We start from the raw sequence: 72,089 nt of genomic DNA on the forward strand, positions 1-72,089 counted from the left end.
AGCTGAACTAAAAATATGGGTGAGAGAATCCCTTAAGGCCTCTTGGAATAATGAAACAGTGGGTAGAACCACGAAGATCCTATGGGGTGACCCTGATGAGAGCAAGACGAAAAATCTCCTCAAAATAAGCAAGTCTGAAGTTAGTATGATGGTACGTATTCTGAGTGGACACACAGGACTACGAGCACATCTCTGCAAAATTGGACGTGCGGATTCAGACGAATGTAGAGCATGTGGAGAGGACAGTGAAACTCTGGAGCACTTTCTATGTCATTGCCAGGCATTCGTCGAAGTTAGATCCAAGTATCTTGGAAGTGATGTTATTCCGGAAATAACATTCCTGACTAACACTGATTGGAAGATTCTTAGGAATTACGTTCAGGAAACTGAGTTTCTGAACACTGAAAAATAATTCTTTCAGTTCCCCTTTCTTTTCATGATAAGGAGCGCACAACAGGCCCAATAGTGGCCTAGGTGTATTACTTCGGATTTGATGTAGTATACATCCTCCTATCAACCTACCTACCTATAGCCATCTCCAAAAGTGAGAGTAACAAAAGAGGTAATGTATATAACTGTCATTGTTTTACTATAACCATAGGATAAAAAAATATATTTTGATACTTATTTGTCTCCGATCTGACATTTTTACTTTTTTTAATGACATCAGTTTTCCAATGCCATCAGCTTTGTTAACAAGGTACCACTGCACAGTGGCAAATAAATCTGTAAATTCCAAACGGTTAATCTGATTCGAATGAAATACCTCTTTATATTAAAATTTAGATTTGACAACATTTTTGGACTTTTATAATTTTATCCACTGTGCATAGTTACTATATTTATTTAAAGTAAATTAATTCTTCACAATATACATATAAGCCCAATAGGGATTTTTAAGTCCCAAGTTACCGACTTAGAACTGATTTGTTACATAGAAAATTCCAAAGAACTCGCAAAAAAACACAAAATATTTTAATCCGATATGTAAAAATCCATTTTCGGACTTATAAAAACTAAAACAGTTGATTTAGTGATGATAACATTCTCCTTTAAAGCTGCATGGTGTTAATAATAAAACTAATGGATCTGGTACACTTCAATTTTTCGTATTTAGTTATTGCGACTGTAAAAATAACCGAACTTTTTATATTTTTGCTGCTTGGGTATAAGTGGTGCCATGTATACTACTTCAACCAAAGCTAGTAGCTACTAAAGTATCATATATGATTTGTTTTATAAAAGTGTAATTAGAAGCATTGCTAAATATTCCACCCATTGAAACATATATAAGATATGAGGCAGCACTTACATCCGAACGGCTCACAGCATTAGGCGAACTGGCCATTAGCGCTTATGGGACACATTATCAATGTATACTGGACATATTGGATGGTTATAGGGAGAATCCATGTTAAAGCGGACAGCAGTCGGATGTACCATCTTCGATTTTAATGATATTTACCACACATTTAATTACCACACATAACATTTTTAATGGAAACTCATTCCAATGCAAAAATATCGCGATTTGAAAATTGAAAAATATGTTAAAATTTCCTAAAAGTACATAAATTACATTGTATCTCATAAACCATTGTTCTGATTTAAATGAAATGTATAGGAAAATTATTTAGGACGATCAGGCCTTAGTGAAAGTATCTTTTTTTATCACACTATTAAAATAAAAGGTTAAAAACATCGTGTTAGAAGTGAACTCTTCGACTTCAAAAATTATTTTAAAGCTTCTTGCGTCAATAAATGAGATAAAATTTAACTGATAATATTTTTTTGTAATCTACACAATACAATAACGCTATTAAAGGGTTTAAAAGATATAATTTAAATCAAGTAGTGAACAAAAGTTAAAAAATTAAACTAAAATATATTTTCAATTTTATTTATAACTTAATACTACCATTTTTTTATAATACCCGTAATGTCTACTATAAGAAAAATTCAACTTCAGCCAAATCGGTCCTTATATGTATGTAGATTTGTGAAGTTTTAATATTATTTTATAATCGAAGTACTCTCATTTAACACCACGTACCTCACCATGTATTTTAACAGGGTGGTAACAAAGTATGGAATTTTTTTTACATTTTTTTTTAATTGGTCTCCAATTGTTTGTTTAATTTTTCATACGATTTTGTATTAAAAACTTGCTTTAAATTACGTTTTGGTTAATAACTCCTGAACTACACGAACTTTCACTAAAATATAGAAGAGAGTATAGGTATTCTCATACCATGTCCTTTTATAATTTTCAATACGGGACATTGAGCGATACACCATGAAATTTAACCCTGAACCCTTTGGAAGTAAAATATTTTATTTGCATCATTTTAAAGACAATATCTTTGACTTTAAACTTTAAATAAAATGAAAAATATTGAATAATGAAACTCTGGGTAGAACTACAAAGATCCTATGGGTTGACCCTAATGAGAGCAGGACGAGAATCCTACTAAAAATGAGCAAGTCTGAGGTTAGTATGATGGTACATATTCTGAGTGAACATTGGCCAATATTTAGCATTAAAGTAATTTTCTGAAACAGTCCTTATGGGGGATAGCTTAAATTATGGACCGATATTCATAAAATTTGGCAGAGAGATTTAAGTTCCTTTAAAACTTGTTCTCATGTTCTCATTTTTTAAATAGTTATGACTTTATTACGGTGTACTTGTATTGGGGTGGGAGGTTAGGTGTTAGGGATGCCAATCGGGACTGATTTTTAGAAATCGCGAATAATAAAAATAACATTTTCTATTTCATATTGAAAACACTTAGTAAGTTTTTACTTTCCAATAAACAATTTGTGAAAAGAAAAACAAATTAATTCAAAGTAAAGAATAACAAGTAAGAAAGTATAGTCGGGCGTAGCCGACCATATGATACCCTACACCAGTTATGAATATTAAATGTGATTTATTTTTCATAATAAAGCATTTATCTTCAATATTCCCTGAAAAACTAATTTTCTGAAAGAGGCTTTATATGGGGGCTAGGGGCAAATATGGACCAAGCCCGATATATGAATATATGAATATATGAATATATTTATATTTACATAATATTTTATTGTGCTGAATTTCATCGCGATATTTGTGTTTATAAGTTAATTTGGGACATTCAAGTAATTTTCTGAAGGGGACTTTGTATGGGAGCTAGGGTCAAATGGGGCCCGATCTTTATGAAATTTGGCAGGGTCATCAAGACTTCTATAAAACTTAGTTGTGCCGTATTTTATCGATATATCTGTATATTTAACATAATTACGAGCTCAGAAGCCCTTTTCGGGGGGTTCTGTTCTATGGGGGCTAGGTGAAATAATGGACCGATTTTAACCATTTTCAATAGGATTCGTCCTTGGGTCAAATAAAACGTGCGTGCCAAATTTCATCCAATTATCTTGAAAATTGCGACCTGTAGCTTGCGCACAAGGTTTACATGGACAGCCAGCCAGCCAGACGGACGGGCGGACATAGCTTAATCGACTCAGAAAACGATTCTAAGCCGATTGGTATACTTTAAGGTCTAGGACGAATATTTTTGTATGTTACAAACATCAGCACAAATCCAATATACCCTCCCCACTAAAGTGGTGTAGGGTATAAAAATCTTTCCATCCCAGGTACTGAATAGTAAAATAAAAACCTACTTCTGAGCAAAAGCTTCTTATATCTTATAAATATAAAATAATACCTATGATATCCAATTTTACAATGGTTTCAAAATTTACAATTTGATTAAACTTAATATTTAGATAGTATGTGTAATGAGGATCCATACGAGGCTACATGGAGCACCTGTACTGCACCTATGTACTCATGAGACCATCCGTCTTGAGCTGAATATCGGATATATGGTTTTTAATGGTCAATTAGGAAATACTGGTTTCTATCAATTATAGCCATAGTAATTCGAGCTTTTGTCAAGGTACTAGCAATATTATTTTTAGTTATATCCCGTTTTCTCTAACCCAAATAAGGGAATTATCATCTCGCCATCTTATTGACAGGTTGACTTTCATTATAGATTCTAATACACCCATTAGATATCCGATAGTATCAATGCCTATTTATTGGCCTTTTATACCCTACACCACCTTAGTGGGGATGGTATATTGGGTTTCTCCGGAGTAGTGCTTTTGTTTTATACTGTCCTTAAATACCCTGATGAATTTTGAAATGATCGGGATTTTTTTTATCCTAGTCCCCATACAAAGCACAGCTTTAAAAAAGAATTTATTGTAAACAATTCGCTTAAAAATAGAAGTGCCACAATGGAATTCAGCATAAATAAATTTTATGTAACCTTAAATTCGTTTTCCAAATTTTATGAGGATCGACTCATAGGAAGGCTTCCCCCAAGCATATTTCAGAAAAATAGTATTTTAACAATAAACTGCTTAAATATATCGGAGGCGATGTATAAATCAACTTTATTATGAAAACTAAATCACATTTTACTCTCATAACCGGTGTAGGGGGTTATATGGTCGGCCTCGCCCGCCTATAATTTCTTACTTGTTATTTTTATATATCCGATAGTATCTATGCCTACATATTGCCCATTTTATTTTTGATATTTCAGCTTGTAAGTTATTAGAGTCATCTTAAGTCCAAAAACTTTTAAAATTCTCTTATTTAATACTTTATAATGTATAAAATAGCGGAAAAACGCTTAAAAATTCCCCGGGATTTCATTCACTCTACTCTATCTCGTACAGATCCTTTCGAATCTTGGTCATGGTTAAATCGTCTTAGAATCTAAAAAGCGGGAAACCCAAAAATATGCTCCTAAAAGTGCTTTAATCGCGTTAAATATGCAATAAATTTAGAAATATAAAATATGCTCTAAAAGTAAACTTATAAAATATGCTCCAAAAATAAAAGTTTTAATTATTTATTAACATTAAAATGTTCAAAAAGACTGACAATGTAATGAAATGATCAAAATTCATTGTAAGTAAAGTTTTGAAAAAACTTGCAAATGCAAATATACAAACATCATAAAAATAAAGCATAAAACATCAAAATATACGGTAAAAGGGTAAAATACGCTTTATAAACTCGAAAATCTGAATTAAATATGCTACTAAAGCAAAATTATGCTCTTATGTGTAAAATATGCAAAAAATGCACTAACATGACAAAATTGGTCTGAAACATGTAAATATAAAATATAAACTTTTTGTATATTTTTGCCAAAAAATTGTTTAAATTTGAAACTAATGTCAAAAATTAATATTTCCATGCGTTCATTGCGAGAACGTTTTCAAGTCATTAGGTAACATACATATGTACATATGTATATACCAAAATAATAATATAATAAAATAAGCAAATAATACAAATAATTTAAATATTTATAAACCTGTATTTATTTGCAAAGTTTTCAAACGGAACCATAAAATTAATAATTATGAAGACATCTTACAGGACAAAAAATATTTTCTTAATTCTAATTAAATATAATAAATAATAGTTAAATATATAATATTTACACTTTAACACACATACATATAGTAATGGATAATATATAAAAAATTTGTAAAATTTTTACATATTTAAGAGATTTTGTACAAAATCAAAATCCATGTCAAATTGTAAAGAACTTAAACACGTAGATGCTGACAATGAGGATGAAGATGACGATGTGGTGGACAATGTATTGCAAATGTCATCAACGGATGACTGATTATTTGGCAAATTTTCCGCCATTAGGAAATCCAAAATATCTTTTTGATCGTTGAAGCAAGGAAGTGGTTGGTAATCATCGAACAATGATGATGTGGAGTTGAAGAAGGAATCATTGTGAGCCAGAGATTCCGAAGATGAGCCCAAATATTCCATAGATTGTGGTGGCGAATTAAATACTGATTGATATTGAGGTTCAGTTTTCACATAAGTCGACTCATTTAGACTGTTGGGTGATGTCATTGGAGATGTTTTATATTGCTGGTCGAAACTGGTATTGGATAATGACTCCATAGGTTCTTGCTTGACAGCTGAAATTTCAGTGTTCGCCAAGAATAAAGGCAAGTTATCTGAGCTTTGATTGTTTTGTTGGGTAGATGATGAACAGCCACGCAGTTTGGTATAATCTTTTGGGGCTTTTGAGGCGTCTTTCTTGCTCTTCATGCGGCGATTTTGGAACCAAATCTTTACTTGACGTTCGGTTAAATCTAAACGTTCGGCAATTTCAATGCGACGAGGGCGGCATAAATATTTATTAATGTGAAATTCACGTTCCAATTCGATCAGTTGTTTGCTGGTAAATGCTGTACGTATGCGTTTGGCCTTGGAAGTTCCTTTCGATTCGATGGATGATGACGGCGAAACGGGCGATGTTGTTGTAGAGTAACTATGAGTGGGTGAAGGTGACATTGATGCAAGTGGGATATAAAGATAAGTGTCCATCTGTAAAATAAAAATTATGTAAAATTTAGTAAATTGTTTAATAAATATAGCGAAATGTTTAAACTTACATTAAGACCACTTTGATATTGCAAAGTTTGTGACAAGTATTCTTCTAAATTGATGTTATTCAAGAATTCCATTTTTGCTGTTCTCGTTAAAAAATTCCAATAGAAGATGAAGGTGTTGCTTGTTTGAATAGTTATGGATGATTGTGCTCAATGTTTGCTTAACCAAAGTATTTATATGAAACTCTACATTGGAAAATATTATTTTATACCTGCATGCATACAGGACATATCACTATTTGCTTGTTGGATTTATAGCCAAGGACTATTGCAAATCGGAATTAGTTGTGATTTCCTTACCTGCTGCACGCTTGTCTTTCGCTTAAAGATCGTGACAATAAGCCTAAGCAGCCAGACCGGCGTTTCAGTATGCGTAATAGCATTTCGACTAGTCTTATTCACTCTGCTTACAGGCTGTCTAACTGATTTTGTATATTTACTTATGGATAGAGATAGTGATTTAGTTGGATGGTTGGTTAGTTTGTCTAAATATTATAGTTTATGGGCAATTGGTTTGTCACAAAAAGATTGTGTTTTTGATAATTAAAATTATACACAAAATGTATGGTTGAATCCAATTTTATTACATACTCTTACGTACAAAAGTACATTTTTAGATGATGAGTCATTAGGAAAGTAAAGTTGATTAAAGCAAAAAACGGAAGTAAAATGTATTAAGGAATTTCCTTAAAAATCTAAATTAGGAAAATTGTACTTAAAAACTACAAAATAGAAGTTAACTCATGTCAGAGATTTCGTTAACAAAATATTTTTTACTTAGACTAAATGGAGATTACCAATATTTTTTAAAACTCCACCATTTCGTACAAAAAAAAAAAACAAAAATTTATTTTACTTTATCACATTTCTTATTAAATTGAAAGCGAAAAAAACCTAATTGCCTAAAAATTAATTAATAGTTGTAACAAGATTTTGTTCACTTTTTCACTTACTTTTACTAATTCGAACAAAAAAATCATTAAAGAATGTTCCAGAAGCGTCCATGAAATTTGTAAAAGCTGCTTCTCTAAAGCGAGTGTATAGCGACTTTAATTGTGGTAGATATGTTGAGATTCCACATTGATGGAGGCAAGAATATATTATTACCGACAATTATAACTTAGTTATAGAAATATTTTATTCAATTATTAAATAATAACATACATATTAATATCTAAATGTCTCAACTCATTCAACTAACTGACTGTTGTCCCATGCTGTGGCCCTAAAGACGGCTTCTGTAATTTGTGGTTATCTGATCCCAATGTCGACAAAAAGTAAAAAAAACTTTATTATATAAAACAACAGAATCATATTAGATAAACAAAACATTGTCGAAGCCAAAATCAATGGGCGAACATCAGCCAGGAGTCATATTGTGTATTTCGACCATAAGTCTTTTTTTCGAATCTTATTATGTGTCTCGATCATGCTTTGGGTACATTTGTTGTTGTACTTTAATCAATCAGTTCGACTGGTATGTCACCAAAGTCAAATTTTCAAAAAGACATTCGTCTTTTCACACTTGCATTGTTATGTTTCCAAAATATCACATTATCCTCTTAATTTCCTTTAAATATTTATGCTGAGAATAACTGCAGTGATCGCAAGACAGACAGTCAGAGAATGTGGATAGGAGAAAAAGTACAAGTAAGTTCTGTAGAATAGTATGAAAGGCTCGCCATGACATCGCGACAGTAATGTTTAAATGTATAGTTTATAACAACCAATAGTTTAGTTCGTTTCCTTTACATACACTTGGTTTAATTTTTTGTGTAATGCGTCCTTGTAGTTGCATTTTATAATGTATTTCTTCGTTTAGAGAAAAGTCTGCGCACGCGACGACTAGCCAAATCATATGGGCATTTAGTCAGTTGTCTGTTTGGTATGAAAATATTAGAATATGTATTTTACTGGTTGTAGTATGAATTATTATATATGACAAAACGACAATCGTGTGTAGTTTTCCCTTCTACTATTTTTGTCACCTTTGTACTATCGTGTCCCGTCATATGGTCGGCAAAATTTTTTATTTGTAAGTATTTTGACATACAATTTGCAAATTTTCGTTTCAGAATTTTTTTACATTAATTTTCAATTTCTTAAATTTTTGCAAGAGAAAACATTATATGACCATAATGTTTTCTCTTGCAGCAATTTTAGGATCTAACTGATGTTTTACTTATACATTTTCATTGTACAAAATTTAGACACGATTTAAATTTGTTACAATTTAGATATTTATCTATATGATTATATTATCAATTGGTTCAATTAATCATGGAAGTCTGACACCACTCTTTCCTTTTATCACATCTTGGAAAAACGAAGTAGTTACAAGGTGTCAACGTGTATTAAAGCTGAATTTCATAAGAATTGTATTCCCTATTAATTAAATATGTATGTATGTGATATATTTTTGTGATTTTGAAATAGTTTTATAAAATCCTTAATACATATTTATACTTGGTCGACCATATGACGAGACTTAAATTATGGAACAAAAGTGAAAAAAACTAAAGGAAAACTAAACACAATTGTTATTTTAGCTAACGAGTATAAATTATAATAATCAGAAAGTGCATATTCGTATACTAATACTCATACCAAATTGACAACTGACTAAATGTCCATATATGTATATGATTTTGGCTAGTCGTCGCGTGCGCAGACTTTTCTCTAAGAAAACATTTCAGTTGCTAACAGCAAAACTACTAATAGAAAATGCACAAGGACACATTTCCCAAAAGACTCAACCAAATGTACAGGAAATTAACTATTTGTTGCTATAAACTACTTACGCATTAGTGTCGCGATATCATGGCGAGCCGTTTATACGTATTTTAGTGAACATTAATTGTACTTTCTCTTTTTCTCCTACAATCACCTCGGACATTCTCAGCGTAAATATTTAAAGTACATTAAAGGGATAATGTGATATTTTGGGCGCACAACAATGAAAGTGTGAAAAGAAAATTTGACTTTGGTGACACACCGGTCGATCTGATCGATCCATTGGTATACTTAGTGTCGAAAGACACAATGAGACTCCTGACTGATGTTCGACCATTGATTTTGGCTTAGACAATGTTTTGTTTATTTAATACATTTCTCTTGTTTTAGATAATTAAGTATTTTTGGAGATAACCACAAATTACAGAAGCCGTCTTTAGGGGCACAGCGTGGGGCAGAAGTCTGTCGGTAGAACGATTTGAGGCATTTACATTACTTTTTGCAGTAGATATTAGTCAAGTATTATTTAATAATTACATAAAAGAATATATTTAAGATTAAGTACTAAATAATTGGGAGAGTTAAAAGTATCACTTATCTCATGTGATAGAATAGAATTAATAGCACTTTGGATTAAGTTTGATCCGATGAATTTAAAAGAGTATTGAATTTTTTGAAATAGATCAGTTTTGTCGAATTTCAACATAATACTAAACGAACGATTTCTTGACAAAAAAACAGAATTTTATGGAAAACATGTCTATATCGAATTTTATCTCTATACTGATATTTTTATCCGAGCTTTTATTAAAGCTCGGGTCAATCATATAAAAATCCTCACAAATATAGTTTTGAAAATTGATCCCAGAAATTTTCTAGCGTTATATCCTCAACGAATGCATCACCATCAAATCTCTTTATCAGATTTTGTGAGTATAAGTCTATTATTAACCCCACCGCCATATAATTTACCCAACGAATAGGGCTTAGTTAGCATGATGGTACGTATTTTAGTTGACACACAGGATACAAAATTAGACGTTCGGATTCAGGCAATTGAAGAGATTGTGAAACTCTGAAGCATTTCGTTATCATTGTCAGGCCTGCGTCGAAATTAGATCCAAATATCTTGGGAGTGATATTAGTATTTCTTCGGAGTTTATGTAATATACATCCTTCAATCAACCCAACCTATCATTCATTTACTGCATGACTGGCAAAAAAGCCGTGTCGATAAAAATGGGTTTGAATATGTTGTGACATTTTAGTATTTCTTAAATAACTTTCAAACAAATCATGGGCTTTGAAAACGTAATTAAAATAAAATGATTTTTAACTAATAATCGCTATCAAACCGAAAATAAAGGAAATTTTTAAAAATAAATAAAACTATATGAAAGACATTTGGTCTAATTAGCGCAAATACCTAAATTGGGGGGCAAAGCGGGTCTGGGGTACTATATTGAAGGCCCAGAAACTGAATAATAATAGCTTCCAATTGCCAACAGAGTTAACATATTTACGGACAGCCAGAAGGCAATCAGGGCGATATCAGGTGATAAAGTTAAATCTGAGACCGTATTGGATTGTAAGAACGCTTCCCAGACCACTCGGGAGTACTCGGCAACAAAAGAGCGAATATATTAGCTTTAAAGGGAAGTGAGCTCGAGGTAATTAACCTGACGAATGCATCACCATTCGACGCAACAAAGGTTGAAGAAAAGATATGGGTGAAAGAATCCCATAAAGCTTCTTTTATATAATAAACCACAATTATCGAGAGCAGGATGACAAATCTCCTCACCATGATCAAGTCTGAGGTTAGTATGATGGTACGTATTCTGAGTGGACACACAAGATTACTGGCACAGCTATGTACATATACAAAATTTGACATGCAGATTCAGACGAGAGCATGTAGAGGGGACAGTCAAACTCTAGAGCACTTTCTTTGTCCCACTATCAGGCATTTGTTAAAATTATTCCTCACGAACACTTATTAGGAATTACGTCCAGGAAACTGAGTTTATGAAAGATAATACATTATGTGAACACTATGATTTATTTTTTTTACCAAAAAACACTTTTTTCCATGAAAAGAAACGCACAACAGTGGGGTATTTCTTCGTACTTGATGTAGTATACATCCTCCTTTCAACCTAATCATATTGAAAGACATTCGAAGACGCATTTTTTAGTATTCAGTTCACCAACGCCGAATTTTTAATTTTCCAGTTATGCGGTATGTAAAAAATACATTTTGAAATTATCATATTTTCGATAGAATAATACAAAGTTTAACATTATAGAAAATTAAGTTTTACGTTTTGTTAAAAAAATATTATTGGAAATTTACAAACAATATCCGTTAGCATTCCTTATAATTTCTAGTTAAAAGACAACGAATTCGATGGAAAAAATCATATAATTTACTTTCGAAAATTTGTATACCAAGCTACCTCTTTTAGCATCCTTTGCAAAAAAGGTTGTTTCTATCCATAATTATACCTGTTTTTATTACTCCTTCAAAACAAAAAATTGCACCGCGGATTTATTTTATATGGGGTGGTCATAAAAAATACACACATACCTACTTTTTACTCTATAGTTTGTTTTGTTGCATGACTATACTGAAAGAGAAATTTTTGGTTTTTCCTGGGGTTTTCCAACAGACTTATGAATACTTTTGTCGTTAAGTCTCTACCTGCAATTTAGTTGCTGGCTTTATATTATGCTTGTGCCAATATGAACTAATACAAGTACGTTTAGTTTGAAGTAATCACACCCCATAAAATATAATTCCTTCAAAGATCATTTTTATATTTTGGAATTATATAAATTAAATACGCACATGCTAAGATACAATTGTGTCTATGAGTTTTCCCAGTTGTTCAATCGTTCAAAAATGTATCCATTCGTTTGAAATATAAGCACTAGTACGTCTACTTAAATTGATCTCAATTCAAAGTTGTAGTTAGGCTAACACTTGTTTAAAGGACCCCTAGGAGCCTGTAACGGCATTCTAAGGAAATATTGAGTAAAATATACATATGTATATCACTTTTAACTTCAGTTTCTTTACAATCATAATTATTGGAATTTTAAGTTTTGGAATATCTGATAAAAACTCATAGAGTTGAGCAAAGTTTTTCTCAGGGCTGGCTCCTCCCGCCTTCTATTTTTAAGTTAGGTTGATAGGAGTTTGTATAATACATCAAATCCGAAGAAATACACCTAGGCCACTATCGGGACAGTTGTTGGCTCCTTTTCATGAAAGAGAAATGTTTGTTGATAAAAAAACATTGTGTTAACTGAATGCATTATCTTTCAATGTTCAGAAACTCAGTTTCCTTAACCTAATTCCTAATAATTTTCCAACACTGTTCGTGAGAAATGTTTTATCTTGAATAATATTACTCCCATGATATTTGCATCTAACTTCGACGAATTTCCAATAGGATTTTTAACTACTACCTCTTTGAAACACCAATGAATAATTTGCTCATACTAGCATTGTAATAAAACAAATTGCTAAGTAATTACAATGTCCTTAAAGGTTGTCCTTACACACTTGGAGAATAAAGCATGGTCCAAACTATTTTTTATTTTTAAAGAGTTATAACTTTGGATCTAGTTGGAGGATTTCCATGATTGTTTCACTGTATGATAACTACATGACTTAAGAATATGTCTTGTAAATCTTATATGGATCCAGTTTACTTTTTGAAATATTAGGAATATAAGAAGAACGAAGAAAAAAATTTGCACATTTTTATTAAAAATTAAGATTTTTGTGTATTACCGCCTATCATGTAGTCGAGAAGTCGAAATAGAATTTATAATATTGTAATACATTTACCCCCATTTTCTCAATGTCTGATTATTTTTATCCTAACGATAAAGTGAAAGTTTTCATACAAAATTTTTTTTAATCGGCACTATATCTACCGGTTAAACAATAACAATAAAATTTAAGTTGGCATCACAGTCTCCGAAAAATGTATGATAAAATTCACATATTCACATGTACGAATTTAAAAACTATTTATGGGTAATCTCTAAACTGAAATAATTGAGAATCCCTGGTCAAGAGAAGCAATTGCAAATTAAGATATTTAAATTTATTAGTACTATAGATTTTGTCACAAAATGGGGGGGTCATTTCGTCCATACAAGGTTTTTTTTCAAATGAGTGTAACTTTTCAACTATTGGACTTTGCTTTTAAAAATGAATATTTTTGAATTCGGACCATAATTGATTTAAACCCTCATTGAAAGCGCTACACCGAATATCACCCTGATGTTAATATTAATATCGATTATAAAATTTAACATACATCTAATATATGAGTACATGATTTGATTGTCATAGTCTAATATAACACTCTTACTTCTTATTGCCAATTTTCTCAAGTATGATAGCAATATAAACTGTTCTATCGACATAAGTTTCTTTAAAATATAACGGAAAACATTACATTACCTAGAAATTAATTTACAACTGGCAACACTCTATGGTTGGAACACTGCATTATCGACATAATCCTATTAGTTTTCCATAATGCTTAAGCAGCGTTTTTTGACATATGTACGTTTTAGCCGATTTATTTTAAATGTTAAAATAATAGTGAAATAATAATACCTAGGAAACATTTTAGAATTTGTTCTAAAAAAAACTACTTTTAGAAGGGGTACAAACAGAATCATTTCAATTTTTTTTTAAAAACATCCATGAAACTAGTGACTTTGTAATTATTTCTAGAACAAGAAATTTTTTTGATGGCACATTCAAAATATTTTGTGTGAATATAAACAGATCCTAACACATGATGAATCCGTTCGCGTTAATCATTTTGATTGAGGGGCGCAAAAGTTATAGCGGTTTTCACCTAAATATTTAAAACAATTCTTAAAAATATTATTTATATATGTTATATTAAAAAAAATTGCACATAATTTTAAAAATAATTAAAATTCAGCGCATTAAATACATACCCTAAGATTTATTTTAAAAATTTTTAAAAATACACGGTAAAACTTTCATTTCAGTATTTTATTTAACTTCTTTTAGTTTTTTAAAAATTGCGAATTAGTAAAATTTAAGAAAAAACCCGTTAATATCTGAATTCTACGAGCTTGATTTATAAGGGAATGCTATTAAAAAATTATAGTTTGAAGGAATTAAATATGTATAGAGTGATGTTTTTTAATAGGTACATTTTATTTGGCCCACAAAAAACCTACAATTATTTAACTTTTTTGATGCGCCCCAGTTTTACATTAAAGTATTAAGAAAATTAGCAAATGGTGATAATTTTGGCGAATTTTGAGCATCATCCATGATGTGCCTTGGTAAAATGTGTTTGTCATTATCTTCATGTCTATACATTAAATGTTTTTATAGGTCGATGTTTGATATATAAAACCACAAAAATAAAAAAATAAATTTTTGCTAAATTATAAATTAAATAGAAAAATTCGTATATCTGAGAAACTATTAGAGCCAGAATCTTCAAATTTTACATGAAGAACTTTGATATTCATGTGAACATTTTGAGAATAACGGGGAGACTTTCAATGGGGGCTTGGCACCTCTCATATGAATTAAATACAAAATTTCGTTTATCTGGGAAACTAATAGAACTAGATTCTTCAAATTTTTCACGAAGAACTTTAATATTCATCAGAACATTTTGGAGAAAAAAGGGCGGACTTTCATCTGGAGGGGCTTGGAGGGGCTGAGAAACTATTAGGGCTAGAATCTTAAAATTTTACATGAAGAACTTTGACATTCATCTGAACATTTAATAACGGGCGGACTTTCAAAGGGGGGCTTGCCACCACCCATATGAATTAAATACAAAATTTGGTTTATCTGGGAAACTCATAGAACTAAATTCTTCAAATTTTGCACGAAGAACTTTAATATTCATCCGAACATTTTGGAAAAAGGCGGACTTTCATTTTGGGGCTTGGAGCCCCCATATGAATTAAATAGAAAATTTGTATATCTGGAAACTATAAGAGCTAGAATCTTCAAATGAATTAAATACAAAATTTCGTACATCTTGTAAACTATTAGATTATAAAACTGTTTCATAAATTACATTAAAATCTTAATTAACGTTCGGTAAAATTGGCGAACTTGCAATAATTTGCCTGGCATCTCTCATATGTAACAAATTGTATATGTGGAAAACTATTGTAGTAAGAATCTTCAAAATCGTTAAGTAGGTTTTTTATTTATATTGCTTTTAGGGTAGCAAAGCACACTGGGTATAGCTAGTAATAAATAAGAATAAAAGAATGAAAAGATCGTAAACTTCGATCTAACTCAATATATGTAAGTAGAATGAAATAGGAGGTGTTGTAAGAATATTCCAAATCTTCCTACTTGTGAATTAATTATATTCTTACAAGACCTCCTATTTCATTCTACTAGTGGCCCGTAGCTGTCCCGAAAATGCATTCCATTCTGTTGTTGTAAAATAACTTCCAAATGAAATAACTCCCAAAACATTTTCCATACAAATGGGGACTTATTTCATATGAAATAACTCCCAAATTATTGGAACTTTTTTTATATATTTTATTTCTCCGAATGAAACAACTCCCAATAAAATTTTTTGTTGTGAATTATTTATATTCGTAAATTAGATGTTATTTCATATGTATTGGGTGTAATTTCATTTATGCAAATTTTGTTGGAATTGGAAATTATTTCATTCTCGTTGGGATTTATATCATTCTTGTTGGAAGCTATTTCATTTTGTGATAATAATTTTTCAAACTTTAGTGGATAATGCATTTTGGATTTCCTTAAACAAATGTCTTGGACAGCAGGCCTTCGGCCGGGCACAAGGGTTTTAAACTCTAGGGTATTTCGACCAGCTTCGATGAATTGAATCTTTCTTTGAACACCATGTATTTTATGTTATTATAATTATGAACATTGTGATACTTTAAAATGTGTCACAATTCCATATGACATATTTAAAAATGTCCATGAGCATACAAATAGTTCATTTATAATGAAAAAAGGCTTCATTTAGCGAAGCCGATCGCCCGGCCGAAGGCCGAGTGTCCCACACCATGGAGTTGGGAGTTATTTCACTTCTGTTGGGAATTTTTTCATTGGAAGTTATTTTACACAAATAAATTCTTCGAATTGGGAATTATTGCATATTTTTTGGGATTTGTTTCATTGGGAGCTATTTCGCATTTTTTGGGACTTAAATTTTTAAAACTGCCAATTATTGGGAATTATTTCATTTTAAACTTTGGGAGTTATTTCATTTCAAGTTAATTTTTGATAAAATTGGCGTTTATATCATTTTACTCGCTGGGAGTAATTTCGTTTGGGAGCTATTTTACTGTTTCTACTTTATAATTTGACAGTCTCAAAACTGCATGAAATTTAGACGTTATATCAAAATAGTGGTAAATTTGTTTAAGTACAGTAAATATTATTGATCTCATTTTTGAACACAATTTACATTTAAAATTTCCAAAGAACATGCTAGATGATTTATCATCAATTCTAGAAATACTGAATTAAGAAATCTTTTAAAAGAGATTTTTTAAGTTTCTTATTAAGCTCCATCACTGAAGAGCTATTATATGCGTAACATACGAATTAAGTAATCAAAGGATTTTATAAGACATACCTTAGGAATTGAGATCAAATTAAGTAGTCGTACTAGTGCTTTACATTTCATGTGGATAAATTTTGTAGCGATTGAACAACTGGGAAAATCCAGGTGAAAAACTCATAGATACAATCGAGTTATAGCATGCGAGGATTTAATATATAGAATTCTAACTATAAAAGAGATCTTTAAAATGGATTTAATTTTATAGGGTGTGATTATTTTAAATTTCAACTAAAAGAACATGTTAAACGCGAATATTTATTATAGGGGTCATATAAATCTACCTAGGTAGTTTCATTTGCAAAAAAAAAAATATGAAGCCAGCTACTAAATTCCAGGTAACAACTAAGCGTCATAAGTATTCATAATTCTGTTGGAAAACCCAAGGAAAAACCAAACAATTTCTCTTTCAATCTAGTCTTGTAGCTTTCTTTAATTTGAAATGAAAAATTTTATATTTAATCGATGGTTTCCAAGCCTCGATGAAAAATACTGATATTTATTATAATTATCGTCACGTCCGACAATACTTTTTATTTGTTTCGTTATTAGGGAAGTCGTAATTTTAATATTTTCATTTCGAATTTTCGTTGTAACTTTAAAACGGAAAGCGACATTTTCATAAAATGCAAAAGAGATCATTCACTACATACACTACATATTCACAAAATAAAAATTAAATCAACTTTTTTGTATACGAAGAAAATAATTTAAATTAAAATCCGAATCTAGGTTTTGATAGATATTTTTTTGTTTGAGGAATCCATATTCCTAAAAAACAATTAATAAAAAAATATTTTTTACTTTTTGACACTTTCTTATTTCCTTGAATTTGAGATTGATTTGCAAATTTACTACAATTTGGAGTTAAAAAGCTATAAATTAATAAATCGAACAAATTACATTAAATATACAGTCAAAATCGTTCATAATGAACTCGGTTATAACGAATTCTCGGTTATTATAAACTATTTTTCAAGTCCCAACATTTTGGTAACTATTTTCATACGAAAAACATCTCTTATAAAAAAAATAAAAACATAAAAGTTACGGTGCAGGGTCTAAATAACCCAGTACCGGCGGCAAGTGTTGATCTACTCGTGAGTCACGTGTAGTCGTCACCCTGCAATCATGAGCAAAGACTACTACGCAGGTGGGTATCTGGCAACCGCGGCGAACAATGCGTCAAATGCCATTGGCAAAAAGAGATGTATGTACTCGGAGAGAGCTCTAAGCTACCTCAGACTTTAAATATAGGTGAGGACACCATTATAGCAAATCCCAAAAAGGATGAAGTAGAGCAAATGGTGAAATAGTCGAGTGATAGTATAGCTAAGCTACATTTTACTAAGAAAAGACTTTCTGGAGCACAGTGGAGGAAATTGAAAAATATGCTTTAGGAATTCATAGTTAGTCAATCCCATACTCCACTCCAAAGGAAAAATCGGACTCTCTCACAAGATCTGAGGCAAAGAGTATCAGGTCCCCGAGGAGTTGACAACTCAGAATAATCCTAAGAAGAAAAAAGAGCTCCCCGTCTTCTAATACACAGTTGAAGCCAAGCCATACTTCACTCAAAGGAACCTCAAGTCAGAAACCTGCGAGTAAGGGTGACAACGCCAAGCCAGATATTCCGAAGACGAGGTAAGGTAAGAGTATCTCAAAAGAAGCTCCGAAAAACGAGGAAGGAGAAGCTAGACAGTGGAAAAGGAAAAGAGTCGCCATCTTACGCCAAAGTTGCCAGAAGAAAACACCGGGACGATCTCCACTATGCAGTTTACGATGCCGGTAACCCGACAGGCAAAATTCCAATAGACCAATAGAATAAAATAAAAGACCTAGTCAACAATAAGATATTGGACCACGCAATCGCTTTAAAGGGCAAACAACCAATAGAGAGCGTGAGCTGCGAGTTCAGCATGGGCGTGATGTTGATGAGGTTGGCATCTCACTAATGTGTTTGCACCCTAAAGAACTTGGTGTAAAGTATCCCCACTCTCTGGGACGGCTCTAAGCTGGGAGTGGTAATCAAGAGGCATCTTCCGGTGCTCTTAAAATCCACTGTCTACATAAAAGGATGGGGCAGTAAATTGGCTAATGAGCGTATATTGGAAATTCTTAGAAGCTGTAATGCAGAACGGGCCGTGTAAAAATGGGTGGTCTTTCACAGAAAAGAAGAACCTGAGCGAACTTTATTTGTAATAGATATCGACCAGAATTTCATGGCTAGTCTTGCCAAGAACTTATTTATTTACCTTTAAAGCTGTCATATTCAAAATTGAGAAGGAGCCGATTGGAAGAACTTTTACAACAAGCCCCGACAAGGACACTAAAATATCTAAGACGGTGACAGCAAATTTCTGGTAAATGTACCTTCAGTTGGATTCTACGTTCCGTTCCGTGATGAATCAGATGATTCGTTTTTGACTTACGGATATTATAAACTTACAGATTTGAATAATTCATAATTAATATCTTACATTCTCATTTATATTTTTTTCGAAAAAGAATAATTGATAAACCTAATATCTATTCGCCAAGATTTAAGATTACTTCATTTTCATAATCGTTAATGTTTTTCAAAGAGTTTCCAGCTCTTTGTTTCCCCTAAAAAATGACAAACATATACAAATGTGACACGTGCTCGTCTTCTACTTCATTGTGCATTATTCGAAATACTTCATCCTCCAAAGATGCCCGTATTTGTGGCCTTACCTTTGTAGGGCCTCTTTGTTAAGACTCCTTGCTAATTTGGGTACTTCTGGTGAAGATTTCCTTGATGATATACATATACATCGAAGCGTATTTACGAGGCTTATTAAATCATATTTTTGAATTTTCGATATTTATAAACCCACAAATTTTCTTGGAAAACATTTAAAAAAAGTTGAATTTTGTTTTTTTTTTTTCTCATCATATAACTATTTTTTGTCGATCATTCATGGACTAAATATGAAATATATTTTCGCTAGAAGTGTATCCAAGTTTTGAACAAATATCTCATAATTGTGAAGTTTATATTATTCACATGTTATAAAAAAAAGATGAAAATTTCATAATTTTTGAACTTTGAACGCTTATAACTGTCAGATGGAGCTACCTATGGTCTTAAAAATTTTTAGTCTTATACTATCGAAATGTAAGTACAATACTATTAAAAGTTTATTAAAAAAAATATTATTTCAAAAAATGTTTGAGATTTAAGTTCTGTCCCATAAGGGCTAATAAAAATAGTGAATTACTCGAAATTGTGATGTGATAGGAAGAAATCGAAAGCAGTCATAGATGCAGTGTGGCAATATCTTAAGTTCTATTTTATAAAGAAGGATTTCAGTGCAGACCAGTGTTATCACTAAACATTTAGTGACAATCATGAAAGTATAAATATGTCACTTTCCGATTATTGTTATAATAACTTTAAATCTTTCGGGGTCACAAACGTTCGTAAAACATACTTGGCTTTTGAAATTAATATCAAATATATTGTTGTCTCTTGTATCTTGTATTATTGTTGAAGGGCGGAACTAATTACGAACTTGTAATTATTATTTTAAATATCGTCACCTGAAACGCAAACGGCTCTAATCAAAACATATGTCTACACAAAAAATTGGACTCCTCCGAACAAAATTAGCGATTTCATTGACAAAAAACAAAAGGCCCCATCTACAAAAACATTTAAATATTAAAGGTAAAAAGTCCAATTTGTCCATTTTTATATACGCCATTGTCAACTATCATAATAATTGATAGGTTTCACTATTAAACAATTTGTTTATTTACTACAAATTAATCGCGATGATAGAAACAAACTTCCCAATTTCAATAGTTTTTTGCTTCTTCTGGTAAATTTTAAAAATGTTAGTTAGGGCCGTTTGAGTTTTAAGTGACGATATGTAAGTATATTTTTTCAATTTTAAAAAATAAAGAACTCATATGTATATAGTACAGAAAACCTTATTATAATTTATAATTATTTTTCTAAATTAAAACTACTAAAAAATAATATTATATTAATTTTAAAATATTGTAACTTAATTACTAAAATGCCTTTAAAGGCTAATTCACATGCAATAATATAACTTAAATTAATTATCGTCAATTAAAGTGACGTGTTACTAAAATAATAAGAATTATATCTATCACTAAAACTAAAATAACTTGTGCAACTATTTCTTTAGTTACTGTAGTTATAGTACATTCCAGTGGGATTCAAATGAGCACGATTTACTTTCATAGATTTAGCAACTGGTTCACCCCAAGTCAAATTCATAGATGGTGTAGGCGTAGCACTGGGAACATTTGGAGTCCATTGTGTGCGTTGGTGTGGTTGATGTGTTGGCAAATCATTACCAGTCGTGCTAGCGATGCTCAATTGATTGTTGCTGGCATGGTTTACATTTCCAACTGAACCCCTTGACCAAGCCTGAGCTGATTGTTCTAAATCTTGTTTAATCGATTGTAAAACCATGTCCAAATTGTATGAAGAATAGCTGGATGTATTTAGGGAAGATGAAGAAGTGTTTTGACTACTTGTTGGAGAACTTTCCGAAAGATGATCTAATATTTCATTTAGATCTGGTGTAAATGATTGATTTGGACTGGGAGTTATTTTTGCAACAGGCATTTCCTTGGGAAAATTAACTTCAGCATGATGAACTTTAGCGTGATTTGAAGTAGTAGCAGCAGCGCTTGGAAAAGCAGTGCTATGAGTACGTTTCTCAGCCGATTGCAATGAGGGATCTTGAGAATACGACATCAAACGCTGCACAATGCCCTTATGAACATTTTGTTCTGTCATAGGCTGGGTGGCTTTGGTAGCTGTTTTGGTTTCTTGCGGACCTTGTATATCTTTCTTATATTTCATGCGACGATTTTGAAACCAAATTTTAACTTGTCTCTCACAAAGTGATAACCGCTGGGCAATTTCAATTCGACGAGTACGATATAAATACATATTCCGTTTGAATTCACTTTCCAGCTGTACAAGTTGGGAACTGGTAAAGGCCGTGCGGGAGCGTTTCAATTTAGTGCGTACTGGTTCCGCTTGCGGTATGCTTTCGTCCGACGAATTACGTTGCATTTCAACATCGTTATTCGTAGTTTGAGCAATAGGCTGATGATATGCTTGTTCCATGGGTGTTGGGTATATTTGTTGATTTGGTGGATAGACCATCTAGAAAAATTAAACAAAATAATATTAAAGAATGGATTTCATTTGGGATTTTATCAAAAACTTACATTGTTGTAATTAACCACTGGTGTTTGGTATACCGACACCTTGGATGATGATTGGTGCATTGGATAGTAATGCATTACTGAAGACATTTTCAAAAAAAATTTTTGTCGTTTCAAGTTGTTCTTAGTTGAAGATCTAAATAGATACTGATGATCTCTGCTTCAAATGCTGTCGCTTATATAGTACGAACTTTAAACGTTGGTACCTGTCGCGTTCCTTGCAAAATTTGCCTAAACACTCGCGCTCAGTGCAATAAATCCTTTTGGTGACGGGCTTCATTGGCACCGTCAAGACGAGCCGTCAGCGTAACGTGAGCATTTTGTAGTAGTAATTATCAGGTAGATAGACATCATACCAAACACAAAGAAATATTATTTTCTAAAGATTTTAAAGATTGAGTTGCAATTGTTAGTGTAATCGAAAAGTCTTATAAGTGGAACGGACTAACATTTTTAAAAATTTCTTTTTAGAGCAACTACTATATAGTTATAGATGGTGAAATTTTTTTGCAAACAAATATTGTACTTTGACTTTATATTCAGATCGATATGTATTGTTTAGACTAAATCAAACCAAGTAGATCAACATCAGGATAAAAATTTCAATTATGGATGTTGGCTTGTCGACACAATCAATAAGAAGGCTAAAAATCATGTTTTTCAGGAAAATTTAAATTTTATATAAATATGTAAATATACAGTTTCATTTAGTAGAATTTGTTAACACACTCTCATTCTAAATTTTATCATTATCTAGTCAGCGTCATTAAATTAAATAAGAAACGTTTGAACAAAAAGTTTGTAACTGCAAGCAGTTCCTAATAATATATAATTACAAAACGTATATTATTAATGTAATATTTATATTGATATACATATTTCAATCATTAACGTATTTTCAAACCCAATGTAATATTTATGTTTTCAATAGTTTGTATTGAAAACTATAAGAATTTTCTATAATTTTCAGTTTAATGGTATCAATAATTAACATGTATATAGTATCTTAAAGTAACTTTAATTATCGGTGTAATTTATTTTTCAGTTATAGACTAATTCCTATGTATTTAATTTCCTTAGACTATATACAATATTCTCCAATAATCGTTTAGGTATCTAAAATCAAAAGGTACTACAACCAACAGAGCTGATGTAAAATTCTCATAACTTCTTAGAATAGAGTCTCCTCCGAAAGGAAATCCATAGTCGCCACAATGTTGTGTCGTCGAGAAATTCGAAAAACAGAATTCTGGCAAAAAGTACTACTGACGACAATAATCAGAAGAGACGAAGCGTAAAACGAATGACCGACAACATTCTTTCTACTTATAACGCCTCAAAGACACAAGTCTTGCTTTTCGTTGTCTTTGCCGTTGTCGTCATCCTGCGACAATGCCAAGCAAATTCTACCCAAGTCTAGTCAAAAATCTTAACAAACTAAAAGTACTAATTCTGCAGAGAAGATGTACAAGACAAGATACAAAATATTGCAATGTATAGACGTATCATATCCATTGGTTATTGTCGATAATCCGACGACAATCTTCAAGTACAAACTCGCTTATATTGTTTTTTTTGGTGATCATGGCTGTTGCAAAACTTGTTTACACCTGTTACAGCAGGATACGGAATAGGACGTCACCACAAAATCTAGTCGATGGAAATATGAAAATATCTCTTCATACTACTACTTCACTTCAAAGCAATAGAAATTGGCAAAAACGAAAGCGAAAGGAAATATAATTTTAGGATTCTTAGTGTGTTGTCCTTCATAAACAGTCTAAAATATTAAACTAATATTTACATGCATGTTCATAATTATATATACATATGTGTTTGTATTTTCATAACGTGTTTAAGCTGCGAAAAAGGATGTTTACATTTGTGTACATGTATTTGTGTATTTTTTAAGGTTTTATGCTCGATTTCACAGTTTATGACTTTGTATACACATTTTCTTTTTGTCTTGTTTTGTTCTATTTTGTTTAAGTCCTTCAGAGGCGCCTTGTCCTTTTTGTTTTCTTCTTTAGGAAAAGCAGCAGAAGAATAAGAAGAAGGCAAGGAATTGAGATTCCTTCGAATTGTAGGTATTTTATTTTTCAAAAATTTCAACTAAATCAAATTGTGTTTACGCGTATGTGCAAATAACATACGAGTATACTCACGAATATTATATATGCACTATAATTTAGTATGAGTATCTTTTACTATTGTTTTAATTTGTTTCTTTATATTCAACAAAAATAAAATTTTATGGCTGGCGCTAAAGAGGATTTAGTCGATTCTACGAATTGAATTTTTGTTTTCGTATTCTTTAGAACAATAGAAAAGTCAAGTGGAAAGAACAATAACTATAGAATTTGAGGAGAGATTCTTCATTTGTTATGGTAGATTTGAGTTAAAAATGTTTTTACAACTATGCAATTATTTAAAAGTGTATTAAAAATTGTAATTACACTATAAATTTATATGCGAATAGTAACTAATATGAAAGTAAATATTATAATGATGTAATACTACGGCTTCATATTTAGTCGGATATTTCCCGATCGCTTCAAACGAATTAGTTGTGTTTAGTACAGGATCCCTGCAATCATTTGGTTCAATTTGAGGAGCTCTAGTCGCTCAAAACACCTTGTCACCATGAACATTCGACTAGCAAACCGGGCACAACATACGATTTCGTCTACATCGCAAAAAACACTCATACATCTCCCATCTTCAGTAACTTAAGTTACACAATTGTGTACCACCTTTTAGATTCTTTTTTAAAATTTTGCTATTTGAAAACATTTTGATTAACAGATTCAGTGGATTCCAATAACTTTGCAAGTTTTTTTTTTTGAGTTAAGTTTTGACAACAACTTAATGGATTAATTCCTCCAATTCGTAGCTTCTAAACCTTTTTTGGCTCTTAGACTTCCGTTTTAAAATCATTACTTCTGAACTGCACAAAAACGTAGCACGTTGAAATTCGTAGAACATTTTGAGTATAAGATCGATAAGAAAGCGATATTCCTTACCCAGCAAAAATTTTCATTACCTAGTAATCTAGAAAGTAATATTGGAATCACGTGGAAACTAATTACTTTTGGGGTGAATAACTAATTATTTTTGTTCGACGAGGTTCAAATAATATGTACCTACCTTAAACAAATTAATAAATGGTTACTAATTTGATTACAAAAACTTTGCGAAATAACTAGTTACAAATAAACCTACAAATATGTTATGTGGTATCTAGTTATTTTGGGCCGACTTTGTATGTAGAAAACAAAAAATAAAAAAGTTCCTTGGCCGGGATTTGAACCCAGGCATTCTGTTGTTTTCTATGCTTCTCACTCCAGCCGCTTACTCGATGCTCCATCAACATGTTGCTTTTTGTAATTTTGAGAACGGCTTTTTACAAAAATATATAAATAAATGTCATTTTAAAAAAAAGTAAACAGTATCCAGCCAAGGTATACATGGACAGCCAGCCAGACGGATGGACGGACATTTCTTAATCGAAAGTGATTCTGAGTCGATCGATATACTTTAAGGTGGGTGTAGGTATTTTTGTGCGTTACAAACATCAGCACAAACGCATAATACCCTCTCCACTATAGTGGTGTAGGGTATAATAACAGGTTCTTCCTTAAAACAAGAAAGTTGATATTTAGAAAGAATATTCTATTAATGTTAAGGCAATATGGCCAAAGAGGTTAAACATATAAAATGTGAGCAACATTTCTTGAAATTTGGTATAAATATATGGCAATATATATGGCCTAAACTGAAATTTTGCATCGTTTTATCCCAAAGACATACCTAGTCCGTGCCTCCATGCCTAAATCTTTCAATATGAAAGTCCATATATAAAAAGAATTTCATGTATAATTTTGTATATCAGGTGGATATAAGTTAAAATGGCACTTTTGAAGGCCTTCATTGAGTTCCTAAGCATATATGTAAGCAAATAAATTGTGAACATTACACTAATAAGTTACATTAAAGTCTATAAAAATCGTTACTTTGAACTGAATCTCCACCAATTCTTGTTCGGTATGTCCGAATTGCTAAGAAGACTTATATTGCCACTGAAAGTACATATATTGGAGATAAAAAAGGGTTTGCATATAGAAAAATATATTTTGAAGATATATTTTGAAATTTATATCGCAGACGTGATATATATGAATACATATTTACTATAGAATAATAAATATTGTCCATCGATATGTAATTGAAGGGCTTATTGCAGTAACTCGATATGCCACCAACCATCACAATTCGATTTTATGTGCTTTTTGAGTTGCTAGGAACCATATCTAATGTCCCTAAAGAGATTTTTAGCGTATTATGGTAAATTTGCGATATAAGGGTCATGCCTCTTTTTCCATTTAAATAATTTGAAAAAAAATTTTATTTCATAAACTCGATATGACACATATATTTTTTACACTTTTTAAGAAAGTCCTTTATAATGATGGAGATAAAAGCGGAATTGATATTTTTTTTATGTTACTGTGATAGAACAAGTTAAGACAAGTCTCATTATACGAAGAGAAAAATTTTTTGCTCAAAATCTCGGGAGATATAATTTTTTGAAATTAAAGTGGCTTACCTTGTTACTGCATAAAAATAATTTCATATATAATTATGTTGCTTACCAAGTTCTTGCTGATTGGAAAATTTTCGATTGCAAAACATCAAAAAAATTTTTTCATATTGAAAATAAAATTTATAAATTTTTTTGTAGCAAGAACATGATAAGCCACTTTGAAAATGTACTAGAACTTGTTTTTTGAAAATAAAAAATTTTCAAATATTGTTAGGCAATAACTTGATAAGCCACAATTTTTTGCTAAAATAGTGGTTTCCACTTTATTTATGATATCCATCTATTGGCATACGATAGATATCGACCTTATATGATTATTAGGCGTGTTAAAAGTACAAATTAAAAAAAAAAAAAAACATTTTTTTGAGAATTTTTTAAACTTTAATGTCGATTTACTCAAAATTTTATTTTTGTGGCATATCGAGTTACTGCAATAAGCCCTTCAATTAAAAAAATTCCAATATTGAAAATGTCGTATGCAAGATAATTTTTTATAAACACTTTGGTGTCATTGGTCAGTCAAGTAAGACCATTATTATACTGGGCTATATTGTGGTGTATAAATATATAATACATATTTCGTTCAATTAGAATAATTAATTCCTTGAAATCACATATTTCAATATCAATAGTTTTTGATTATTAATACATTTATGCTAGAAATAGCATCCTGCTTCCGGACAATTTTTGTTATTGTAAATACCTAGTGGTTAGAGGAAAAGTCTTAAGAGGCGTTAGCACATTTTTCATGTGTAACTTCCAACTTTTAGTAATTGTTACTAAAACCGAAAGTTATTTGGATTATCATCATAAACATTTAACATCATTTCAATTCATATCAATTTTGGAAATTCCCAATTTTATATCAAAGAAACAAAAAAGAACACCAAACTCACTCGTATCGATTGTCATCAAATTAGTAAAAACCTTACACGAGCCTACCTAACTAGAACAAATTTCGAATACCTTTAACAGCTCTACTCGCACAGGTAATCAAAAATATATGCGAAAAATTCAAATTCATATGTGATCATAAAATCCTACAGCTACGGATAAAGATAGAGATTAACAGGAATGTTTTAGTGGTATTATAAAACGATTTTGAAAATTCGCGGAAAATAAACGCTAAACAGGTAGATTAAAATGCGCTAAGGATACAAAAATATTAAATTCATAAGATTTTCGGAAAACCCAAAAGAGTATATGAAAGAACCATGCAAAAAGTATGAAAATTTCAATTTTTATTGGTGTGATTTATGATGACCACCACGTACTGCATATGTGAAAAACACACGTGTTTTATGGCGATACTACAATAAACATATAGATCTGTATGAGATCGTAAGTTTTTTTCTAATCAGGTACTTAGGTCGGTATACATTTGAGTAGAAAATTGTATTAGTATTCTATAGGTACAGTTTCATTTTTTGCATATTTAACATTAATTATTATTAAATTTGTTTAACTACAATAGAAATAATGCTGTTGAAATTATATTGCAAACTAAACATTATGTACATATACTCTTCGCTGAAGTCTATTGATTACAGGGAGAAAATAATCGAAAGTGTTCCGCCCGATTTTTTGCAATCGGAAAAGGAATATGACAAATCTATTTCAGCATATTAAAACAATTTATATTTGCAAACGAAAAGATTTTTGAAAATTTATTAAACTTTTTTGTCAACAACGATTTTACAAATCATGAATAACAATTTCGTTTACGAAATATTTGAATAAATGAAAATAGTAAATTTAGACTCAAATAAAACAAGATTTTCCTAAAAATGTTAATATATCACAATGTCAATTATGTTTTCTAGTTTTTTTCTTTTAATAATTAGAATGCAAAACATATTTAAAATAGATTTTACCATGCATTTTGTTTAGAATAATCGATTATCAGATTTATTTTAATGTTAATACAAGATGTTTTACAATTGAAAGTGACAACCAGCAATAATTTCAAAATAATTAACACCACTTAAGATGACAAAGTTTGGATTCTTCACAGGTTCCCTCTTCGTTTTTCTTAAGATTTCAAAAAGGGAACAAAGAATTCATTTTGCCCCTTTTCTTTGAAAAGAGAAATAGGTGTTGAAAGAAAGTTCTTTTATTTTAAAAAATACTCGCAATGAATATTTATTGTTTACATGTTTACTCTACGATTAAAAACCATTTTCAGATCTTTACGATAATAAGTTTTTAATAAGAGTAACATTTTACATTTCGATCGTATAACAGTTTAAAGAATTTCTCAATTATTTTGCAAAATATGGTCGGACTGCCAGGAAGAGAACATCTTATAGAACATTAAATTGATTAAAACTTAAAACTAAAGGAACCTAATTAAAAACTATAGAAAACTACAGTAAACTATATTCGAGCCCATACATTCATCTCATGCAATGTTGCAAAGTCATGGGCTCTGGAATTGGCAACATTGCTAGATGAACAACGAATATAAATTAGTGTAGTTTTTATGAACTAAATTACTAACTTAAACTAAATTTAAAATACTTAAAACAACTTACAAAAAAACTTATAATTAAAATTAAAAATCGATTATTTTGTAAACAAAATGCAATTGATAAAATTATTTTAAATATGATTCGCTTTACTATTTTAGTATTCTTCGAAATAGTTTTAAGAAAGAGAGAGAGAGACAGGATAAGAGATAAAATGTCTGACATAAGGAACTTAAATTTTAAACTAAAGTAATTAATAATAAATTTTAATATAATGTTGGCAAAAACAAGGAAATCTATATAACAATTTATAATATTGACTTTATACAATCAAGGAACAACATATTTGGTTGGTTAGTACATTACAATTGATTTACGATACGTTAGCAACTCCGCATCCATACATCTGATTGAATAAATCAAATCAGTTGAAGCAATAGGTGGCAAATTGCTGTGTGTTTGCTGATGTATTACGATGATTGTTATACGCGTGCATAAGCGTATCCATCGTACACTGATAGTTGGGATCGCTGGTGTCGGTTGACATTTTTTGAAATTTCGCAAATGCGCCAGTACAATCTTCCATAATGTTAATAGGAGTACCAGAACTCTCACTGCCAATAGGATTACCATTGCTACAAGTGTCGTCATTACCATTGGCATTATTGGTTACAAGCACCTGAAATCAACAAGAAATTTGGGTGAGCAAGCATCTTAAAAAATATTAATTCAATTAAGAACAAGTAGGAAAGTATAATTGGTCCCTAAACTAGTTATGAGTATTTTTTGTAACAAAGATTTATTTTGAATTCTAATTCTGATGTATTTAAGCAATGTATGGATCAAACACTAATTTTCTAAAAGACGGTTTATATTGGAGATAGGGTTAAACGTGGGCCGATCGTCACAAAATTGGGAGCAAGTAATACGCCCTCCTTCAAACCACATCTGCTATATATCCACTTCAGACTCCACAGTAGAGTTACAAACTGACGTCTTAGCAGAACCATATCCTGTAGGAAAGTCTTTGGAAGCTATTAAATGAAGCAAAAAGTAACGGTAACTTTACCAAATAATTAATCCTCCCAATTTAGTTTAAAAATCTTATAAGAGCGGCAAAAAGACAATTCTGGAGAAGTCGGGAACAAAAATTATAATAACAATTCCATCCTATATCCAGAAAATTGATGGCACGTGGGCAACAAGTAGTCAAGATACCCTAGAAATATTAATAAACTAGCTATACCCAGTGTGCTTTGCTACCCTAAAAACAATATAAATAAAAAATCTTCTTAATAATTTTGAAGATTCTAACTATAATGTTTTCCAGAGATAATTTTTTTCCGAACGTTAATTAAGATTTTAATGTAATCGATGACAAATTAAAAAAAAATCTAATATTTTCCCAGATATACGAAATTTTGTATTTAATTCATATAGTGGGTGCCAAGACCCCATTGAAAGTCCGCCTGTTATTCTCTAAATGTTCACATTAATGTCAAAGATCTTCATGTAGAATTTGAAGATTCTAGCTCTAATAGTTTCTCAGATATACGAATTTTTCTGTTTAATTCATATGGGAACTCACGGCCCCCAGATGAAAGTCCGCCCTCTTTTTCTCCAAAATGTTCATATGTATAATAAAGTTCTTCTTGCAATATTTGAAGAATCTTGTTCTATTAGTTTCCCAGATAAGCGAAATTTTGTATTTACTTCATATGTGAGGTGACAAGCCCCCCATTGAAAGTCCGCCCGTTATTCTCTGAATGTTCACATGAATGTCAAAGTTCTTCAATTAAAATTTGAAGATTCTAGCTCTAATAGTTTCTCAGATATAATAATTTTCCTATTTAATTTATAAGGGGGCTCCAAGCCACCATGACGGAAGTCCGCTCTTTTTTCTCCAAAATGTTCAGATGAATATTTAAGTTCTTAGTACAAAATTTGAAGAATTTAGTTCTATTAGTTTCCCAGATAAACCAATTTTTGTATTTTATTAATATGGGAGGTGCTGCTCCCCTCATGGGTAGTCCGCCAATTTATTTACCAAGATGTTTACATGGATGTTAAAGTTACTCGTGCAAAATTTTAATATTCTAACTATAATAGTTTCCAAAGAATAATTACGATACATACATACATACATACATACATACATACATACATACATACATACATACATACATACATACATACATACATACATACATACATACATACATACATACATACATACATACATACATACATACATACATACATACATACATACATACATACATACATACATACATACATACATACATACATACATACATACATACATACATACATACATACATACATACATACATACATACATACATACATACATACATACATACATACATACATACATACATACATACATACATACATACATACATACATACATACATCCAAACACACTTTCATTTTTATAACGTCCGTTATACTCTAAATGTTCAGATGAATGTCAAAGTTCTTCAAGTAAAATTTAAAGATTCTAGCTCTAATAGTTTCTCAGATATACGAATTTTTCTATTTTATTCATATGGGGCTCCAAACCACCCCCCCCCCCCCCCAATATGAAAGTCCGCTCTTTTTTCCTTAAAATGTTCAGATGAATATTAAAGTTCTTGGTGCAAAATTTTAAGAATTTAGTTCTATTAGTTTCCCAGATAAACGAATTTTTGTATTTAATTAATATGGGAGGTGCCGTTCCCCTCATGTTTTATTACCCAAAATGTTTAAATGGATGTTAAAGTTCTTCGTGCTAAATTTTAAGAATTTAGTTCTATTAGTTTCCCAGATAAACGAATTTTTGTATTTAATTTATATGGCAGTTACCACGCCCCCTAATGCTAGTCCGCCTACTTTTTGTCCTAAATGATCATATTGACACTAAAGTGGCTCCGACAAAATTTGAGGACTCTAACTGTTATATTATCTCAACTATACGGATTTTATATTTTTTTAATGTGGGCGTGGCTCATCACCCACTTTAAATTTCGAAATAAAAAGTAGCCTATTACCTATTCCAGACATGCAGGAATACGCTGTGAAAATTTCAAGAAAATCGGTTCAGCCGTTTAGTAGTCTATAACGTTCAAACATACAAACAAACACACATTCATTTTTATATATATATGTATATATATATTAGGGTGATCGATTATTCGACATTTTCCAAAAACCGGTTTTCGAATAGTTCGAATAGTTGACATTTAAAAAAAACCGGTTGATATTTTTCAAATTCAGAAAAAACCGGTTAACCGGTTTTTCATTATAAATAAAAAAAAAAATATTTTAATTTGAAAAACTTAATGTTTATGTTCCTTCGCGACGGGTAGTCATCTTGACGCGATGCGAAGGCTTATGTGTGATGACCCATGCAGGCCGTGCTGGTAGGGCTACCCATGCCAGAGGGGCTCATGACGAGCACATACTAAGAACTACCCTTCCCACGACTGGTAGCGTCTGTTTCTCCCCGATGGGGCGGCTACCAGTCCAAGTACTTGTCAAAAGATCTCTACTCATCCTTCGGATGTGTATCTTTTGACAGTACAGTCCGTTCGGGATCCTTAGATCCCTAAACTCCACGACGGTCCGTCTAAATCCACCAGCGTCTGTTCCCACATTGGGCGGCTTGGTGGTCTTGCAAGCACATCATATGCAGAATCATATACTTGGCAGCAAGTATAAAATGCACACCGTTTTTAATGTCCAATGTCCGACAAGAAACCGTGCCCCGCGTATCCGGTAAGGGGCCTAATAATCTCCGGAGACCCTACCCCCACGGCGAAGGCGACAGGCTGTGGAGAGTCGAGTGCTACTGCCACCCAGGTTAGTCCGGCGGAGACACCGGGTCGGGCTAGTCTGAATGCTACCGGCGCCAAACCCAAAACAAAAGCGTCTGCGGATTTAGGGAAGCCTGGATCCTGCAGTCGCAAAACAATAACAGCATCTGGCTCCAAAGCTGGATGCAGCAAAATAAGCAGCGAGGCACCTCTGGACGTCACCCCAAGTACCTCAAAGGCAGCTCAGGTCCGTATTGGCAAAATGCCGATAAAACCCCCTGTTTCGGGGACTACTAAGGCCACCAAAACCAAGGTAGCAACCCCAGTGCCGGTTATGCACGAGGGAACTGCGAACAAGATTTCGGGTTCTCAAACGGCATCTCCCAATGCCAACACGGCGAATAGTAAGACCCCCAGGCACGTAACACCAGCAAGAAGGGCCTTCCTACAACGGCGCTCCGCCGCCAAAATTCTAGCGCGCTTAGCTGGCAAGCCAGTTGAGTCGCTAAGTAAAGAGGACAAGTCCTCTCTAGAATGGGCTAAGGGAAAATTGGCCGTTCTGGAGAAGAGTCCCCCCCTCACGTCTAAGGACGCGCCTAAACGGCAACGTTCTGAGGAGGAGACTAATCTTCAGGGCCAGCAGCCCGGGACAAAACGTCCGAAACCGTTGCCCCCCAAGCCGCATGACAGGACCTCCGGTGAAGTGGTTGAGAACCAATTCACGCGTGCTGTCATCGACAGGGGTGACATAGATGGCGCTATGTCTCCATCCAGATGGGACATAGTGCGAAAAAAGCTGATGGGGGTGTTCTGGGAAGTTCTTAAACAGAACCCTGGTCCCCCCCCACAGTGTGTGGACGGCGGTTGGTTTCACAACAGAGTGAAGCTAATGGCCTGTTCCAACGAGCGCTCAGCTTTGCTCCTGAAGCAGGCTGTGTCGCTGATAAAGGATCCGTGGGAAGGTGCTAAGCTGGAAGTGGTCTCTGTGGACGAGATCCCACGAAGGCCTAGATCCACCGCCATAATTCCTGCGGAACCACACAAAAAGGCAGCGATACTGGAGCTTCTACAGGTTGGCAATCCGGATCTTCCAACTCAAGATTGGAAGGTCGTCAGGGTTTCTCAACCTGTAGGAAGCTCCAGAAGGATTGTTGTGATCCTGAACCAGGAGTCTTTGGCGCCGCTTCGCGAGAAACAAGGGAAGGTCTACTACGGCTTCGAGTCGATCTTCCTCCGTGTCTACCGAGGCGATGACAAGGGACTATTGGAACAGGATGATCCCGATCCTGACCAATCCGCTGCGGATATGTCTTGCGACGAGACTGACCTTTCGCTGAGTCAATCAACTTCTAAGTTGGTTAAGGAGGGGGAAGAGTCAGTTGACGAGGACGATCTCCTTGCCTCTGACAAGGAGGACGCCAACGTCACAGTGTTGCGTAAGGACAAAAAAGGAGATGGTGAGAGTAACCCAAATTAATCTCCACCACTCCAAAGCAGCCTCGGCTGCACTGCTCCTCCGAATGGGTGTAAGTGGGGAGGAGCTCGCCCTAGTCCAGGAACCCTGGATTCACCAAGAAAGGGTGAGTGGACTAGGCATGAAAAGCTTTAAGCTATTGTACGCAAAAGGATCTGGTAAGATTCGATCCTGTATAGTAGCCAAAAGCAGTCTCAACATCTTCATTCTTTCTGATTTCAGTGATGAAGACACCGTAGCAGCCATATGGGAGACCAGTGTAGGTGCTATATTGGTTATCTCGGCGTACATGGCTCACGACCACAGCGACCAGCCACCGAACAACCTGGTCTGCAGATCCATAGAGATGGCAAACTCGAAAAGCATGCCGATCATTATGGGGGCTGATGCCAATGCCCATCACACTGTCTGGGGAAGCTCGGACATAAACGCTAGAGGTGAGTCAATCTTTAACTTCATTCTAAGCAATAATCTTGATATTTTAAATACAGGATCCGAACCGACCTTTATTGTTTCAAACAGAAGGGAAGTTCTCGACATTACGCTGGTTAGTTCTATGCATCATGATAGGATAAGGGGATGGAGAGTCTCAAGTGACTGCTCTTTCTCTGACCATCAGTACATCGATTTTGAAATCGTAGTTGACAAAGTGGCCCCAAAGCCCTTTATAAACAGGAGACGAACAGATTGGGAAATGCAAATGGGGCTAATCTCACGTTCACTCCAGGATGTACCGATCATCGAAAACCGATCGGACATAGAAAACGCGGTTGAAACCATAAATCAAGCTTTCAAACACGCGACTTCACTGTCTTGTAAACAGAATATGCACAAAGGCAGATGCAGGCCCCCATGGTGGTCTGCGGACATTGCGAAATCTCGAAAAGAGACGCGCAGACTGTTTAACGAGGCAAAGAAAACAGGAAACTGGATTTCTTACAAGACCTCGGTTAATCGTTTCAAGAACCTGGTAAGAAATGCAAAGCGCAAATCTTGGAAAACCTTCTGTAGCGGCGTGGAAGGTTCTTCTGAGACCAGTCGTCTGCGCAAAATCTTATCATCTACTCCTCCTGTCCCAAGTTTCATTCAGAAACCTTGTGGCAGTTGGACGACCAGTAGCCAAGAAACCTTAGAAGTTTTAATGGCCACTCACTTTCCAGGCTGTCAATCTCCGGAAAACGGTACTGACATGCAGTTTACAGATCTCCCAGCTGATACAGGAATATCCATAAATGAAGATAAAATCAACTGGGCGATAAACAGCTTCGACCCCTACAAATCACCGGGTCCTGACGGTATAATACCTGCGGATTTGCAATACAATGCTGTCCATCTTATGCCTTGGCTAACGCGGATATATGATGCCTGTTTAAAATGGTCTTATATACCCGAACCCTGGACCAAGTGCACAGTGGTTTTCATTCCGAAAGGAGGAAAGACCTCTCACACGAAGCCAAAGGATTTTAGACCAATTAGTCTATCCTCCTTTCTTCTCAAAACTTTGGAAAGGATAATTGATCTGCATCTCAGAATACATATCAAACCTGACCATTTATCAGCATCTCAACATGCCTACATGAAGGGAAAATCTGTTGAGACTGCATTACATTCGCTAGTTTGTCACATTGAAAAGACAATAGCGCAAGGGGAATATACACTGGTTGCCTTCTTGGACATCGAGGGGGCTTTCAACAATGTTCACCCTGGGTCGATAACAACGGCCCTAACTGGTCTGGGTATAAACCAACCAATAACAGCTTTCATCAAGAGATTACTGACTCAGCGAATCATTATCTCCGAAATGGGAGCAGCAAATGTCACAAAAGTGGCAAATCGCGGTACCCCACAAGGTGGAGTCCTATCTCCACTTCTGTGGAACCTAGCGTTGAACCCACTTCTTATGGATCTTAGATCTATGGGATTTAAGGTAATAGCATATGCAGACGATGTGTCTGTAGTAGTATCTGGCAAATATCTGGATACTTTATCGCAAAGGATGGAGATTGCACTCAGGACACTCAGTACATGGAGCAACGTCAGTGGCCTTGGTGTTAATCCATCGAAAACGGAACTTGTTCTCTTCACTAAGAAGTACAAGATACCCACCTTCACTCTCCCACGACTGAATGGGATAGAATTGAAGTTATCGGATAGTGCTAAATATCTGGGAGTAATCCTAGATTCAAAACTATCATGGCATTTGAACACTCAATCTAGAGTATCAAAAGCGGCTGCGGCCTTATACTCGTGTAAAAGAGCAATTGGCAAATCATGGGGCATAAACCCCAAGAATACCAAATGGCTCTTCGACATGGTAGTCAAGCCCATACTATTGTACGGTGCACTTGTATGGTGGAAGTCTGTACAAAAGGACTCACACCGCAAACGTTTTGAGGGAATCCTTCGCACATCAGCTCTGTTGATAACGGGGGCTCTCCGCACCACCCCATCAAAGGCTCTCTTTGTCATGATGGGATGGCTACCTATTGATCTAATGGCCCAAGAGGTTGCCCTCAACGCGGCTATTAGACTCAATACAATTGGTATGTGGCATATGATTCAGTCAGGTCACTCCACCATCCTCAATTGTCTAGGAGAAATTCCTGGCAATATCGACTATTGCATCGCCAAACCGTCTTTTGATAGAAGCTTTTCGGTGAATATCCGAGACGACCCAAATGTGATGGAAACAATCCTCCATGATGGATCGTATAAGGTTTTCACTGATGGCTCAAAATCAAACCATGGTGTAGGCGGTGGCTTTTACATAGCACATTCGGGAACGGAAGTATCATTCAAGCTTCCTGACCAATGTAGCGTCCTTCAGGCTGAACTATCAGCCATTAAACGGGCTGCAAACTGGCTCAGGTTTTATCGAATATACGGTGTTAATATTCGAATTTATACCGACAGCCAGGCAGCCCTTAAGGTTCTAAGTGGTGTCTACACGACGTCAAACTTAGTCCTAGAATGCCGGGCATCCCTTAACGAGATGGCGAAACATTCCACAATAGGACTGTATTGGATTCCAGGACATCAGCAAATTCCTGGTAATACCATCGCGGACTCTCTTGCCAAGTTAGGCTCCTCGCTTGCAGGAGAGCATACCGACCCTTTTGTCGGTATACCGCTTTCAACCTGCAAACGCTCGATACGTGAAAAACTATATGAGCTTGCGCAATGCAGATGGTCGACTGAAGCCACCTGTAGACAGGCAAGGATCATGTGGCCATCTTACGACCCACAAAGATCCCAAGCCCTTTTCTACATTCCGAGAGTTAATCTACGGAACTTAACGGCAGTGGTAACTGGCCACTGGCCTTTCGGACTCCATGCAAGAAGACTGAACTTACCCAGTAACGACTTCTGCAGGAGCTGCCAGGATGAAGAGGAAGAAGAGAGTATAACTCACTTCCTCTGTCATTGTCCTGCCCTAGCTGATCACAGAGTGGGTCTGCTAGGTAGCTATTTTCTGCATGACTTAGCGGATCTATCGGAGGTTGATATCCGAAAGATAGATTCCTATATTCGTGCGACAAACTGGTTCGGTGGAAACCAGAGTGATTAGGTTGAAGTGTACTAATACGCCGACCGTTCTCTCTCGTTTCAGGTATCACAAAGGGATCAAAATTCTGGACCCAAGTGTGTCCCCAGTGATGACATCGCGAGGACGACCTGCCTACCTAACCTAATGTTTATGTTTAAATTTGATTAATAAAACATGGCCAGAAATGATTTTTAACAGTTTAAAAGATTATAACTATAGATCTAGTCGTCTGATTTACATTATTTCATTAATATAAAAAAATTAGGAAAAAAGTGGGACACTTCTGTTAAACATAAGGTACTATGTAATCCTAGCTTATTTCAAAAGCCCTGTGTAGGACAACACATCCATAAAATTTCAGCCGTAAATTAATTATTGTAAATTGAATATAATCTTAAGATTGATAAAATTTTATCAAACAGTTATCAATTTTACAAATAAATTTTTTTATTTAATTAGGAAAATCAAAAAAGTTTAACCAAAGGAGCTTTAGAAAAATATACGCTAGTTCCTCGACTCAACTAATTTTAAAATTTAGCTGTATTATTATTTACTTAAAAAATTCATTTAAATAATCTTTGAATACAATGCAAATAAAAGTATTCGAAACCGGTTTTTAAAAAGTGAAAAAACCGGGTTATTCGATATTCGAAAAATCAACATTAAGAAAAAACCGACACTGGTAAAGCAGAAAAAACCGGTTTTAAAACCGGTTGAAAAATCGAGTCGATCACCCTAATATATATAGATATATATAAATTTATGAATAAAACTTTTGAAATTTGTGTGTTTGCTTGTATTTTTATTTATGGTCCATAAACTGATAACCAATAAACCGAGTATCTTCAAATTTTCACAGTATATCCTATAAGTTTGGAAGATATTATACTCCACTTATTGTTTTGAAATTTTGAATGGGCGATGTGCCACGACCACATTGAAAATAAGTATTGAAAGTCGCATATATACGAAAATTCAATTGCTAGAATCCTTAAATTTTGCACGGAAAATTTTGACACCCATATACACATTTTGGAAAAAATTTGGTGAACTGGTAATAGTGGGCGTGACACCTCCCAATGAATTCAAAACCGAAATTCTTCTATCTGAAAAACTTTAAAAGCTAGAGCCACCAAATTTTGTACGATTAACTTTAGTTTTAATATGAATGTTTAGAACAAAAATTGACATACTAGGAATAGAGGTCGTGGCATCTCAATTTATGAATTTATGACTAAAATTCGTATATCTGAAAAATTATAACCTCTACAGTCTTCAAATTGTTCATGATGAACATTGATATTCATATGAATATTTAGGAGTAGATATTAGGTTGGTCTGGTCGGTTTTCCTGCCGGTTTTTACCGTTTTACTACAATCGGTGTTTTGTAAATGTTGATTTTTCGAATATCGAATAACCCGGTATTTTTACTTTAAAAACCGGTTTCGAATACTTTTATATTAGCTTTGCATTCAACGGATACTTAAATTAAATTTTCAAGTGAATACTAATACATACCGAAAAAGCTTGACAAATCTTGGGCAAAGGGTCTAAAAAAAAACATTTGAAAAATAACAATCATACTACTTTTTTCGTTACAACTCTCGAAATTACCTTTATCGTTAAAATTCCTTTACCGAACCGTTATTTTTACGTTTAGGAACGATTGCCAACCTTTTAAATTTAATTTTAAATCGTCTATTAAAAAAACGGACACTTGTGAATACTAAAACTTAAAAGTTTTCGGGGGCCAAAGTTTGGCATTTTATGACAAGATTAAAGTTAAAAAATTATTTTCTAATATTAGTTCTAAACTAAAAACTAGAAATATAACACATTACAAAAGAAACTAAAAATAACATGTTATAACACTTCATTTTATACTAAAGTTCAACTAAAACCGGAAATGTGAAGATCATCAAGGAAACATGCACCATGGGAACCGTATTATGTTGAAGTTCTCTACGTGAACTCCTGCCGTGTTGGGCTATTCCACGATGGCCTTTTTCATCCACTGAATGAGCTTCTTTGACGACTCGCCACCGCCCCTTTATGTATCTTATTTTTTTGTACATGGGTTTGCCGGTCCATGTAAAAGCACTTTGCTCAAGTACTCGAAATATATAAACAGAGTTTTCTGTCAGTATACCTGGACAAGGAAAGAAAATTCAATGGTATCACTTGTATAAGGTATCTTTCATCCATCACCATTCAACCGAGCACACTTTTCATTCATCCGACACACTCACTATACGGATCTTCACCGCCCGTATCACTTACACTTAACACCACCTTTGTGAGGTATCTGTTGACTTCGACAACAGTGCCGAACTTATCCCGAATTATAGATTTCACCGTGCACTTGGTGAATCCCGAAGGAACCTCAACCAACCGAACAGTCAGGACAAAGTCCTGCGGGCAACTGGCCATTCGTAGTATCAGATCATGTGGAACGCAGGTTCGACCCCATTTCAAATGTATCCTCGGCATTTCATTCCAAGGAATACTTTTGATCATCACCAGTTTATAGACCCGCCAGACTAGAGGTCCTCCTCCTCTTTTCCCCGGGATTGCAATCACATCAAGATGGGTTCTTTCATCGAGGTAACATGCCCCCGGGGGGCATATTATGGGATATATATTAAGGAAATCCACTGATAACAAAGCAGCCATGAAATCCCTAGAGGATTAAACTTTCTTCATGTAATGACTTCTTTATAGGTTGCAATAAAGAAAAGGTAAATTAAACGACATTCTCTGTCATTTCCTCCGCTTTTGGTGACTTAAGAAAGGAAATGTTTAGGCACTATATATTTTGGTACCTTTTGTGAATGTTAAACCAACTCATCTTTTTGGGGGAAACAACGGGGTTGACGGGGCATTTTTATTTGAATTGAAATATATTGCAGTTTTATATACTCACGTAAAACACCGGATTTCAAGGGGTTTCAAAACACGGAAAACCGGGATTTTATGAATAAAATGCTGGGATTTAAAAATTTGTTATTATTTATTTTTTATTAAATATTAAACGACGAATAAGTAGGAAAACAGCCAAAAATAGAGTAATTTTCGAAAAATTCTAGGAGGGAGATTTCCAAATACGAATCGAACTACATACAAAATAAATTTTTTCCGCAATATTAGGTGAGCCAAAAATAAGCAATTTTCAAAATCGCAATACTGGAAAAAAAGGATCTAGAAAACCGTGGAGTTGAAGTCCAATATGTGTCTTGTATGTCCTCTATCATTAAAAAATAACCCAAATATCCACATCGACATACATACATATGTATGTTCAAAAGCAAATGAAATATGGAATTTAATTTTCCACCCAGATGAAAATCCGTCTTTTTTTCTCCAAAATGTTCAGATGAATAGTTCTTCGCGCAAAATTTTAAGAATTTAGTTCTATTAGTTTCCCAGATAAACGATTTTTTGTATTTAATTAATATGGGAGGTGCGGCTCCCCTAATGGATTGTTACATGGATGTTAAAGTTATTCGTGCAATATTTTAAGATTATTACTGTAAAAGTTTCCAAGATAAACGAAACAAAAACACATTAATTTTTATATATGTATGTATGTACATATATAGATAGATGATTTAGACGATATGAAGTAATAATGCCGAATCTATTCTTTTATACTAATTATGATTATTGTTGTAATCATTAATCTTTTAAACCCCACAGTTAGAACTGGCAGCCCAGAATTAGAAATCTCGGGTTACCACTAGCCGCAAAATTAGCTAAGTGGCCAGGTTTTCTAAATATTGTCATGTCTTAGGAGGAAGTCAATTGACGCTTTAGAACAACATACTCTGCGTTCGATTTATTATACTGATTTATTTATTATACTGATGCATCAGTAGTGATAGTGGGTATATATAAGTTTGTTATTCCGTGTGTAACACCAAGAAATATTCATCTGAGACCCAACAAAGTATATTCCGGTTCCTTATCAAATTCTGAGTTGATTTAGCTATGTCCGTCTGTCTGCCCGTCTGCCTAAAACGCACTCATGTTAAAACTAAACAAAAGAAATAAACCAAATTCACCAAAAATATTAACTATTGTCCTAAGCAGTTTGGTATTGAAAGTCAGCAAAATCGGTTCACAACGTCAACAATTATTTGTAAAAATTTCAGACTATCTCGATTTTTGTGTATATATAAATCAGTATACGGAATTTTTCCGGATCGGTCCATTAATAGTCAAAGCTCCCTTATAGGCCAACAACAAAAGTCCATATCCGAAAATCACTTAAAATAAATTTTGTCCGACCTAATCAAAATAAGTTCCATATATGCATAAAAAAATTACTAAATGATAGTACCCTCACTACGGAAACAAAACTTATGCCGAGTTATCTAAAAACTAAATAGTTAAATGGGTTCTAATAAATAGTAGCTTGCTGGTGGAGGGTACTTAAGATTCGGCATAGCCGAATATAGCACTTTAACTTGTCACGTCATCAAAATGACAACGGATTTGAGCGTCAGGAGTTAATTCTAACTAATGAATTAATAATGAAATCATAATATAATTTTACTCCAATATGTTTTATATTTATGAAAATTATTTTGAGAAATAAAACCCTTTTCTGAAAATTTATTAATCGTAAATAACTCATTACTTAGTTATGATATCGGATAAATTTTTAATGAGGTTTGTCTTTTTATGTTTTTATATAAAGTAAGTTAGCCAAATTTCATCGTAATACTAGTGTTTATAAGGGAACGGACAGACGGATTAAATTCTACAATAAACAAAATGTAAAAACGTTCATAACTCACACGTAATTTTGTTTTAGTTTCATTCAAATCTTCAGGCGCATCGCCACCGCCCACGCCATTACATAGACTAGAATTTTCGTCATTTTTTGGTGTTAAAGGTTCATAGACTTCAGAGTTTGGAGACATTGCTGATGATGGCTGCACAGCTGTTGCAGCGGCGTTACCAGCTAACGATGTTGGCATTCTCATGTAGTACGGATTATTGAAGTTGTAATCGGGATCATCTTTAATCGATGTCGATTGTGCTTTGTGCTGCATCTGAAATTGATGAGGATGGGGAGCGTGATACTGCTGCTGATGTTGATGCTGGTGATGTTGCAAGCTGCCAGGTGGAGGTGGAGGAGGATAGTATTGTGTTCCGGCTGCGGCATAAGGATGTGTCAATGAGGCATGTGTATGATGATGAGCTTGATGATGATGGTGTGGTGGATGAGAAGCATGATGATTATTGTAATAGTAGGGATTGAAGGCAGACTCCCCATAGTGTTCCATGAGATTTGCGGTCGGTGTCGTCGGGGTTGGAGAGGGTGTTAATGCATTTGGTGTCGATCCACCACTGCCATTCAAGCTCAATGACTGCAAGCTCGGTGGTCCGGCAGACGATGCTGATGATCCGCTACTGCTGCAACTACTGGCACTTCCATTTGAATCCGATTTCACAGAATTCGATACAGTGGGCGATAGTGGCATACCATCACAGGAAAAGTCTTTCTGTTGATCCGATTGAATTTTATGACGTCGTCTACGATTCTTAAACCAAATTTTCACTTGAGCTGTGCCAAGTGCTAGTTTAGCTGAGAGTTCAGCAAGTCGAGATGACGTTAAATATCTGCCTTGTAAAAAATGTTGTTCCAATTCAGCAATTTGAGCACTAGTAAATGTTGTCCTCGTTCGTCGAGGTCGACGCATAACCAATGAGTCGGACAGATCATCTGTAATAAATTGTAGTAATTAAGTACTAGAAATATTTATTGTAATCTCTTACCTGGCTTTGGCAATTGATTTGGAATATATGGTCGTATAGTTATAGTTGATTGCACCAGTACGTTCGTCAAAAAGCTTAAATAAACAAACGAAAAAATCGGAATTTTAACAATGATTATGTTTAAAAATAGCTCTTATAAAAATGTACTTATTTCTGAAGACTATGCAAATAAATAGTGGTATGCAAATAAAATGATGGTGGTTTTGAGCTATAATGTGTCTAATGTGGAATTAGATAAGTCAATGGTCAATCAATTTTTATTGAATAATCGAATACATTATGATTAAGGTTATTGAATAAAGTATAAATAAGTATAATTTAAGAATTTTGGCGTAGATTTGTTACAGCATATTTTAGCCATAAGAGCATAACTTTGCATGATTTTATTTTAGTATATTTAAGGGATATTTCGAGTTTTGAGAGCTTATTTATTTAAGGCATATTTCAAGTTTTTAGAGCTTATTTTACTCATTTAGTGCATATATTATGTTTTGTGCTTTACTTTTTAATTCCTGTATATGTATTTAAAAAAAATTTACATAATTTTTTTTCTGAAAAATTAAAAAAAAATATTTTTTATTTTTAATTTTACTGCCTGTTTTATAAGAATTCGTTTGTAGATCTTAAAAACAACAAAAAATAAATTAGTCTCATTAAAACTAATGTTATAGTCTTTTATTCAATAATGCATAAAATTTTAAATCGGACATAAAACTGGGGGACCAAATGTGGCCTCATGTTATATATTGCTATGTAAAACGGAATCCTATTAAACTAGTTCTTCAAACTATGAGATTATCAATTTCGAAAATGGGCCTATACTATATGAATCTATTCTCTTGTTGTTTGTTTCTACAATTTACTCATTCTAAATTATAATCTATATATATAAAAATTAATGTGTGTTTGTATGTATATATGTATGTTTGTTTGAAGTTTATAGCCGCCTAAATGGCTAAACCGATTTTCTGGGAATTTTCAGTGTGTTCCTGTATGCCTGAAAGGAAAAATAGGTTACCTTATATTTCGAAATTTGAAGTGGGCGAGGTGCCACGCCTACTTACTAAATAACTATTAAAAGTCGTATATTGTGGAAACTTGGCGAACTTGCAATAATTTGCGTGGCATCTCCCATGTGTAAGTAGGTTTTTTATTTATATTGCTTTTAGGGTAGCAAAGCACACAGGGTATAGCTAGTATTCTATATAAATACTAGTTTCACCCTTGGTAATGACTTGCAATTGTGATCACTTATCTGGCAGAGAGAATTTAATTCCAATAAAATATTTATATGTCGAGTTTCGTTGCTATGTTGGAACTTTGTAGCAAGTAATGAGGGTCCCCTATATGGGGAGTAGGGTCAATTATGGTCCGATCCTTATAAAATTATGCGGGTATATTTAAATTTCCATAAAACTTGTTTATGCCCAATTTCATATCTACACTGACATTTTAAAGCAAGTTATAAGAGTTAAAGGCATATTCTGATGGGGTCAGATTCTCATTAAACTTGAATAAAACTTGTTTATGTCGAATTATGTTACTTTACTGACTGTTTGAAGCTAGTTATACGCGTTAAAGTCATTTTCTTATTTAGACCTTATGTGGAGAGTAGGGTAGGGCCTATTGTCATTAAACTTGACAGAGAGATTTAAGTTGGTATTAAACTTGTTTTTTTTTTTTTTTTTGCTTTACTGGCAGTTTGAAGCAAGTTATGAGTGTTAGATTAATTTTATGAAGGGGATTTACATGGGGTCCGATAAATATAAAATTAGGCGGTGAGATTTTAGTTATGTCGAATTTCAGGTGAAATCGTGGACCGATATTACCCATTTTCAATACCAAACAAACTGCTTCAACTAAAACCAATTTGGCACAATTTCAAAATTTTGTCTAGCTTGCTCTGTTTGGACTCTATCGTGTTTTAAACAGACAGACAGACGGACATGGATAGATCGTCTTAGGTATAGACATATTATATTGATTCAGTTGGTTTGGTATTGAAAATGGGCAATATCGGTCCACGATTTCGCCTAGCCCCCATATAAGGTCCCCTTCAGAAAATGACTTTAACGCTCATAACCCTACCCCCCATATAAGTACCCCTTCAGGAAAAAACTTTAACGCTCATAACTAACTAAAAGAAGCACATACAGCCTTAATATCTTTGTAAAATTTTATAAGGATCGGTTCATAATTGACTCTATCACCATATAAGTCCCCTTCAGAAAAAGACTTTAACGCTCATTACTGTCTAACAGAAGCATCTATAGCGATGAAATTCGACATGAACATATTTTATATAAACCTTAATAGCTTTGTAAAATTTTATAAGGATCGGTTCATAATTGACCCTACCCCAGGGGACCTGGCTTTAAAGCTCATTACTAGCCTAAACTAAAATCGTTCTAGAAAATTTGACGAGGATCGGTCCATAATTGACCAGCTAGAATACAAACCAGGGACTTCGGTTTGTTAGTCAAATGTTCTACACACTGCACCACTTCTTAGCTATTTTATTTCGCGTCAAATAATGGTTTTCACATACAAAACTAATTTTGTTTTATTTTTTGTAAAATACAATTCTTAAAACGCAATTAAATAAAATGTGCAAACAAAATGACAAAGCCGAAAATAAAGTACTTCTATATCAGATTATAAGAAAGTCATTACTAAAGTACTTCTAACTAATGCAGACGGTAAGTAGTAGTCATTGAAAAGTAAGTGGTTGTGGAAGTCCAACCCATTACCGAGTTTTTGCCTGAATTATAATTCAAAAAAACAAAAAAGTACGATTTGAATGAAGTGAAACTGCCCTTTTATAAATTTTAATTCAATCAGTATGCTGATGTTTCCTTTTTAGGTTCAATATTCTACGTTCAATATTTTGAAGAACGAAAAAGTACCAAAAAGTTTCCTTTTATATATTCTCATTTATTTCTAGCTCTACATGATTAATTTTATATTTCTAGGTTTAAAAGTACCAGTTACATATACATACGTGGGTGGATAGTGTAAATGACGTATCGAAGATAAAAAATTCCTATCCAAAACTCATGTCACGCAATTTGCAATTTTAGGGGGACTAAACTCTGAATTTTGACATTATTAAACATAAAGCTATGACTAGAAATGCACAAAAAGGGGGAAAACGGGTAAAATTAGTACTTTCTTCTATAATGTTAATTTTTTATTCTAACGTGGAAATATTTGTGTTTTATCTCTTAAAACGTTTAAATATACATATGTATTAGTACAGTACTTTTGCGACCGCCAACCTTTCAGGGCGTAAAAACGGTCAAAATAGGGCATTCTACATTCATTTGTAAAAAAGATATTTACACAATCAAAATTTTAAATATGAGTGAAAAATTTCTTAAAATAATATCAATTAAATATTAATCTTTAGAAACTTTTCAAACACACGGGTAAAAACGGGAAAATATTGGACAATTGTCTCTCATATGGAATTCAAACAAAGGCAAAAAAGAATCAAACACTACATAGGTGAATCCTGTATACACTGGCGGTATGCATTGACTTCGAAGGCGCCTTCAATAACATGCACACTTATACTCCTATCCAATCCCTAGACCAGTTTTATGTTGACTGGGTGCTCTGTAACTGGATCAACTACATGCTAAGCAACAGAAGAATAAGCTGCGAGATGCAGACGATGTCGTAATACTTTCGCGTAGAAGAGCTGAAGAGGCTCTGAATACGGCCTTGAGCTGGGCTCAACCAAGAGGCCTCAATTTCTATGTATACTGAACCTTGCTTCCTGGGCAAGAAGATACCAGTGACAGACAAAGTTAAGTACTTAGGTGTAATCCTTGACCGGAAATTAAAATGGATACACCACATAGAGCATATGATCAACAAGGCACATCGGAGCTGGGCGATTTGTGGGAGAACTATAGGCATGAAATGGGGTCTTAGTCCTACTATGACAAGATGGCTTTATAAAAGTGTAATTAGACCAATTCTAGCTTATGCTTCATTAATCTGGTGGGCAAAAAGTGTAATATCAAACTACTACAGGGAGTTCAGCGTTCATGCTTCTTGGGTATAAGTGGTGCCATGTGTACTACTTCAACCAAAACTCTGGAAACTTTGCTAGATATTCAACCCATTGAAACATATTTAAGATATGTGGCGGCTTTTACAGCCAAACGGCTCTTTACTTTAGGCGAACTGGCCAAAAGCGGTTATAGGATACGTCGTCAATGTATACTGGACACATTGGAAGGTTTTACACAATCATCAGATGTGCCTGATGGCATACCAGACTCAGAATATGTCGGAAACTTTGAAACGCTAATCCCAGATAGAATGTCTTAGTCAAGCGGAACATTAGAGCAAATACTAGTAGGAATCCGTTGTTACACGGATGGCTCTAAATAGGGGAACAAAATGGAGCTGGGGTTCTATATTGAAGACCCAGAAACAGAAATATACCACCGTTTACCTAATCATAACACAAGCATCCAGGCAGAAGTCCGAGCAATAACGGAATACTTAAATTGGATTAGCATAAATATGGCGCCCACAGCCCTTAATATATTTACCAACAGGCAGAAGGCAATTAGGGTGATATAAATAAATCTAAGACCGTATTGGATTGTAAGAAAGCTTTAACTGAATATTCTCCCAGAGGTAAGGTTAACATCCTCTTGGAATAATGAAACGGTGGGTAGAACCACAAAGGTCCTATTGGGTGACTCTGAGGAGAGCAAGACGAGAAATCTCCTCAAAATGAGAAAGTCCGAAGTTAGTATGATGGTACGTATTCTGAGTCGACACACAGGATTGCGAGCACATTTATGCAAAATTGGACGTGGGGATTCAGACGAATGTAGAGCAAGTAGAGAGGACAGTGAAGCTCTGGAGCACTTTCTTTGCCACAGTCAGGCATTCGAAATTAGATCCAAGTATCTTGGAAGTAATTTTATTTCGGAAATAACATCCTGACTAACACTGATTGGAAGATTCCTAGGAATTATGTCAGGGAAACTGAGTTTCTGAAAATTGAAAAATAATACATTCAGTGAAAATTTTTTTCATGAAAAGGAGCGCACAACAGGCCCGATAGTGTCCTAGGTGTATTTCTTCGGATTTGATGTAGCATACATCTTTTTATCAACCTAACCTAACCTACATATACATACGTAACGCAACTTAATTAGAATTTGCACACGAAATGCACAGAAATGGAAAGTGCAAAGTTACTTTTTTAACATAACATGTTTTTAATGATTAGAAATCGAATTTGAGTAATTTTTACCTATAGGATTTTAATATTGTGTTATTTTATAAAGTGTATATTTTGTAAACCTGCAAAAACTCATATTTATCGAGAAATTAAGACTTAGAATGTTAATAACTTCTATGTAGTCAGTTTTTAAAAGTTTCTTACGTAAACTTATAAAGAAGTAATCAAAGTTTTTTACCTAAATAATTGTTTATAAACATATACCACGTTCTTACGGAGATTTATAAAGAGGGTAATTAAGGTGTTACATATATGAAGCATGGGGCAGTACATTTTGTTCTCTACATATGAATGATATAAATAATGAACAACTTGCTTACTTTTTTTGAAATCTGCTCCGAAAGTAGTTTTTTATCAGATGAAATGGGTTTTTAAACGTAAGAAAAAGCAACATATTTTCTTGAAATATTGATATTTGATTAGTGGTTATTAGGGTTGTCAATTATTCGTGTCTAAAATTATTCGAATAATATAGTCGATTAAATTTTAAAAATTATTATTACTATAACGAATAAAAGTTTTTATTCGAATAAGTTAATAAAATATAAATAAAATTTGTCAAACACCTTCAAAATCCTAAGATACGGGTAAAAATCGGTTTTCGTATATTAATACACTTATAAATCAGTAACTTGGTTTAATCTCAACCTATTTTAAATTTCTCAACGGAAGTGAAAGGTGAGGCCTTTATAATGATATATATGATGTTTTACTAACCTGTTTTGCAGACGTTTTTACAAACTGTTTTATATAAGAAATCGTACTATTTATTAATGTATTAGAAACAGGCCTCTATCGGGCCCGTTGTGCGCTGCTTTTCATGGAAGAAAAACGTTTGTTGATAAAAAACAGCATATTGTCCACTGAATGTATTATCTTTTAATGTACTGAAACACAGTTTCCTGGCCGTAATTCCTAATAATTTTAAAACCAGTGTTCATGAGAAATGTTCCGCTTGACCGAAACATTCTATATGGACTCAGTGTTTCAAAGTTTCCGATATATTCTGTGTCTGGTATGCGATCAGGTATGTCCAATGATTTTTATAGTCTTCCAATGTTTCCAGTATACATTGATGACGTGACCTATAACCGCTTTTGGCCAGCCGTTTGTAAGTGCCGCCTCATATGTTTCAATAGGTGGAATATCTAGCAACCTTTATAGAGCCTTGCTTGACGTTGTCGAGAAGTCGAGAAGTCAACTCGATTATTGAAGCATAAGCTACAATTAGTCTAATTACACTTTTATAAAACCAATGTGTCATAGTAGGACTAAAACCCCATTTCATGCCTATATATTATTCAAATATTCGATTAATCGACATCAAGGTAATTATCACTAGAAGTACCAAAGTTAGCAAGGAGTATTAACAAAGAGGCCCTACAAAGGTAAGGCCACAAATACGGGACCTTTAGGAGGATGAAGTATTTAGAATAAAGCTTAATAAAGTAGAAGATGAGCACGTTTTGCATTAGCAGATGGTTGTCATTTTTTATGGAAAAACAAAGAGGTCAGAACTGTAAAAATTAAAGGACTGCTCTCTGAATATCGACATTTTAAATGAAATACGTCACTAAAACTTCATTTTTTGGACTCACATTTTTTCCTGAAAATCTTGGTGCAATATCAGATGAAAAGAGATATTATAAAAAGAAAATAGATACAACGGAAAATGGTCAGGCATTTCTTATAATTTTTTATGTATTTCTTATAATTTTCGAGTTATTAAATATTTCGGGCGTATTTTTAAACCAATTTTAAGAATTTTTTATTATTTAAACAATAAAATTTCAGGCCAATTGGCCAAAAAAATCATACGTTAACAAATTTAGAATACTTTGCCTTGGGTTGCAAAACATTTATTTTCATAGATGTCCCACAAAACTAACTTTTTTTGAGCCAAAAATAAAGAAAATTAAAAGTGTCCGTTTTGAAAAATGTCAGATACAATTTAATTTTGCAAAATAAAAGTAATTTTTATACCTTTGCCCCCATATAACCCCTCTTTCAGAAAATCACTTTTTTGGTAACAAATTGTTAAAATATTTCGCAATTAATGAAAAATACTTTATTATCAGAAAAATAATCCACATTTTTAACATACTCACAGGTGTAGGGTATCATATGGTCGGCCATGCCAGACTATACATTCTTACTTGTTTCAAATATTTTTTCCGAAAGATTTAAGAAATAGCTATATAAACTATTTGGAAAAATTTTTGCTAAGAACAGGATGAAGCACATGTTTGACAAAAATGTCAAACTTTGACCCATTGTAACTCAGAGAGTTCTTGATCGATCTTGTTGAAAAGTTGTGTCTAAACACAATAGGACTAATATTGGTGCAGTTTTAAAATAGGAGTAACTTCACGTGAAATTCTACTTTTTATGGGACATATATAAAAAATATAGTTAAAAACACTATAGGGCAATTTCGTATAATTTCGATACAAAAATTGGAGTTTTGAACATGACCTCATCGATTTCTACGAAATTCGGTACATACATTCTTCACATTCATACAAAATTTAAAGTTCTCCAAAATTTCCAAATTTGTTACGGTTTAGCTTTTATTATCGATGTTCTAATATTTTTTAAGATTTTTTTTTGCAACTAGTATTAAATTTGACGGGGTATATTTTCTTAACTATTTTTCGATTTTAATAGTTTAAGTCGCTAATCAAAGCCTATGTCTTGTAGTTTAAAATTGCTATTGTTAATATATTATAGTTTTAAGATAAGGATAATTATATTAAAAAATGTCCTTGAGTCAAGGATATCTCAAAAAAGTTTTTAAAGTCGATATATCCACAAGACATAACATGTTTTATTTAACAAATATATTATCGCACTGTTATAACGTTTCTAATATGACCAAAATCTTATTTTAATTTAGGACAGGATATCTTAATTTTTTATGGCTGTGTAATTGATATAAGCCCTTTTCTGGAAACTTTCCGGATGATCATATTTATAGATAACACAGTGAGACAAAATAAACGAAAATTAGAATACCTTGGAAGTGATACTATTTTTCTAAAAGATAGATCGTAGTAGAACAAGAATCTGGTTTTGAAATTTCCCAAACACCCCCCAAAACCTTGAGATACGGGTAAAAACTGGGTTTTCATAACTTTAAGCACTTATAATCTCTTATTGAATCTTAACCGATTTTAAGTTTTTCAACGGATTTTTAAAGCGGAATCTGAGGGCTTAATAAAGACATGCATGATGTTTAAGTAACCTAGAGAAATAATTGTGCATTTCATCGCAACCATATTTTTGATTTTAGTTTAGCACCGTTTTATAAGTTTCGAAATGTTTTCATGAAGTATTTTATATAGGAACTGTTCTATTTATTAATGCATTAGGACATGAAGTCTGTTCATAAGTAAAACGCTATTTTAAAACAAGTAAGAAAGTGTAATCGGGCGTGACCGACCACCAGTTATGAATATTAGATGTGATTTATTTTTCATAATAAAACATTTATCTTCTATTATCTTGTTCCGATACATTTAAGCAATTTATGGATGAAAAACTAATTTTCTGAAAGAGGCTTTATAGGGGGGCTAGGGGCAAATATGGACCAAGCCCGATAAAATTTTGTAAATTTGTATATTTATATTTACATAATATTTTATTGTGCTGAATTTCATCGCGATATTTGTGTTTATAAGTTAATTTTGGAAATTCAAGTAATTTTCTGAAGGGGACTTTGTATGGGAGCTAGGGTCAAATGAGGCCCGATCACTATGAAATTTGGCAAAGTCATCAAGGCTTGTATAAAACTTAGTTGTGCGGCTTTTCATCAATATTCAGGTTTATTTAACAAAATTATGAGCTCAGAAGCCCTTTTCGGAGGGTTCTGTTGTATGGGGGCTAGGTGAAATAATGGAACGATTTTAACCATTTTCAATAGGCTTCGTCCTTGGGTCACAGATGATGGGGGATAGTATTAAATATGTACCGATCCTCATAAAGTTTGGTGGAAGAATTATGGAATTAAAGTCAATTTCTGAAGGAGCGTCAAATAAGATCCGATCAATACAAAAATCCTTATAAATGACTTTGCTTTAATCCGTAGTAACACTGCTGATTTTTAAATAATACGGCCTTAGTTTACCCTAGTCCCGATGCAAACCCTCCTTCATATTTAATCCTATCCCCCATAATCTTTCAGAAAATCCGATTTTGAACAATTTTGTATTAAGCAAAAGATCAATAACTTCGTCAATTTCTAATGGATTTTTTAAAAAAAGTTGTGTTTTACTCATGAACAGACATAGTTTTGTAATGCATTTAGAAATAGTACTGTTCCTATATAAAATACTTCGTAAAAACATCACCAAACTTGGAAAACGGTGCAAAACTAAAATCAAAAATATATTTCCCGATGAAATGCACACATATTTTTCCACGTTACTTAAACATTATGCATGTCTTTATAAAGGCCTCAGATTCTGCTTTTAAAATCAGTTGAGAAACTTAAAATCGATTAAGATTCAACAAGTTACTGTTACTTCATTATAAGTGTTTAAAGGTACGAAAGGCCGATTTTTACCCGTATCTCAAGGTTTTGGGGATGTTTGGGAAACTTCAAAACCATATTCTTGTTCTATTCGGATCCACCTTTCAGAAAAATAGTGTTACTTACAGGCATTTATTTTTGTCGCATAGTGTAATTCAGTATAAAATTAATAAATTAGTAAATCGTGGTTTAAAATTAAAAATGCATCGATTTATAATTACCTAAGTCCACTTTCCAAAATTCAATTTAAATTTACAGCACATGTAACAAATATCACAACATACTACTTTAACTACTGTAACAATTTTAAACATTAGTATTGATTTGATTTCTTATGGCCTGATTTAGTATCTTGAAAGCATATTGTTTTCTAAAAATCCCAATTAAAATATTGTTTGAGTGATATTCATAAAAAAATCAAGGTGTAAGTCGAACTTATATTAAAAAAATAATCCTATACATATTTATAATTATCATTACATAGTTTTATGTTTATAACAATGATCTAAATAATATTGTAGAAGTTCCAATCTGTTATTTAAATTCAATATTATTTAATGGATACATACCAAATCAAAAGGATTCCGAAACTGTGGTGGCAATTGCAACTGTGGATGGGGATGTGCATGAGGATGCGGGTGTGGATGATAAAAATTTTGATCTGGCGGCGGTTGCGCCATTTTCATATAAAACGTCGAAACGCTCTCTCTTTGTCTCGTCTATTTTACCGATTTCGTTTTGAAAATAAATTCAATCGATTACATTTAACATTGAACGGCAAGAAATACACGAACAAAAAAAGGAGAATAAATAATTTTTAAAACACAATTCAAATACAAAAAGTAAAATTTTTTATTTCTTTTTCGTATTTACATTTTGTTTATTTTTTGCACTGAAATGATGGAGGTTAAATATTCCGATATGAATAGAAATAACACAAAACAATTTGTTTAAACAATGTTTATTTCTTTTGTTTTCTTCAATTTATCACTTCTTTTTATTATTTTCGTTTTCTTTTGACAAAAAGATCTTACTTTTATTACATTTTTTATTTATCATTTAGGTTAGAGTGAAAAGCTGCCGTTACAAGATAAAGAGAATCATATCGATGATAAAGTTTAATGTTAAAGCAAATTGTGAAAAAACTTAACGAATGATATTTTAATCTTATGTTTAGTGTTGCCAATGTTCTCTTTTTGTATACTAACTAATCCATCGCAAATTAGTTTATAGTTTCTTATTTTAAGTTTAATAAATTAAATACTAATTATTTTTTGTATGTATTTAATTAAAATAATTAAATATATCATTATTAGCACCAGAAAATTATTTTTGAATTCATTTCTTCTAAGATTTCATCCAAAATTTTTCTATTTACAATTTTCTAGAAATAAAAAACACTTTATTTACTTTTTACAAATAAGCTCTTTTTTAAAACTTTAAAAAGTCAAAAGGTCGACTTAAATATGTGTAAGTCAGAAAGTTGGCTTTTCGAAATTTAAAACAAAAGTGATAGACTCTTTGTCCCAAAATAATAACATGTAAAATATGAACAAGTGCGCTAAAAACTTTATGTTTTAAATATATGGGGAATTTCAAGTCAAGTTACCCAACTCAAAAAATCGATTTTGACGAAATTTGTACTAAGGTCAGTATCATTGGTTTGGACACATTTTCAGCTCTATCAGTCAAGAACTGCCGGACTTAGAGGTGGTCAAAGTTGGACATTTTGATCATACAGGGTTTATTCAAATGAGTGTAACTTTTCACCTATTGGTCCTAGCAAAAATTGTCCAAAGGAGTTCAGAAAGCTATTTCTTCATTCTTTCCAATTTTTTTTTAATTTTTTAAAAACTACTAAAATGCCATTAAACAAAACGACTAAAATGCCATTAAACATTCAAACCCATTTTACGCTAAACGACTGCTTGTGAATTATGCCAATCCTGTAATTTTAATTAAAAGTTTTTAATCTTTTAAAAGATAAAACAATTTTAAAAATATGCATATGTATTTATATTATTGTTTTTTTTTAAGATAAACCTGAAAAAATTGGAAAAAAGCAGGGAAAGTAAATAAATAGTAGGTGTAGAAAAAAGGGAATTTTTCTCATAAGCGTAGGAATTTCTGAAAAAACTCACCTGGCATCACTCAGCCAACGGTATGATACCCTATACCAGTGAGTATGTAAAAATGTGTATTATTTTTCTAATAATAAAGCATTTTTCCTTAATTCCGAAATATTTTAACAATTTGTTACAAAAAAAGTGATTTTCTGAAAGAGAGATTATATTGGGGCAAAGGTAAATATGGTCCTATCAGTATAAATTTTGGTAGAGCGATTTACGATGACATTAAAGTTATTTACGCAGAATTTCAATGTGATACTTTCCACCTTTAAGTCATTTTCTGAATGGTAATTTGCATGAGGGCTAGGATCAAATGAGGCTCTATCATCACGAAAATGCCAAATTTCATCAAATTATCTGGAAAATTACGACCTGTAGCGTGCGCACAAGGTTTACTTGGACACACAGACGGAAGAAACAGACGGACATAACTTAATCGATTCTGAAAGGGATTCTGAGCCGATTGTATTACATTAGGGTGGGTGTTACAAACATTAGCAAAAACGCATAATACCCTTTCCACTATAGTGGTGTAGGGTATAATAGCTTATTTAACCTACCACACGAAAATAACAATTGTTATTTTATTGTTAATATTAATTAAAATAATTATCCAGTTATGTGTACTATTTTTATAATTTTGAATAATTTATTTTTTAAATGTTGTTTATATTTTACATAATCTGAAAAATATTTCTGTAGAATGAATAAGCAAAATGCCAATTAAAAAAATGATATGCCGATTCTCATAAATTTTGATAAAAACATATTGTTTCGAATCTCAAGCAATATAGTAATTTTCTGAATATGGCCTAATATGGGAGTTACGTGAAATCGTTGACCTATATACCAAACAAACTGGGTCAACTAAAAATATTTTGGCAAAATTTCAGTTTTCTATCTGTCTCGTTTCGACTATATCGTGTTTTGAACAGACATACAAACGGACATTCCTAGATCGTCTTAGAATTTAATAAGGGTCCAGAATACATATACTTTTGTGGGTCTATGTCCAATATATTGATGTGTTATAAACGGAATGTCAAAATCAATATACGCCAATCTCTTTGATTTATTACTAGAAGTCAAAGAAGTTTTTTATTTTAACATTTTAAAAGAGAATAAAAGCAAACAGCATCTTGTTTACAAAAAATAACCGAAACGAGAAAATAATTCACATGTACGCATTCAAAATAAAAATAACGAATTTTGGTTAATAATAACGAAAGTGGCAGCACTGAATATAAGTCAAAATTTTTCTGGCAACACTGTTGGCAACTATAGAAATATTTTTAAACCATTTCTTATTACAGCGTCATCTATATTTCAAAAAGCGGAGCATTAATGGTTGAGAACTTAAATAAAACTTATTACCACTACTGGCCATATGGCGGCACTGCGCACCATTACTACAAACGTAGAATGAAAATTTCAATACAAAATTACTAAAATTAGTTGAAAAAAATCTTGTTACTTTTTTCATTCTTTGAATGATTATTTTGGAGTTGTAAATCCAAAGATTTATAAAATCTTTTAAAAACGATTCGTACGGATTTCGATTATTCTTTATAACCGACAATTTTCTCTGAATGTGGTACCAACTAAACATTTGGTATATCACATTTTATGATGTCCTCCTGTACTGTCCAGAACTGTTAACTACTATGCTGCATCTGAAATAGGGTTTCTTATTTAAATTCCCAAATGCGTTCTCAGCAAATGTAAACATGTACGGCTGTATTTATAAAAACTTATTTTAGGTTTATTAAACAATTTTAAGCAAAATTCAGGAAAATCGTATTTATAAACGTGAAATAGCTTAAAACACCTTCAATAAACCATTGACAATTAGAAGAATTTTATTGTAGGCTCGACCCTTCTTTAAGCCAACAATAACTTGATTTTTAACAATTTTTTTCTCAGACAAAGATTTTCCGGTAATTTTAGGTTGATTGCGAAAAGTAATTATGGTTTCTTTTAAAATAAAATCTAAAAATTCTAATTTTAACGTTTACAAATTTGTAAATAAAATCCCACAAAAATTTTTAAACGATTATATTTTGAGGAAAAAACTCAAATATATGCATTATTGGATTAATGCATGAATATTTGACAATATTCCAATTGTCCAGCACTATTTTTAGGCAATTTGGAAATGCCCGTCTGTCAACCAAATGATGGACAAAATCATTTGTTTTGGCTTTTTCAAAGTTTGTTGGTTAAATATAATGCCATAAAGTAATTAACCATGTAAATTATATTGATTAGTGTTATACTAATGCAAAATATATTCGCCGGCTTTAAATTAGTCAAATATCAAAGAAATTTATCAATATTTGCAAAAATTTATCAAAAATTACAAGGAAAATAAGTAAAAATAAGAAAATGTGTCATAGTGATGTATATTTTGTCGCAAAATATCCGTCATTCGGATACTTTTAATAATAATTAGAAATTATATGTTATATTTATACATCTGAACTAAATAGACATTTATTAACGCCATATATATATTTATTTTTCTTAAAAGTTAGTTTTTATTGTCAAAAATCTATTATAAACAAAAATATGAAATTAAGAAAACCGAATCAACGAATATTTTATCCTAATTGTACGCAACACTAACACATAAAATGACAGCCATATTGTACAGTGTTGCCAACTTAAACATAAATCAGCACAATAGTTAATATACGTTTATTATTTGTTTATGAATATCACAATTTTATTAATGGTTTTTAAGGCTAAAGTGTGCTTTAACTATTGAGTGCATTAAAAGCAAAATAAGATTTTTTTATAAATACAAGCGGTATTTTTTATAAAACGACTTTGAAGTTACCCAGTAGGATTCTGAGTTAAATTAAATATTAACTTAACGACAAATGAGTCAGAGGTGACTATAAAATACTCCTCCTGAGGAGGTAGCTTCTAGTACATAATAGGGTGATCGACTCGATTTTTCAACCGGTTTTAAAACCGGTTTTTTCTGCTTTACCAGTGTCGGTTTTTTCTTAATGTTGATTTTTCGAATATCGAATAACTCGGTTTTTTCACTTTTTAAAAACCGGTTTCGAATACCTTTATTTGCATTGTATTCAAAGATTATTTAAATGAAATTTTTAAGTAAATAATAATACAGCCCGTCTAAATTTTTAAAATATTCGAGTCGAGGAACTAGCGTATATTTTTCTACAGCTCCTTTGGTTAAACTTTTTTGATTTTCATAATTAATTAAAAAAATTTATTTGTAAAATTAATAACTATTTGATAAAATTTTATCAATTTTAAGATTATATTCCAATTACAATAATTAATTTACGGCTGAAATTTTATGGAAGAAGTGTCCCACTTTTTTCCTAATTTTTTTATATTAAAGAAATAATGTAAATCAGACGACTAGATCTTAAGTTATAATCTTTTAAACTGTTAAAAATCATTTCGGGACATGTTTTATTAATCAAATTTAAACATTAACATTAAGTTTTTCAAATTAAAATATATATTTTTATTTATAATGAAAAACCGGTTAACCGGTTTTTTCTGAATTTGAAAAATATCAACCGGTTTTTTTAAAATGTCGACTATTCGAACTATTCGAAAACCGGTTTTTGGAAAATGTCGAATAATCGATCACCCTAGTACATAAATAAAAGAGCAGCTGTGAATTACTTGTGCAATTTTCTTATATGTTTGTACTATTTTTACCAAATTATTAAGGTACTTCTTACAATTTCTATATTAATGAACTTAGAAATATGAAATTAAGTTTGTAGAGCCCGGATTAAGTGAGAACCCATAAAAGGGGATTTTATGGGATCTCACCTAATCCATAAAAGGGGACTTTTTGGTACTTTTTCGTTCTTCAAAAGGTACTTCTTACAATATCTATATTAATGAACCTAGAATTATGAAATTAAATTTGCAGAGCCCGGATTAGGTGAGAACCCATAAAAGGGGATTTTTGGTACTTTTTCGGACTTCAAACGATACTTTTTGTATTTTCTATAGTATTGAATCTAGAAATATGCAATTAAGCATGTAGGGCCTGGAGTAAGTGTGAACCTATAAAAGGGGATTTTTTTGGTACTTTTTCATTCTTCCAAAGGTACTTTTTGAATTTTCTATAATATTGAACCTAGAAACATGCAATTAAGCATATAGGGCCTGGAGTAAGTGATAACCTTCAAAAGGGGATTTTTTGGTACTTTTTCGTTTTTAAAAAGGTACTTTTTCAATTTTCTATAATATTAAACCTAGAAACATGAAATTTAGAATGTAGGGCCTGGAGTATGTGTGAACCTATAAAAGGGGATTTTTTGGTACTTTTTCGCTCTTCAAAAGGTACTTTTTGAATTTTCTTTAATATTGAACATAGAAACATGAAATTAAGCATGTAGGGCCCGAAGTGCGTGATAACCTTTAAAAGGGTATTTTTGATACTTTTCGTTATTTTTGAATTTTCAATAATATCAAATTTCAATAATTTTGAACCTAGAAATATGAAATTAAGAATGTAGGGCCTGGAGTAAGTGTGAACCGATAAAAAAGGATTTTTGGTACTTTTTCGTTCATCAAAAGGAACTTTTTGAATTTTCTATAATATTGAACAGGTAAGATTTCATTTATAATTTCGAGCCCAAATTACTTAATTTCGACCCGGTCTGAATGGGCTATAATATTGATCCTAGAAACATGAAATTAAGAATGTAGGGCCCAGAAGCAAGTGATAACCTATAAAGGTGATTTGTTGGTACTTTTTCGTTCTTCAAAAGGTACTTTTTGAATATTCTATAATATTGAACCTACACGCAGAGAAAAAATATGGTTGTGGTAACCACATATTATCATCATTATTAGTATCAAAAAATATAATATTATGATCATTATTAGTATAATAAAATATTATATTATGATTAAACATAGTCCTAATATTTCATCATAATATAGTTTTATTAATCATAATGTGATGTTGTAGAATCATATTGTAGTTTCAAGTAACCAAATTATGGTTTCATATAATCATATAATGGTTTCAAATAATCATATTATTGTTTCAAGCAACCATATTATGGTTTCAAGTAATCACATGGCTTCAAGTAACCAGATTATGGTTACATATTAAACATAATATGGTTAATCTAATGTGTTCGGCGTAAATTGTATTTTTTTTTAAGTTTTCTTTTAAACAAACACAAAACTTCCACAATGCAGCACTGGTATTGCCATAAATAAAAGTTAATATATCCACACTTTCATGCCAATATTAAGGTGATTTAGATTTTTTTTATTATTAATTTTTATGTACCATGTATTTATTTATGTATTTTATATTTCTTTTAAATTTTATAATGTTGTCTGCGATTATATTTTTAGATATTATTTATTTTTCACAATTGTTTTAAAACTTCGTTTGTTCAACACTTTACTTAATTCGATCTAGTACCGATAAACCACAGAACTGATATAAAAATGGCGATACCAAAATATTTTTAATAGTAAACGTATTTTGCTTATTTGTTGTAAAGTATTATGCTGTTTTGTTTATTTGTTGTAAAAATAATTATTATTCAGAGAATCATTCTCAAATTTATAATTGTCATAAACATATAAATGTTTACAGTAACTAAAATATTGATGAAATTCAATAAAAAACAAACATTATATGGGTAAACATGTTAAAACCTACCATTTTATGGTTATTTGAAAGTTTAAATGGTTCTAAATAATATAATATGTTTACTTAGTTATCATTATTTATTTGTTGTAAAAATAATTATTTTTCAGAGAATCATTCTCAAATTTATAATTGTCATAAACATATAAATGTTTACAGTAACTAAAATATTGATGAAATTCAATAAAAAAACAATTGTTTGGTTATGACAACAAAATATTGTTACAAAAAACATAGAATAGTTGTCCTAACCATGCATTAGGTACTGGAGTAAGTGGGACCCAATAAAAGGAGATTTTTTTGTATTTTCGTTCTTCAAAATGTACTTTTTGAATTTACTATAATATTGAACATAGAAACATGAAATTTAGCATGTAGGGTTCGGAGTAAGTGATAACCTATTAAAGTGACAACCTTCCATAAAATTTAAGTTCCAAATTTAAAGTATTCTTCTATTATTATTGTAATTGGAATAAATCTTAAGATTGATAAAATTTAACATAAAGTGTTATCATACAATTTCGTATTAGTTTTACAAATAAAAATTTTTAAATAATTAGAAATATCAGAAAATACGTAATAAAAGTTCTTTTAATAAAATATACTCTAGTCCCTGGACTCCAAATTTTTTAAAATTTTGTCTGGTTACCTCAAAATATAATTTAAGTATCCGTTGAATATAAAGCAAATACGAAACCGGTGTTTTTAAGTAAAAAAATCGATATTCGAAAAATTAACAAATAGAGAAAACCGACAGAAGTAAAAGAGAAAAAACCGATTGAAAACCCTAGTCGATCATCCTAGTAAGAATTCATGGAATACTCATGGAATACAAGTAAATATTAACAATGAAGTGACGATCTTTAAGACGGATGATATAGAGAATAGGGTAAATTATAGAACGAATCTCGTAACAGTTAGTAGTGAAATTTTGGTTCCTATAAAACTTGTTTATATCGAATTTCATCGCTATACTGTTATTTTAAGCCATTTATAAGCTTTAAAGTTGTTGGGGGAGGTCAAACAATACCCTTTCCTCAAAAAATTTTGTAAATAGATTTTGGGTTCCATAAAACTTGTTTATGTCAAATTTGATTTCTATTCTGCTATTTTAAATTTATAAGCGTTATAGTAATTTTTGTACTTTATATAGGAGCTATGGACCACGCAGAGAAAAAATATGGTTGTGGTAACCACATATTATCATCATTATTAGTATCAAAAAATATAATATTATGATCATTATTAGTATAATAAAATATTATATTATGATTAAACATAGTCCTAATATTTCATCATAATATAGTTTTATTAATCATAATGTGATGTTGTAGAATCATATTGTAGTTTCAAGTAACCAAATTATGGTTTCATATAATCATATAATGGTTTCAAATAATCATATTATTGTTTCAAGCAACCATATTATGGTTTCAAGTAATCACATGGCTTCAAGTAACCAGATTATGGTTACATATTAAACATAATATGGTTAATCTAATGTGTTCGGCGTAAATTGTATTTTTTTTTAAGTTTTCTTTTAAACAAACACAAAACTTCCACAATGCAGCACTGGTATTGCCATAAATAAAAGTTAATATATCCACACTTTCATGCCAATATTAAGGTGATTTAGATTTTTTTTATTATTAATTTTTATGTACCATGTATTTATTTATGTATTTTATATTTCTTTTAAATTTTATAATGTTGTCTGCGATTATATTTTTAGATATTATTTATTTTTCACAATTGTTTTAAAACTTCGTTTGTTCAACACTTTACTTAATTCGATCTAGTACCGATAAACCACAGAACTGATATAAAAATGGCGATACCAAAATATTTTTAATAGTAAACGTATTTTGCTTATTTGTTGTAAAGTATTATGCTGTTTTGTTTATTTGTTGTAAAAATAATTATTATTCAGAGAATCATTCTCAAATTTATAATTGTCATAAACATATAAATGTTTACAGTAACTAAAATATTGATGAAATTCAATAAAAAACAAACATTATATGGGTAAACATGTTAAAACCTACCATTTTATGGTTATTTGAAAGTTTAAATGGTTCTAAATAATATAATATGTTTACTTAGTTATCATTATTTATTTGTTGTAAAAATAATTATTTTTCAGAGAATCATTCTCAAATTTATAATTGTCATAAACATATAAATGTTTACAGTAACTAAAATATTGATGAAATTCAATAAAAAAACAATTGTTTGGTTATGACAACAAAATATTGTTACAAAAAACATAGAATAGTTGTCCTAACCATGCATTAGGTACTGGAGTAAGTGGGACCCAATAAAAGGAGATTTTTTTGTATTTTCGTTCTTCAAAATGTACTTTTTGAATTTACTATAATATTGAACATAGAAACATGAAATTTAGCATGTAGGGTTCGGAGTAAGTGATAACCTATTAAAGTGACAACCTTCCATAAAATTTAAGTTCCAAATTTAAAGTATTCTTCTATTATTATTGTAATTGGAATAAATCTTAAGATTGATAAAATTTAACATAAAGTGTTATCATACAATTTCGTATTAGTTTTACAAATAAAAATTTTTAAATAATTAGAAATATCAGAAAATACGTAATAAAAGTTCTTTTAATAAAATATACTCTAGTCCCTGGACTCCAAATTTTTTAAAATTTTGTCTGGTTACCTCAAAATATAATTTAAGTATCCGTTGAATATAAAGCAAATACGAAACCGGTGTTTTTAAGTAAAAAAATCGATATTCGAAAAATTAACAAATAGAGAAAACCGACAGAAGTAAAAGAGAAAAAACCGATTGAAAACCCTAGTCGATCATCCTAGTAAGAATTCATGGAATACTCATGGAATACAAGTAAATATTAACAATGAAGTGACGATCTTTAAGACGGATGATATAGAGAATAGGGTAAATTATAGAACGAATCTCGTAACAGTTAGTAGTGAAATTTTGGTTCCTATAAAACTTGTTTATATCGAATTTCATCGCTATACTGTTATTTTAAGCCATTTATAAGCTTTAAAGTTGTTGGGGGAGGTCAAACAATACCCTTTCCTCAAAAAATTTTGTAAATAGATTTTGGGTTCCATAAAACTTGTTTATGTCAAATTTGATTTCTATTCTGCTATTTTAAATTTATAAGCGTTATAGTAATTTTTGTACTTTATATAGGAGCTATGGACCGATGCTTATAAAAATTCGTTTAAGTTTTGTCGTTATAAAATAATTTTTTGAAAGGGGCCTTATATGGGGGCGGGAATCTAATAAATCTCGATGTCCGATTTTACTAAAACGTAAGATATATGCTTCCTTTTATCTGAAGTTTTTTTAATCTGAAAAAGTTATATATAAAATAGTAAAAAGTTGAAAAAATTGCGGAATTTTTGAGAGGATGTATTTTTATGTAAACATACATACACAAAATCTGTGAAATAGCTGTTTCCATTTATTTCTTGGACCAGCACTCAGGAGATGACCCCTATTCATGCAGTACATTTTGTTGGAACTAGAAAAATAGGTTGTGGGAAGTAGGATAGAGGGATTAGTATTTGTGGACATTTGATTTAAATCGGAAAGTCTTTTCCACATACAGACAGTTCGGCTATAATGTGTTGTACGATTAACGGGCCAATCAAACACAAATAGGTGTGTTCTTGATGAAATACAAAAATTTACGGGTATCGTTAAAATGTTCCCTAAAATGAGAAAAACACATTCCATTGTAATATCGATAGAATAGAGTTGGATACTCTACTGTCAACAATGTGTACCTTTGAAACTGCGGCCCATATATGAGAGTTGCATTGTCGACCGGATATAAATGATATAAATAATGAGGAGTTCAGATGGAGTGAACTACGTACATATGCCTTACACCGTTTTAAAAAACCAAGACACTTGAATGCTTCTTGCGACAATTAAAAAATGTGTTCAGTCCAGCGGACGTCGCACTGTATACTCATGCGAAGAACATCAAGAGTTTCTGTTTCCTTAATATTCACTGTGTTTTTGTTAAGACCACCGTAACCGCTAAGCAACCGTTACAGACTTAGTTCGAATACATTGAAAACATATGATTACTCTGTAGGATTCTCATAATCCATTGTCAACATAAACAATAAACAAAATTTAACATTTTTCTTTAATTTTGAGTGTGTAGAAAACATAGAAATAAGAGAACAAAATTTCAGCATCTGTCATTCCATGACTTTATCAGCCACATTGTCTCAAATATTGGAATGATTGATTATTTCTTAAACCTGATTAATGAATGAGTGAATTATTTTATTATTTTTTCTACAATTCTATATAAACGGCCAACTGCAGTTATTGACAAGAAACAAATTCAATGAATTGAATAAAATCATAATAGTTAAACAAGTTTGTGCCATTAATGGGTTAAGATTTAATCAAATTGTTTAGTTTGATAAAAAGAATAGAAATGAGGAATTTATTAAATATTTGTTTGTAAAAATAAATTTAATATTCTACGTAAATATACTTAAACAAAAAATAATTAGAAAAAATAGTTTGCCTCTTTTTCCTGATTTAAATCATTTTATACGAAAAACTGATAAAATAAAACATTGTGAATTAAAATCTGATTGCATGAATGTACATATGTACATATGTATGTATGTTTCAGTATTTTGTAAAATAATAAATTAAATGTTAAATATAAACAACAACATCTTAGTGTCTTTAGTTGAATGTGTGTTTGACTTGAGTCTTTAGCTTGTTCACAGATTCTAAGAACTGTGGTTTGTAGGTCTTACTTTACATAATAAAAATAAATTACAATCAATTTCGAGACATATAATGGATTAAGGCTGATGTACAAATAAATATTTTTTGATTCGTATTTTATTTAATCGTCTGGAAGTCAATTAGGGCGATATCAGGTGATAAAGTTAAATCTAAAACCGTATTGGATTGTAAAAAAGTTCTTACCGAATACTCTCCCAGAGGTAAGGTTCACATCATATGGGTACCAGGCCACTCGGGAGTAGTCGGCAATGAAAGAGCGAATGTAATTGCTTTAAAGGGAAGGGAAATCGAGGTGGTTAACCTGACGAACGCAAAACCATTTAACGCAACGAGGGCAGAATTAAAATTATGGGAAAGAGAAATCCATAAGGCCTCTTGGAATAATGTAAACGTGGGTAGAATCACAAAGATCCTATGGGTTGACTCTAACGAGAGCAGGACGAGAAGTCTCCTAAAAATGAACAATGATGTTAGTATGATAGTACGTATTCTGAGTGGACACACAGGATTACGGGCACACCTATGAGCATGTAAAGAGGACAGTGAAACTCTGGAGCACTTTCTTTGCCATTGTGAGGCTTTCGCCGAAATTAGATCTAAATATCTTGGAAGTAATAGTATTCCGGATATAATATCCCTCACGAGCACTGATTGGAAAATTCTTAGCAATTACGTCCAGGAAACTGAGTTTCTGAACATCGGACGATAATACATTTAGTGAATAGTATGTAAGGTTTTTATTTTTACCAACAAACATTTTCCATGAAAAGGAGCGCACAACAGGCCCGATAGTGGCCTAGCTGTATTTCTTCGGATTTTATGTCAACCTAATCGTCTGGACGGCGCACAGGGGACTATGGCGTTCAAAAATCTATAACTCCGACTTTGGGCTTAAATTATAAAAAAGTCATGAAGGGTTAAACTTAACTTTTTCGATTTTAGTTGAATTTTATTATAAAGTGAAGTGTTCTATCTAAGTAACATGTTATTTTTTGTTTCTTATGCAATGTGTTATTTTACTAGTTTTTAGTTTACAACTAAACTTTAATCTTGTTAAAAAATTATAAACTTTGGTCCCTAAAACCTTTTATTTCTTATATTCACAGGGATCTAGGGTTAGGTTAGGTTAGGTTGATAGGAGGATGTATACTACATCAAATCCGAAGAAATACACCTAGGCCACTATCGCGCCTGTTGTGCGCTCCAATTCAAGAAAGAAAAAAAAAAAAAAAAAATTGTTCGCTGAATGCATTATTTTTCCATGTTCAGAAACTCAGTTTCCTGGACGTAATTCCTAAGAATCTTCCAATCGGTGTTGGTTAAGAATGTTATTTCCGGAATAACATCACTTCCAAGATACTTGGATCTAACTTCGACGAATGCCTGACAATGGCAAAGAAAGTGCTCCAGAGTTTCACTGTCCTCTCCACATGCTCTACATTCGTCTGAATCCGCACGTCCAATTTTGTATAGGTGTGCTCGTAATCCTGTGTGTCCACTCAGAATACGTCCCATCATACTAACCTCAGACTTGCTCATTTTGAGAAGATTTCTCGTCTTGCTCTCATCAGGGTCACCCCATAGAATCTTTGTGGTTCTACCCACCGTTTCATTATTCCAAGAGGCCTTATGGGATTCTCTCATCCATATTTTTAATTCAGCTTTTGTTGCGTCGAATGGTTTTGCGTTTGTCAGGTTAACTACATCGAGCTCCCTTCCCTTTAAAGCTATTACATTCGCCCTTTCGTTGCCGACTACTCCCGAGTGGCCTGGTACCCATATGATATGAACCTTACCTCTGGGAGAGTATTCAGTTAAAGCTTTCTTACAATCCAATACGGTCTTAGATTTAATTCTATCACCTGATATCGCACAAATTGCCTTCTGGCTGTCGGTAAATATATTAAGCCCTGTGGGCGCCATATTTATTCTAATCCAATTTACACATTCCGTTATTGCTCGTACTTCTGCCTGGAAGCTTGTGTTATGATTAGGTAAACGGTGGTATATTTCTGTTTCTGGGTCTTCAATATAGAACCCCAGGCCCACTTTGTCCCCTAATTTAGAGCCATCCGTGTAGCAACGGATTCCTACTGGTATTTGCTCTAATGTTCCGCTTGACCAAGACATTCTATCTGGGATTAGCGTTTCAAAGTTTCCGACATATTCAGTGTCTGGTATGCGATCAGGCACGTCCGATGAATGTGTATAACCTTCCAATGTGTCCAGTATACATAGATGTCGTGTCCTATAACAGTTTTTGGCCAGTTCGCCTAAAGTAGAGAGCCGTTCGGCTGTAAGCGCCGCCTCATATCTTATATATGTTTCAATGGGTGGAATATCTAGCAACGTTTCCAGAGCCTTGGTTGAAGTAGTACACATGGCACCACTTATACCCAAGCAGCATGTACGCTGAACTCCCTGTAGTAGTTTGATATTACACTTTTTGTCCAAAGCAGTCCACCAGATTATTGAAGCATAAGCTAGAATTGGTCTAATTACACTTTTATAAAGCCAATTTGTCATAGTAGGACTAAGACCCCATTTCATGCCTATGGTTCTCCTACATATCGCCCAGCACCGATGTGCCTTGTTGATCCTATCTTCTATGTGGTGTCTCCATTTTAATTTCCGGTCAAGTATTACACCTAAGTACTTAACTTTGTCTGTCACCGGTATCTTCTTGCCCAGGAAGCAAGGTTCAGTATATGTAGAAATTTTTGTCTTTCTTGTGAAAAGACAGATTTCCGTCTTCGCCGGGTCAACATTGAGGCCTCTCGGTTGAGCCCAGCTCAAGGCCGTATTCAGAGCTTCCTCAGCTCTTCTACACAAGTAATTTGGATCCTTTCCCTTTAAAAGTATTACGACATCGTCTGCATAGCAGACAGGTCTAAGTCCTTTCTCGGTTAGGGTCCTTAGGAGGCTATTAATCGTGGTAACCCAGAGTAAAGGTGACAAAATGCCACCCTGTGGTATACCGCGAAATACCTTTTTCCTGATAGTTATATCGTACATCTCGCAGCTTATCCATCTGTTCCTTAGCATGTAGTTGATCCAGTTACGGAGCACCCGGTCAACATAAAACTGGTCTAGGGATTGGATAAGGGTATCAGTGTGCACGTTATTGAAAGCGCCTTCGATGTCAATGCATACCGTCAGTGTATACAGTTTGCTATCGAAAGATTCACCTATGTAGTGGACAACTTCATTTAAAGCGGTTTCCACCGATCGTCCCTTTACATAAGCATGCTGCTTATATTTAAGGTCTTTGTATGGTATGCTGCTTTTAACCATGCTATCGACTATCTGTTCCAAGGTTTTAAGTAGGAAGGACGTAAGACTTATCGGTCGATAGGACTTAGGTGTCGCATAGCTAGGTTTCCCTGGTTTGGGTATAAATATTACCCTTGCATCCTGCCATTTAACTGGGGTATATGCCAATTTTAAGCATGCAGTGAATATCTGTGACAGATGTACGGAAACCAGTCCCGCCTCCATCTGCAAAAGTGCCGGGAAAATTCCATCCGGCCCTGCAGCTTTATAGGGAGCAAAGCTCTTGATTGCCCCTTTAACCATGTCAGTTGTAATAACTATTTCCGTGTTACCCTCCCCTTCCTCCAATATCGGTTCATCTATGTTATTCGATATACCGGGTGGGAAATGAGAATCCATTAGGAGTTTCATTGTCTCCTCCATATCCTCAAGCCTCCTGTTTTGGATAGGAATTTTTTTATCTTCGATACGTCATTTACGCTATCTACCTGTTCACAGAAAAGTTTCCAGGAGTCTCGTTTGGCTTTTCGAACGATTTTCTTATATTCACCAAGTTTATTACGATACTCATCCCAGTATACTGCGGTCTTTTTACGCCGTGCCCGGTTAAATAGTTTGCGAAGAGTCTTCCCAAGGTTCCGGATCTCCCCAGTTACCCAGGGTTTTTCCTGGGCAGATCTCCGCTCTCGCAGGGGGCAGCTGTCCTCGAACGATTCAACCAGGGCACTTGTGAACGTTTCCACTTTGGCATCTATATCCTCTTTATTTCGACATTGAAAAGTGTCCTGACCTAAACGGTTCTTTAGTAAGGTCCCGAACATTGTCCAATTAGTTTTAGACTTATTCCGAAACTTTATCGGCTTTGGTGGTGGCCTTAGTATTTTGAATCTTATGTACCGATGATCAGAAAAGGAGTGCTCGTCCGAAACTCTCCAATCCTGAATTTCGTTTATAAGCTCTTCTGAACATATAGTTATATCTAATACTTCTTCTCTGATTCTATTGACGAAGGTAGCTTTATTACCTAAGTTCAATGTTATCAAGTCTTTAGTATTAAGGAAATCCATGAGGGCTTGTCCCCTGCGATTGGTGTTTGTACTACCCCAAGCTACATGGTGCGAGTTGGCATCACAACCTATTACAATTTTCTTATTTTTTCTTTGTGCCTCTTCAACCAGTTTCATCAGATCCGACGTTGGTGGTAGTGTCGGAGAATCGAAAGGCAGGTAAATAGATGCAAGGAATATGTTGCCACGACCTTGCTTCAGCACCGTTGCATCCGATGTTGATAATCCTGTTGAGAGGAGAAAACATAAGTTATTGTGACATAAGATACATGTTCTCGGGCGAGATCCTGTATCAGCGTAGAAAAGTTGGAAATTTACGTGATTTAATCCAGAAACCTTGTTGCGAATCGTCCAAGGTTCCTGGATTAAAGCTATATGTATTTTACCTGTGTTGATTTTAGCCATCAGAGCGTTGGTAGCTGTTTCGCTCCGATGGAGGTTTATTTGGATAACCTCAATCATGGTCATCCATTAAACTGTCTTCCAGCGAGTTGGTGGTCACCTCCTCGCTCTTTGGATTTGACTCCTCCGGATAGCCTGATAATGCAGTGGGTACTGTTGATGACACTGCGATGTCCTTATCAGGAATAGGAATAGCAGTATTTTTAATAGACACATTCCCAATTCTGGAGAGCACTGCTGTTCTGTCTTCTGGCGGGTGAGTGATTTCCTCCTCGCTTTTAGGATTTGACTCCTCAACATTGCTAGTACTTGCTAATGATGCTTTGGGTACTGTCTTAGGTGTTTTAGTGTCCTTGTCGGGGCCGGTTTTGACAGCCTTTTCAATCGGCGCCTTCCCAATTTTGGAAAGGGCAACTACACTTTCTTCTGGCGAGTTAATGGTAAATTCCTCGATCACAGGGATCTAAGATTGAATTTAATTTAAATAAACCGAGTTTAAATATAATTTATTAGAGAGATATAAAGCTCACTATTGATAATTTGCCCATTTTTCACCTAACTGTTAATATCAATGTCAAAGTGACCGTGCAAAATTTGAGGACTAAAGCTGGTATAGTTTCCCAGATATATAATGTTCGTATTTGATTAATATGTGAGATGTCACACACACTGATTCTAGATTTAATGACTCTAGCCTTATAGTCTCACAAATATAATAATTTTAGTATTCGATTAAAATGAGAGAATGCCTATTGATGATAGCCTGCATATTTTTTCCCAAAATATTTATACGGATGTCAAAGCTGACCGGGTAAAATTTGAGGACTCTAACTGTTATAATTTCCTATATTTATAATTTTAGTATTTGACTAATATGTTATATGCCACGACCGCTAATACTAGTCTGCTAATTTATTTTTTTCTTAAAATGTAAATATATATGTTAAAGTTGTCAGAGCAAATTTTTAGGCTAGCTATTGAAGTTCGTCATATATATTAATTGTGATCGGTATTTTGTAAATGGGCGTGGTTTTTTATCCATTTTCCTTCCAGACTATAGGAAAATACTGTGAAAATTTCAGGAAAGTCGGTCCATCCGTATAGCTATTTATAAATTTTAAACAAAAATACAAACAAACACACATT

The 72,089-nt window shown here is 32.7% G+C and overlaps 3 protein-coding genes and 1 long non-coding RNA gene across 4 annotated transcripts; 1 reads left to right on the plus strand and 3 right to left on the minus strand.

Annotated features, from left to right (window-relative positions):
* Positions 1-5,569: 5,569 nt before the first annotated feature.
* LOC119616208 (protein zerknuellt 2) lies at positions 5,570-6,570 on the minus strand. The gene is made up of 2 exons (XM_037972536.1): positions 6,499-6,570; positions 5,570-6,430 (listed from the first exon to the last, which is right to left on the minus strand). Exons 1-2 carry the CDS (start codon positions 6,568-6,570, stop codon positions 5,570-5,572), a joined length of 933 nt encoding a protein of 310 aa, XP_037828464.1.
* Positions 6,571-21,057: 14,487 nt separating this feature from the next.
* On the minus strand, positions 21,058-22,208 carry LOC119616209 (protein zerknuellt 1). Its single transcript, XM_037972537.1, has 3 exons — positions 22,122-22,208; positions 21,290-22,056; positions 21,058-21,205 (listed from the first exon to the last, which is right to left on the minus strand). Exons 1-3 carry the CDS (start codon positions 22,206-22,208, stop codon positions 21,058-21,060), a joined length of 1,002 nt encoding a protein of 333 aa, XP_037828465.1.
* A 6,153-nt stretch (positions 22,209-28,361) lies between these two features.
* Positions 28,362-54,698, minus strand: LOC119616222 (homeotic protein bicoid). Its single transcript, XM_037972551.1, is given in 5 exon segments — positions 28,362-29,868; positions 42,829-43,760; positions 43,814-43,848; positions 43,850-43,887; positions 54,186-54,698. Coding segments are annotated over 5 exon segments (1,377 nt in total). The 5' UTR covers positions 54,303-54,698; the 3' UTR covers positions 28,362-29,613.
* On the plus strand, positions 34,058-38,173 carry LOC119616223. The gene is made up of 3 exons (XR_005232509.1): positions 34,058-34,639; positions 34,704-34,918; positions 38,092-38,173. It is a non-coding gene; the product is annotated as an uncharacterized LOC119616223 (long non-coding RNA).
* Positions 54,699-72,089: the final 17,391 nt, after the last annotated feature.

The sequence above is a fragment of the Lucilia sericata genome, unplaced genomic scaffold (assembly GCF_015586225.1).
Source record: "Lucilia sericata isolate MDLA Ls3-8-SP2 unplaced genomic scaffold, ASM1558622v1 Contig000062F_arrow, whole genome shotgun sequence".
In the NCBI taxonomy this organism is placed as follows: Eukaryota; Metazoa; Arthropoda; class Insecta; order Diptera; family Calliphoridae; genus Lucilia; species Lucilia sericata.

Coding starts and splice junctions, on each gene's coding strand:
- LOC119616209 (XM_037972537.1), bottom strand. CDS start 22,208: ATGTCTTCAGTAATGCATTACTATCCAATGCACCAATCATCATCCAAG. Junction 22,057..22,121: donor CAGTGGTTAATTACAACAAT/GTAAGTTTTTGA, acceptor TAATTTTTCTAG/ATGGTCTATCCACCAAATCA. Junction 21,206..21,289: donor CAGGCTTGGTCAAGGGGTTC/AGTTGGAAATGT, acceptor ACATCAACCACA/CCAACGCACACAATGGACTC.
- LOC119616208 (XM_037972536.1), bottom strand. CDS start 6,570: ATGGAATTCTTGAATAACATCAATTTAGAAGAATACTTGTCACAAACT. Junction 6,431..6,498: donor AATATCAAAGTGGTCTTAAT/GTAAGTTTAAAC, acceptor TTTATTTTACAG/ATGGACACTTATCTTTATAT.